This window comes from Leucoraja erinacea, chromosome 3 (genome assembly GCF_028641065.1).
Source record: "Leucoraja erinacea ecotype New England chromosome 3, Leri_hhj_1, whole genome shotgun sequence".
Classification (NCBI taxonomy): domain Eukaryota; kingdom Metazoa; phylum Chordata; class Chondrichthyes; order Rajiformes; family Rajidae; genus Leucoraja; species Leucoraja erinaceus.
The window spans coordinates 24,925,448-24,997,536 of NC_073379.1; positions in this window are offsets into that span (position 1 = coordinate 24,925,448).

A 72,089-nucleotide genomic window follows, 5' to 3' on the forward strand; every position below is an offset into this window, starting at 1 on the left:
AAAGCTTTGCAACAATATTTACAATGTGTATAAGAAGGAACTGCAGATGCTGGAAAATCGAAGGTACACAAAAAAGCTGGAGAAACCCAGCGGGTCACCATCTAGCAAAGTAAAATAGCTTTGGCCCGAAACAATTTCCTTCGCTCCATGTTGCACCCGCTACAATTTACAATGTGTATGTCTGATTTGCATTCACCCAATCTGTTTCATGCAATTTACACCTTATTGTAAGAATCTGCAGATGTCCCATTCTTTCCCTGCAACTCTTATCTGGGCTCTAGACAAGCTGGCACCATTCTGCAGCTTGTCCCATTTAAATTAACCAAATGGCCTAGCAGCACAGAAGCCTTTACTCAATTTTAGTGTCCTGGCTCCTCCAATTTGACCAGAATTAACAAAACGAGTTGTTTAAAAAACACAAAGTTCTTTTTAACAGCTAAACATGTATTTTTGTAACTGCAAGCTAAAAATACTAAAGGCTGTTTGTTGCATTGTTTAACAGCGGATCTTTGCACAAGTGTCGATCAAAGCAATTGCTTGTCAATTTCAGTGGCCTCTCGTGTGAATAATATACATCTTCTAGATGCGCTGGGACGCATCCTCAGTGATGTGATCTGGGGTCATCAGGTGTTTCGGGTCACACAACATCAGACACCCTCGTCCAGGTGACCCAGCCTGGGTTGATCAGGTCTCCGACTTGCGTCCCAGCAGCAACCGCCCACGGATCAGCCATCATAATAACTACTTTGCAGGGGTTGGGAGATTCTATCCCGTGGAGGGACTGGGCTCTGTGGGGTGAGTCCTGGCCGGGCTCCTCCTATGTCTCGCCAGGTTCAAGGCCTGTGCACTGCACCTCTTTATCCTTCTCGGAGCATTTCATGCTCGCCTGATGGATTTCTAGCAGCCTGTGTTGTTAAAGAGACAGTGTTGTCTAATTATTGTGGGGACATTCCATCCACTAATACCAAAAACCGTTATGATGAGGTCTGTAATAACCTGCCATTTTATATCTATTTTCCGAACATTCACATTTTTAACTCCCATCAGTTAAATATCCAGCTGGTAGAGCTGTTGCTTACAGTGATAGAGGCCCAAGTTTTATTCTGACCTCGGGTGCTGTGTTTGCATATTCTCTCAATGATCGCGTGTGTTTACTTCATGTGCTCTGTTTCCACCCACATCCCAAAGACGTGTGGGTTTGTGGGTCAATTAGCCTCCGTAAAATAGCTCCCTTGTGTGTAAGGGGTGGATTAGAAAGTGGGATAACTTAGAAGTAGTGTGACTGGGCAGTCCATGGGGGTCAGCATTCACGGTGTCGGTTTCTGTGTGGCATCTCTGGAGTTAACTAAACTAAACTAAAGATAGACACAAAAAGCTGGAGTGACTCAGCGGGACAGGCAGCATCTCTAGAGAGAAGGAATGGATGACGTTTCATGTCAAGACCCTTCTTCACTAAACTAAACTAAACTAAACTCTACTAAATTAAAGCAAACTAATCTAAACTAAAGTAAATAGAAAAAACCACAAAGATCATTTGGGAGCCGTGAGCACTCACAAGACCACCATGACTGCCAAGGGCTTTCACCTGAGGCCTTGTTAGTGCTGAGGAACCACTATGCTTTGAGGGATTGCCATGGCAACCAGGCCCAGAGGATATCTAGAAGCCACAAGGCTACAAAATGGTAAGCATGACCTTGGGAAAAGAAAGGGGATGTGTTCCAGAAGTGGACTGAATCGAGTTCGATCGAGAACCGTTAGCTTTTTGTTTCAGTTTTTATGTAATTACTCACACTTAATTCAAGTGTTTAAGAGTCCAGGCCACTGAACGCAAGTCCAGCAACCTAACCACAATGCCACACATTCAGTACCACAAAGCAGCTAACTAGATCTGAAGCGTTTTAAGGAGTTACTGAAGCCTGTTATGGCACAGCATGCAAATAAAAATCTTTCTTTCTTAGCAAGTGGCTTCAAGGTTGTGCAAAAACAAAAGCAGACACTGGATCACGCCCTTTGCTATTTTTGATTTGCGGGATATGAATAACAGGCCGTGTTTTGTCACTAACTCCGCTGCTGCGTGGGAGTGTAGCTAAATTGTTTCACCATCCATTAACTAAACAGAAATATATGATCACCACCGCACTACCTTCCATTCACTGGAGGGCAAGTTTAAAGTGTCTGGAAGAGAATGGTTCCATATTTCTCATTTCCCTTATCCCTAACCTGTCTGAAGAAGGGTCTTGACCCGAACATCACCCATTCCTTCTCTCCAGAGATGCTGCCTGTTCCGCTGAGTTAATCCAGATTTTTGTGTCTATCTTTGGTTCCTTGTTTTGTTCAGTGATTGGGAAACCATTTGTGGCAAGCCTTTATTTAAATGAAACTTAATTTTCTTAAAAAATAAAGCAGATTTGTTGACTCACTAAAATAATGTGTACCGATGAGGGTTGAGACCAACAACTTGAGGGAACTGAATGGATTGTGATTCAGAAAACGTGCACTTCAAAGCAGGTGTCGGTCAAACCAAACCTCCTTTCTTTTCATTCACTCAAAGAGATGTAAGCTTTGCAGCCTGAGCCAGCATTCAGTTACCCCTCTCCAATTGTCCTAGTGCTGAGTTCCTCCAGCATTTTGTGTTTATCTCCTGTCAGAGACCATCATGGTGTTCTTGAATGGTGCCCAGACCACGATATCGCTTGAGGTCTCCTTACAGCTGATTTAGACTTTACTTTAGACTTTAGAGATACAGCATGGAATCAGGCCCTTCAGCACCGAGTCCGTGCCAACCAGCGATTACCCCGTACATTAACACAATAGACAATAGATAATAGACAATAGGTGCAGGAGTAGGCCAATTGGCCCATTGAGCCAGCACCGCCATTCAATGTGATCATGGCTGATCATCCCCAATCAGTACCCCATTCCTGCCTTCTCCCCATATCCCCTGACTCCGCTATCTTTGAGAGCCCTATCTCGAGCAAGTCAGAACAGTTCCAGTGTCCTCATAATGTTATGTGAATTTTAGAACAGATTTAGATATCTGGATGATTTCTGTTGGGGCGAAGAAGTCGCTCTCAAATGTTGATCAATTATTTAACCAACATTTATTAGAGAAAGGAAGACAAAGAGAAGGCTTGGCTATGCTAACACAAGCATTCTCTATAAAGGAAAAAGAGTTTGTCAATAAATGAATCAGCTTAAAGCAGGGATGTCCTGGATACTTGATGCCACTTCGTTCTGATAAATTGCTGAACAGATTCCGCTATGTGACTTTATGTGACAACAAGGGACAATTTACAATTTACAGAAGCCAATTAACCTACAAACCTGTACGTTTTTGGAGCGTGGGAGGACACCCATGTGATCATAGGGAGAACGTACAAACTCCTTACAGACAGCCCCTGTGGTCAGGATCGAACCCGGGTCTCTGGCGCTTTAAGGCAGCAACTCTACCGCTGCGCCACTGTCGAATGACAGATTCCAGGGTGAAGATTGTCAATTGGCACACTCTTTCCTCTACATCCAGCCTTGATAAGGGCAAGAAGGTAGAGAGCTTGGGCTCTCTACCTATTCAAACCAGACTCAACTAGGCCAATTTCATATTACTTCCTATTGCTGAGTTTTTATTTTGTACCTTGATGCTGGCAACCGTATAATTTTTGCAAAAAGAAAAAAAGCAGACTGAAGTTAATGAGTCGATTAGTCATACAGTCATGGAGTCATACTGCACGGAAATAGACTCTTCGACTCAACTCATCTATGTTGACCTGGATGCCCCATCTACGTTGGTCCATGTACCTGTCCAAATGTTTTTTTTAATGCTGTTATAGTATCTGCCTCAAATAGCTCCTCTGGTAGCTCTTTCCATGCACCTACCACCCTCTGAGTGATAAAGTTACCCCTCGGGTTCGTATTAAATCTTATTCCTCTCATCTTATCTACTGCTTTTTTAATATTCTCGTGTTAACAATGCATTTAGACTCACACGTGAGCAGAGATCTGGAAACAAAGGCAGATTTGTCTCCTCAAAGTGCAGGTGACTGAAGATGTTTTCAACTATGAAAAGACACGAAGTGCTGGAGTAACATAGGGACTCAGTCAGCATCTCTGGGGATCATGGATAGGTGACGTTTTGGGTTGGGAGCCTTCTTCGAAAACATATGTAATCTTGTTTGCTTGTTTTAGTGTTGCAAGTCAAACCAAACTGTCACCAAATGAAGATGTGTGAGATTGTGATTCGGTGGCCGAGGTCAATGGAGAAAATCAGTGAAATGATGACTGGGTTGGACCTTCTCTTCTTTGCATTTAACGGGATGCTGTAGATTATAATAAGTAGGAAATGGCTGGGTTAACGGCAAATTATAACCAATTAATTGTGAACCTGCACGATATCAGGAGAATTGAAGGAAGTTCAAAACTAATAGAATAAAGTAAATGGGCAATCTGATTATGATGCTGACGCATGGTTGTGAAATTGTCTCCCGTGCAGCTGGTCCCAGTTCATCAAACAACAGCTGCATGCTACCATCTGCCCTGAACTGCATTCATCGATATATTGTATGATCCGTGGGTTATTTAGAAGCATAACAGTGAGGCTTCCCCCTCTCTGAGCAAGAAGGGGTATGTGTTGGTGAAGGGAAGTCTGTGTGATAAGAGCCATTCGTTTATCATCCTGTCTGTTACTCAATTCTCATCAGAGCAAAGATGGTGGTCGAGAACATACCTTGAATTGAAACCCATCAATACCATCCACCGGTTCCCGTTAACAATCTTTATAACTTTGGACAGCACGGTGGCGCAGCGGTAGAATTGCTGCCTTACAGCGCCGGAGACCAGGGTTCGATCCTGACAATGGGTGCTGTCTGTACGTTCTCCCCGTGACTGCGCTGGTTTTCTCCGGGTGCTCCGGTTTCCTCCCACTCTCCAAAGACGTGCAGGATTGCAGGTTAATTGGCTTTGTTAAAATTGTAAATTCTCCCCAATGCGTAGGATAGTGCTAGTGTACGGGGTGATTGCTGGTCAGCGTGGAAATAGAGTAGTACAAATGGTCCAGAGGATTAGAGAGTTACAGGAGGTTGCAGACATAGGCAAGGATGGACACCATGGGGTTTTGGAAATGAAGGTGAGAATGGTAAAATTGTTAGAAGACGGAAAGGTAACAGAACCTCCTTGCTTTTCTACCATTTCAGGGTCAATCATCTGTATGCTGAATCAGTAAACAATTCAGATATCACAGCTGTACGATAAGACCATAAGACAAAGGTGTAGAATGCAGTCCATCGTGTCTGCTCCGCCATTCGATAATGCCTGATATATTTTTCCTTCTCAACCCCATTCTCTTACCTTCTCCCCACAACCTTTGACGCCCTTACTTATCAAGAACCTAACAATATCCACTTTAAAATCCACTGCCATCTGTGGCAATGAATTCCACAGATACACCACTGTCTAAGGAAGGTCTTTGATCTTGGGTCAACTATGTCGTCAAAATTCTGGAAGGGTGCCGAGGAATGATATGGTTGTAGTTAAAGGCTACTGCATTTCCAGGCCCTCCAGTGCGATCTCAGGTCTCTATTTCTCTCAGTCTTTTTAGCATCTGAGGAAGTGCGGCACTGTCAGAAAAATTGAATGTTGGGAGCGACAATAAACTAAGTCCCTGCAAAGAACCCCACAGATCTAATCATGGATGAGTGGGTTATTGAGGGTGTGGTTACTTGATGGGCCAGCTAGATTTTATCCCTCAACAGTGTCACCACAGCAGATTAGCTGATCTGAGGAAGGCTTCCGACCCGAAATGTCACCCATCCTTTTTTTTTCCAAAGATGCTGTGTGACCTGCTGAGTTACTCCAGCACTTTGTAAGGAACAGCACCACATATTGGAGGAACAGCACCACATATTTCGCTTGGGCAGCTTACACCCCAGTGGTATAAATATTGACTTCTCAAACTTCAAATAACCCTTGCTTTTCCTCTCTCTCCCTCTGACCAGTCTGACTGTCCCTGATTATATTTTATCTCTGTTGGCTTTGTTGTTACCTTCTCCCAGCTAACAATGATCTATTCGACATTTTCCTTGATTACGCCTCCTTTGATGTCTCGTTCTCACACCTTACACTTCCTTATCTCTGCATCTCCCCCTCCTCTGACTCGCAGTCTGAAGAAGGATCTCAACCCAAAATGTCATCCATTCCTTCTCTCCAGAAATGCTGCCTGTCTCGCTGAGTTAGTCTAGCATTTTGTGACCATCGTCGGTTTAAACCAGCATCTACAGTTCCTACACAGATTACTGATCTGTTGTATATCATTATTAAATACTGTTTACTCAATGTGCTTTATACACACAAATAATTTCATTGCACACTGGCCCATATGACTAAACTAATCTGAATCTGGATCAGATTATTTCCCATCAGTTCTTGGTGGGGGTTTTTCCTTCTCCAAATTATCCACTATATTTATCAGCAAATGTTCCCTAAAATTGGCCACTTGAAATTGTGAATGCCGCAATGTTTTAAGCATCTTTTCAGCTAATCAAGAAAATCGTAAAGCACCTCACAAACTATAATTAACCTTATGCAAAGCACTTTAAAATGTTTCTCATAGGGATGAAAAATGTGTTTATATCTGGTCTGAAGAAGGGTCTCGACCTGAAACGTCATCCATTTCTTCTCTCCAGAGATGCTGCCTGCCCTGCGCAGTTACTCCAGCTATTTGTGTCTATCTTTTGTTTATATCTCTGTTTTTTTACACTGGTTTGTTATCCTGGACGGGCCTGTTATCCTGCTGCATTGTTCATTCAATATTCCTTAATCCTTTCTGCAATCATCTTTGCATCAGGGTTGGTACAATTAAATTGGTTCAAATACACTTTTGTTTTTGTTCTTTCTAATGTATGACGATAAATGGATTGTTTTCTCTAAAACATCGGAGATTGAGGGGAGACGCTTTAGAAGGATATAAAATGATGAGAGGCATAGATAGGGTAGACAGTCAGAATCTTTTCCCCAGGGTGGAAATATCCAACACTAGAAAGCGTAGTTATAAGGTGGAAAGTTTAATGGAGATATCTGTTTTATACACAGTGCTGGTAGTGGCCTGGAACGCATTGCCAAGGGGTGGTGGTGGAGGCAGATATGATAGTGGAGATTAAGAGGCTTTCAGATAGGCACAAAGAACACACACCGGGGGAGTGAAACTTTTCGGGGCTTCTGCAAAAGACGTGCGGACTTCTGCCTGCACAAAGAAGAATAGGGAATAGAGGGATATGAATCATGTGCAGGCAGATGAGATCAGTTTAATTTGGCATCATTTTTGGCACAAACATTGTGGGCCGAAGGGCCTGTTCCTGTTCTCTACTGTTCTATGTTCTAGGAAAAAAAAAAACAAATGTTCAACGAGGAGCAATCTTCTGTTAAAAAGTTATGTTCTTCAAGATAACAGAACTTAATTTTCCATTCTCCGCTCCTCTATCACGGCATTCCCTGGCAAAGAAAGCTTGGTCGCACTTGTCACTTCCCCATGGCTCTGCAGACAAACAGCTCACTTAATGGAGACAGGGTTAGACAGGGCAGATTGCCACAGTAATCTCCCAAGAATAGAGGGCTGTCTGAGCGGAGGAGTTCCAGATATATCCATCGGACGATGTTTCAAACGTCAATCAGGTTCACCCTGAACTGTCCATTGCAAGATTTAGTGTGCAAAGTCGTGGATAGCCGGCCCCTATCAAAGAGTCTGTCCGAGCAATAAAAGGTGTGAGCTGCTTACTTTAGATGTCTTTGCTCAGGGTTAAAAAGTCTAGATAGGTTAACAGTAGGGATGTTTGGTTTGCACTGATAGTGGATGTGGGAGAACATTAATGAAAGAGTGGCCAAATTCCACTGGGAGTGTGGAGATTAGAAACTCTCAGAACTAGATTCTCAACCCCCCCCCCCCCCAACCTCCCAGCCTCCTCCCTCCACTAACTCCCACCTCCCCTCCTCCAGTCCTATATATCCTTCCCTTCTGCTAGGTGGCCCCCTTCCACAAACATGCGTAGGACTGCTGGAAAATACAGACCATTGCTTATCAGCTTCCCTTTATCTTCAGCTGTGAACCCAGACAGCCTCGTATTTCCTGTGTTTTTGCCCGCTGATCAACTTTGATCTGTTTGTATGCCAAACATTATTTCTGTTGCTGGCACAGCTTGATCGGGAATGGTGTAGGAGGAGAGCTGGGGGGTGGGGGAGGGAGGAGGGGGTAGGGGAGTGGAGAGGGGAGTGGTTGGGTGGGAAGGAACTGTTAGTCTCAGGAGTCAATAAAATACAGAACCAGATTAGTGATAGGGTTTTAAATAGGGTATACTTTGTTTAATTTTCAACCAACTTTTTAACATTTTTTTAAACTTTTAGAGATAGTGTGGAAACAGGCCCTTCAGCCCATTGAGTCCTTGCCGACCAGCGATCCCTGCACACTAACATGCAAGGGACAATTTACAATTTTACCAGAGCCAATTAACCTACAAACCTGTACGTCTTTGGAATGTGGGACAAAACCAGAGCACTGGAGAAAAACAGGGAGGATGTGCAAACTCGTTACAGGCAGCACCCGTAGCCAGGATCGAACCCGGGTATCCAGCGCTGCAAGACAGCAACTATCGCTTGAAGAGTGTTTTCAATGTGCAATGAAAATATCAGTGGAAAACAAAAACCAGAACAACCTACTACAACAACATTTAAAAGACATTGGGACAGAATGGTACATGGATAGGAAAGGTTTGGAGGTGTATGAGCCAAATGCAGGCAGGTGGGACTAGTGTAGCTGGGGCAACTTAGTCGGCATGGGCAACTTGGGCAGGTGGGACTAGTGTAGATGGGGCAAATTGGTCAGCATGGACAACTTGGGCAGGTGGGACTAGTGTAGATGGGGCAACTTGGTCGGCATGGGCAACTTGGGCAGGTGGGACTAGTGTAGATGGGGCAACTTAGTCGGCATGGGGCAACTTGGGCAGGTGGGCCTGTTTTGTGTGTTGTATAACTATAAGAAACAGAAAGCTATGACGATGAACAAGTTAAAGGGAACAAATGTAATCTCCTTCAGAGAGAAGAACATACATTAAAACACTAATTTGAAAGCAAAGCATTGAAAATGTTGGGAATCTGAATAGTCATAGAGTTGCCAAGCACGTTAAACAGGCCCTTCGGACAACAAACAGAGACAGCAGCAGCGCCGCAGCTAGGCGCCAAACCGGAGCATGCGCCCTTTTAGGGCGGGCACCTACGGATATCGAACCGGATGGCATCACCCTGCTGCAGACTTCTGCTGCCTCAAACGCAATAAGAAGAAGACCTACAACATCAGTGGTTTCTGACTTTGCTCTCTTGCAGCTTGTGTGCATAAGGCAAATGGAACTGCATATGCTGGTTTAGAAAAAAAAAAGACACACGGTGTTGGAGTAACTCACCGGGTCTGGCACCATCTCGGAAGGACATGGTTAGGTGAAGTTACAGGTCAGAAACATTTTTCAGACTCAGCTGGGCTACAAATTAGAGATGAAAGGACAAAATAAGTGAGATGTGGATGGAAGAGGTATGGGTTGTGAAGCCAGAGGAAGGATTATTTGTTGAAGGCGACGGGATGGGATGGGGAGGAGGAGGAGGGATGTGGGGTGGAGAGGAGGAAAGGGGAAAAGGGTGCAAAAGCCGGTGGGGCACAAAAAAGAGAGATAGAAGGAAAAGGCATGTTGTTTGTAGGTTAGTTACCTAAAATTGGAGCATTCAATGTTCATACTGTACTTTTTGAGAAGGTTCCGCTCCTTCAACATCTGCAGTAAGATGTTGCAGATGTTCTACCAATCGGTGGTAGCCAGTGCCATCATCTTCGCTGTCATGTGCTAGAGGCAGCACGGCGAAGGTCGCAAATGTCAGTAGGATAAACAAACTGATCAGGAAGGCTGGCTCCATCCTGGGGGCGGAGTTGGATTCATTGGAGGTGGTCTTGGAGGGAAGGATGGTCCTCAAACTGTGGGGCATCTTGGACAATACAGCTCACCCCCGTCATGACGCATTGGTCAACCTGAGGAGTGCCTTCAGCAACAGACTGGTTCCACCAAGATACAGGACAGAATGCCACAGGAGATCCTTCTTCCCTGTGGCTATCAAACTGTACAACTCCTCCCCCTACTCAGCAGGTCAGATACATCCATAGACTGAGAAATAATGTCAATATTCTGATGAAAAATTATGAAGCTCTCCCGAGTGAGTGAATGTTTAAAGATCTTACTGATTTCAATGGTGCTTTACTGCCATGTGTGCACTGCACAGTAAGATTATTTTTGCATGGCTCACACATGCACGAGTCACCATATTTTGGTCCAAAGTCCAAACCACCCGCTCAATGGATTGGAGTGGCTCCCGATCCAGTTGAGCCCCAGGCTGCTGCCTGGGCAGGGCCTCCTCCGGCCTCCTCCCTTTCTTTGCCCCATGTCTCGGAGGTCATAGCCGACCTTGCAGGCCATGGAAATATTACCCCTGGTCCCTCTCCTAACGGCCCACTCCACGTGTCTGTCGTCGCCAGTGGCTCCTTCCTCAACTCTCTGGTCTTAGCGGCCAAGCTCCGTCTCACTTCCACATGGCTGTGAGCCAGGCCTGCCTACCCACGTGGCCCTGGGCTTTCGCCGTAGCAGGCAACTTCCAGCATCTTATAGATTTTGCAATGCTCTTCAAGTATAGGGAGAGGTTGGGCAGGCAAATACTTTATTCCTTGGAGCACAGGAGATGTTGGGATGGTTTTATAATCACGAGGGGAATAGGGTAAATGCACAGAGTCTGTTACCTTGAGTAGGGGAATCAAGAACCAAAGGTCATAGTTTGAAGGTGAGGGGGGAAAGATTTAATCGAAACCTGAGAAACACCTTTTTCCGCGCAGAGGGTGGTGGGTATATGGAACAAGCTGCTAGAGGTGCCAGTTGAAGCAGGGCAGGTATCATAACAACATTTAAAATACATTTGGAAAGTTACATGGATAGGAACGGTTTATAGGAATATGGGCCAAATGCAGGCAGGTGGGATGAGTGAAGACAAGGGTTCTTGGTTGGAATGGGCAGTTTGGACAAAGGGCCTGTTTGCTTGTTGCATGACTATCACTCTCTGACTATAAAAAAATTGTAGAAGACATTTTGCACACGCCAAGCCAAAACCAGTGGCGCCCCCAACACCCGCCATCTAGTCAACTATATCCTGACCTCCAGTTGACATTTTGCTGTGCTCTCAATTGCTGTTCAACAGTTCTGAGCCCAGAGCGTCTGATTAAATGAGGTCCTTGTGTCGGCGAAGAGTTGGCTGCGGCAAAACAATTCAATGCACTCAAGTTTAACAACACGTAATTAGATGTGGTAATATCTAATTTGTTGGGGACTGTGATGTTCCTGGTTTATGCCAGCCTAAAGTGAGATGAAGAGTGCTGATTAGAGTAAGCAGCCTCAGTTGATGCTCCTCCGCTCATGAATCCTGCTCCCATAATCTGATTTCTCAGATAGTGGGACACAGTAATAATCCACTGCCTGCTAGCTGACTCCAGCCATCGCCTGAGGGGCTCTCGACAAAAAATAGCAGCTGCTAAAAGTCAGGATTGTTTGCTTCCTCCTCTCTTTCCTCTGTCCACACGACAGCTGACCCACCAAGTCCCTTGTAATAATTGCACACAAGCAAGAGAATAAATTGCAGGGGAGGTGGGGCGGCGAGTGGGGGGTGGTAGATGAAAGGTTCATTCAGAAACCGAAGACAACTCGGATTGAGAACCAGTTCAGAAGCACAACGTGTTATAACAGTCTGCTTTCCAGAGAGTCCTACACATTGTCCACTGACTTCCTTCCTCTTACCAAGTTGGCTTTCGACTTGTCATCTGTTTGAATGGCATTGTTGAGCCAGAAATGCTACAACTAAATCGCTGGGATGATTGAATTAGGTTGGTCAAGTTAGGACCATTTCAAACACATGCAGGCCATTGGCTCGGATAGCTGATCAAAAATGGGAAGAGATGGCCTCAGCTACAGGGAGAGGTTGGGCAGGCTAGGACTTTATTACTTGAAGCGCAGGAGGATGAGGGGTGAATTTATAGAGGTGTGTAAAATCATGAGGGGTGAATGCAGAGTCTTTTTATCCGGAGCAAGGGAATCAAGAACTAGACAACACTAGAGTGAGAAGATTGCATCGGAATCTGAGGGGCGTCTTTTCACACAGTGGGTGGTGGGTATGTGGAACAAGTTTGCCAGAGGAGGAAATTGAGGCAGCTGCTATAACAGTGATTAAAGACATAATCTTAAACTACCTCATGGACTACCTTAGATGAGGCATCTTGGTCAGCATGGATGAATTGGGCTGAAGGGCCTGTTTCCATTGTTCCATGACAGTAAAACACTCTCGACTGCTGATTTGACAAACTGAAGATTCAAAGACATATCTATACCATATCTCGGAGCCTGGAGGAATCATAGAATTATTTCACGTGAATGTTTGAGCTATACCAAGGGGAATATTTCTTTGTGTTCTAGGCAACATATGGAAAAAATATGCTGTAACTTATAACAATTTGGTGCATCAATTTTAAAGGAGCAGTCACTAAAGTGTATCACTTTGTTAGTTGACTGGGGTGGCACAGTGGCACAGCAGTGGGGTTGCTGCCTCACAGTGGCAGAGACCCGGGTTCAATCCTGACTATGGATGCTGTCTGTATGGCGTTTGAGCATCCTCCCTGTGACCCCGATGGGGTTTTCCAAGGTTCTCCGGTTTCATCCCCCACTCATTAGAGTAAATTGTCCCTCGTGTGTAGGATAGTGCTGGTGTACGGGGATCGCTGGTTGGCTTGGACTTGGTGGGCCAAAGAGCCTGTTTCCGTGCAGTATCTCTAAAGTCTAAAGTCTAAATAGACCCACAGAGTCAAACAGCACAAAGCCAAGCCCTTAAGCTCAACTCAACCATGCCAACCATGATGCCTCATCTATGACATGCCCATTGCCTGCCTGCCTTGGACACAAATCCTTCTGAACCTTTCTTATCTTTATACTTGTCCAACTGTATTTTATATGTTGCTATTGTACCTGCCTCAACTACTTCCTCTGATGGCTTGTTCCATATACCATATACTTGAGCGCCCAGGAACAGAATAGGCTGCAAAAAGTTGTCAACACTGCCCAATCCATCCAAAAGGCTGCCAGCATCATCAAGGATCCACACCATCCTGGCCACTCACTCATCTCCCCGCTGCCTTCAGGCAGAAGGTACAGGAGCCTGAAATCTGCAACATCCAGGTTCAGGAATAGCTACTTTTCCATAGCCATCAGGCTATTAAACTCAACTCAAACAAAACTCTGATCATTAATAGCTCATTCCATTTTATCTGTTTATTTACGTGTGTGTATATATATATTCATTGGTATATGGTCACACTGATCTGTTCTGTTCTGTTCTGTTCTGTTCTGTATTTATTTATGCCTACTATATTCTGTTGTGTTGAAGCAAAGCAAGAATTTCATTGTCCTATCTGGGACACATGACAATAAACTCTCTTGAATATTGAATCTTGAACCACCCACTGTGTGAAAAAATTGTCCTTCGGGTTCCTATTCAATCTTTCCCCTCTCGCCTTAAACCCTATCTATTCCCTCATGATTTTAAACACCTCTATAAGATCTCATCTCTGTCTCCTGCACTTGCAAGGATTAAAGTCCTAGACTGCCCAATCTCTCTCCACAACTCATGCCCTGACCCATGGCAACACCCTCGTAAGTCTTCTCTGCATCCTTTCCAGCTTAGAGGTATCATGCCTACAGCAGGGTGACCAAAACTGAACACAATATTCCTAGTGCGGCCTCACCAACATCTTGTTGGTCCATTGCCATTGTGTGAAGAGTGTTTTTGTTTGTTAAGGGTTTCTTTGAGAACAATCAAATGCTTTGTCCTGAAATTACTGATGTTGAAATCTTAACTGATAAAGTCTGCTCAGAGTTGGCACTAAACCAGTTGGAAGGGGAGGAAAACATTTAAAGGGACATCAAACAGTTGCATGCAATGTGTGAGATCTGGGTGACTTGAAGGTTCAACACTGAATGGTGAAGACTAGTGTAAACTGCTCTTGCGGATTTATACACCTTAGGTTACAGTTACCGCAAACAAGTAACTGGAGTATTTGTCTATTGATGTCCAGTTTTCCAGCTGTCATGGAATCAAAGAGGTCATAAGGTCATAAGTGATAGGAGCAGAATTAGGCTGTTCGGCCCATCAAGTCTACTGCCATTCAATCATGGCTGATCTATCTCTCCCTCCTAACCCCATTCTCCTGCGTTCTCCACATAACCCCTGACATCCTTACTAATCAAAACTCTAACCATCTCTGCCTCTACATTTTAAGAGCACGGAATCAGACCCTTCAGCCCACCATGTCCATGCTATCCAGATCAAAACCATTTACATTAATATTAGCAATTGGTTCGTAGCCTTCTATGCCTTGGCAATTTGGGTACTGTGTTACAACATACCTCTGCACAGGAAATTAAAACTCAAACAGTGCCATTAAATCATATATCAATAACCATTGTTAATTTTGGCCAAATTGGTGATGCCAGGACACTAAAATTGAGTAAAGGCTTCTGGGCTGCTAAGCCATTTGGTCAATGCCTTCTGCAGAAATGGGTCACGCTGCAGAATGGTGCCAGTTTGTCTAGAGCCTAAATAAGGGTTGCAGGGAAAGAATGGGACATCTGCAGATTCTGACAATTAAGTGTAAATTGCATGAAACTGATTGGGTGAATGCAAACCAGAGTTACACATTGTAAATATTGTTGCAAAGCTTTACTTTGCTAGATGTTGATTGGGTTAAGCTAAGTTGAGCCTTGTCTGGGTTTCTTGAATATCCAGGCACATGTTGCATAATTCATCTCTGTTAACTTGCATCTAGAAACTTCGTCAGATACATTGTATTTGTCACTGTATTATTGGGTTATGGAAATGTCTGTCATGTACTGTGTTAATCGATATCTGTTATTGGACTGTATAGAGACCACCCCCATGTGGTTCGGCCCCTCAAGGTTCGGGGATCTATAAAAGGCTGCTCCCACGAGGTCCTGTGTCGATCTTCTCAGATCAGATTCAGATTCAATTTTAATTTAATTGTCATTGTCAGTGTACAGTACAGAGACAACAAAATGCATTTAGCATCTCCCTTGAAGAGCGACATAGCAAACGATTTGAATAAATAATAATAAGTGTCCGGGGGGGGGTGGTGATTGGCAGTCACCGAGGTACGTTGTTGAGTAGAGTGACAGCCGCCGGAAAGAAGCTGTTCCTCGACCTGCTGGTTCGGCAATGGAGAGACCTGTAGCGCCTCCCGGATGGTAGGAGGGTAAACAGTCCATGGTTGGGGTGAGAGCAGTCCTTGGCGATGCTGAGCGCCCTCCGCAGACAGCGCTTGCTTTGGACAGACTCAATGGAGGGGAGCGAGGAACCGGTGATGCGTTGGGCATCTTCTGGGAGAACGCTTAGGATTGCGTGACCTTCTGAAGTGTCTGCTTGCACGAGGCTAGGAGGGCTTGGCCAAGCAGATACAAGGATCAAACCCGCGGTGGTTATTTTACTGACTGAAACTAGACTGGGGGTGGAAGCTTAGAACGAGTTATTTACACTATCAGGGTGGCACAGTGGTGTAGCTGTAGAGTTGCTGTGTTACGGCACCAGAGACCCCTGGATTCAATCCTGATTACGGGTGCTGTCTGTATGGAGTTTGTACATTCTCCCACACTCTAAAGACGTCCAGGCATTAGAACATGGCGACTGTCTGTGTGCTGTTCCAGAAAAGCATCTATTATACTTGTGTATGATGTGATTTGACTGGAAATGTGCACTACAGGCATTTCACTGTTTCTCTGTACACATGACAATAAATAAACTATTGACCACTGTATGTCATAAAGTTCCTCAAAGAACGTTCTAAAATTATAAATGATGGAACATTTGGGATTCATGACACAGAAAGAGCAATTGAGTCCATCATGTCCATGCTGGTCAAAAATGGACTAGCTTGACCACATTTCCAAGCCATTGGTTCATAGTTTTTAAGGTTAGGGCTCACTACGTACTTACAAAGGCTTTTTCATATCTAATTAGGAAATTGTTAAGTGGCAGGAGACACACAGAGTAGGGAGAATGGACATCTAATCAAGAGACTAGTAGGGTTTTGCAAGGAACTGCATTAGGAGCACAACTATTAACAACTATATTGCTAAGGATCTGAGATGACAGGATAGAAAGTTATATTCGTTGATGGAATAAAGAAAGGGAGCATTGTACGTGGAGTGGAGGAAGGATTACATTACAATGGGATATTATTAGTCTGAATAGAAGAGTATATTGTGTCATGGAGATGCTGGCTCAATGTGAGGTCAGCGCGTTTTGTACTTACAAGGACTGAGTAGAGCATTTTCAAAGTGCTGAAAGTCTGAGATGTCCAAAGAAACCCGGTGGTCCATGACCATAGATCATTAGAGTGTCACGTGCAGATACAGAGGATGATTCAAACGGTTGACAGAAAGGCATTTGCTTGTTAGTTTTTCATGACTTCACATAACTTCTTTATGTAAGAAACCATTCAGCCTGTGCCAGCTCTTTGAAGGACCAGAGTCCAAGGGTTTACAAGTTCAAGTGTGTCAAGGGTGTTTATTTGTCATATGCACTGGATAGGAGATGAGGAGGAATTTCTTTAGTCAGAGGCTGGTTAATCTGTGGAATTCATTGCCACAGATAGGTGTGGAGGCCATCAATGGATATTTTTAAGGTGGGGATTGATAGATTCTTGATTAGTAAGGGTGCCAGGAGTTATGGGGAGAAGGCAGGAGAATGGGGTTGAGAGGGAAAGGCAGATCAGCCAGGATTGAGTAGATCTGATGGGCCAAATGGCCTAATTCTGCTCCTATAGTTTATGAACATGAATTCTTACTTGGTGCACAATATAGGCAACAACAAACATAATAATAAATATGCAATGAATATACAATAATTAATTTGTTTTATCAGTTAACTAGACCATTTTAGACTTTATTTGATACAGCGCAGAAACAGGCCCTTCAGCCCACCGAGTCCATGCCGACAGGCGATTACTCTGTGCACTATCCATATCATACACACTAGGGATAATTCACAATTTTACCGAAGCCAATTAACCTACAAACCTGTACGTCTTAGACGTGTAGGAAGAAACCGGAGTACCCAGAGCAAACCCATGCAGTTACAGGGAGAATGTACAAACTCCATACAGACAGCACCCGTGGTCAGGATTGAACCCGAGTCTCTGGCGCTGTAAGGCAGCAACTCTACTGCTGCGGCACTGTGCCACCCTGACACCATGATAACATCTCAAAAAACGAAAGTACCCAGAGCAACCATAGTGGTGCAAATGTAGAAACAAAGAACTGCAGATGCAGGTTTATACCAAAGATAGACGCAAGGTGCTGGAGTAACCCAGTGGGTCAGGCAGCATCTCTGAAGGACATGGATAGGTGACGTTTCAAGTCGGGACCCTTCTTCAGACACTGATCTAATGCCTTTCATAAGTGGCACGTGCAGAACCAAAGTGAGATTCCCCTTTAAATGAGCAGCAGGTGAATGCCTGTTTCTAATTCTCTAATTAACAACCGACTAACAATACTGCACACTTAGAATTCACACCTTTCAAAGTCACAAACACTGCAACCTTGTTGGCAGGTCACCAAGCCATCTTATTAATTTCCGCCAGAGGTTTTTAGATAGGCACATAGGTAAGCGTGGAAATGAGGGAAATGGATTATATGCAGGCAGATGAGATTAGTTTATCTTGACATCATTTTTGGAACAGATATTGTAACTCAGTGGGTCACACAGCATCTCTGTAGAAAAGGTATAGGTGACGTTTCAGGTCTCGACCCAAAACGTCACCTATTCCTTCTTTCCAGAGATGCTGTCTGACCCACTTAGTTACTCCAGATTTTTGTGTCTATCTTCGGTTTAAACCAGCATCTGCAGTTCCTTCCTGCACGTGTTGTCTGAAGGTCCCTTTCACGTGCTATTCGATGTTCTATGACCACCAGACAAAAATAGATTCACCACCCTCTGACTAAAGAAAATTCTCCTCATCTCCATTCTAAAGGCACATCCTTTTATTCTGAGGCTGTGCCCTCTGGTCCTATACTCTCCCACTAGTGGAAACATCTTCTCCGCATTCAATTTATCCAGACCTTTTCACTATTCGGTAAGGATGAGATTCAATGAGGAATCCCCTCATCCTTCTAAATTCCAGTGAGTACAGACCCAGAGCAATCAAATGCTCCTCATATGACAAGCCAATCATCCTCGCCCACTAGGGAAACCGCATGATGGCAGCCTCTGCTACAGTCTGTCTGTTCTTCTATATATTTTTCTATTTTTAGTTTGTTTAAAAGTATGTTTTGGTGGATTTTTTTAGTATTTCTATGTGTGGGAGGGGGTTAGGGTAAGGGGGAAACTGTTTCCCAGTCACTTCCTGGCGATGATGCGACTATTCTCCGAGTCAGGTCCTCGCCCACCTCGTGCCCTACCAACTGGAGGAGGCCGGACCTGCCGGAGACCGGACCAGAGCTTCAGCAGCGGCGTAGCGCTGGATACATCGCGGTGCGGGCGATGCCTTACCTGGGATCGCCGTTTGAAGCTCCGGAGTGTGGGGCCTGGTACTTCAACATCGTGGAGCTGTGGTTTGCGGAGTTCCAAGCCGCGGGCGGCACTGACTAACATCACGGATTCCTGGGATCCCTTTGCTGAGAGCCGCCAGCGAGAATCTCCGCCCAGCTCGACCTGTGGACTTCGGGAGCTGCGGCTCCGGTAAGAAGTGGCCAATTCTGAGTTCCAAGTCGCTGAGAATGTTCTCCCGTTCCGACGTCGGAGTTTCATCATCCCGGCGAGAGGGCCGGAACATCAGGCTGCCCGTAGTGGCAACAGCGGGGGGCGCGGGAGGCCCTGGCCATGGATTAACAACAGAGGAGGATGACTGTACTTTGGTGCCTTCCCTCACTGTGGGAAACTTTGATTCCGCTGTGTGGGGATGTTTATGATACAAATACATCGATAGATGCTCCTGAACACATCATCAGTGATGTAACCTGGGGTCATTGGGTGTTTCGGGTCTTTCAACATCAGACACCCTCACCCAGGCGACCCAGTCGTGGTTGATCAGACCACGACTTGTGTTCAGGTGACATTCGCTCCTCCCCATGGACCTCCTCTCCTGATCCAGAGCCATCTCGAGGCCTTCTCCGCTGCCTCTGTGGTGTTCTTGATGGCCTTTCTCCTCACCGTTTATGCCCAGTGCACTCAAGGCTTTGTAGAGCGATTGCCCTGCAAAACCTCTGCAGCCAACCTCGATGGGCATACACCTTGCATTCCAGCCCTGCTTACGGCAGTCTATGACCAACTCATCATACTTGGCTATCGTGGGCCTCCTCCAGACGGTCCTCCCACGGCACAGTCAGTTCCAACAAGACAATGTTTTTGGTCGCCTCTGAGACCAGGAGGATATCTGGCCTCAGGGTGGTCATGGCAATGTGCTGTGGGAACTTCAGCTGTTTCACCAGGTCTACGGAAAGCTGCCCGTACGGGCCACTTGCTTTTCCTGCACAAAAACACTTACAGATTCAATTCCCTTTGAAACTAATTATGAAATGTGTCGGCGGCAGGCGCGGGCACACCGCGACGCCCTGTGTCTCCCTTTCAAGGGAGATGCTAAAAATGCATTTCGTTGTCTCTGTACTGTACACTGACAATGACAATAAATTGAATCATTTCATTTCATTTCATTTCAGTCCTGCGCAGTTGCCAGGATTCCTGACAGATTCCTGGCTGCTGTGGTTTTTGCAGTTGCACTCCGGCCTTCACGAAGGTGATCATCTGGGTGGTTCTCATGTTCACTGTCGTGTTCTGTGTTCTTTTTTTTTTTAATTTATTCGTATGGCTGTATGGTGACCACAAATTTCACTGTGCCAATTGGTGCATGTGGCAGTAAATGTCTCTTGTCTTGTCATGTTGTGTCTCGGTGCTAGAAAATTGAATTAGTATAGGTGGGTTTTAGTGGGCCAGCATGAACACGATGGGCTAAAGGACCTGTTTCCGTGCTGTTGGAACTTATGAACTAACAACTCTAAATACAGGCTACTACAACAGCACAGTAGTACTGTCAGCACGGACTCTGTCAAAAGAGTGCTTTAACCCATGCCATTATTGCCCTTTCTGGCGCAATTTTGTCCCAAGTTCAGAAGGTTTCCTCAGTTCATGTTTGCTGGTGTTCTGTAGTTTAGTTTAGTTTAGTTTAGTTTAGTTTAGAGATACTGTGTGGAAACAGGCCCTTTGGCCGACCAAGTCCATGCTGACCAGCGATCACTCCTGTCAACTAACACTATCCAACACACACAAGGAACAATTTACAATTTTACCAAAGCCAATTAACCTACAAACCTGTACGTCTTTGGAGTGTGGGGGAAACGGAGCACTCAGGGAAAATCCAAGCAGGTCACCAGGGAGAACGTACTAACTCCGAACAGACAGTACCCGTGGTCAGGATCAAACCCGGGTCTCTGGCACTGTAAAGGGCCTGTCCCACGAGCATGCAACTGCATGCGGAAAGCGCGACCAAACCGGAAGCGGGGGCCACGCGGGGGTCACGCAGAGGTCGAGTGATCCCCGTACAGGACCGGTCCCACCAGCATGCGACGAGCGCGACCAAACCAGAAGCGGGGGCCATGCGGAGGTTGAGCGAGTGACGTGAAGTTCGAGCGAAGTCCGCGGGAAGTTTGCGCGTGACGTACAGCATCAAGACGGAGCGTATGGCGTTGAGGCGGTGCGTACGGCTTCAATGCGGCTGCGAGCCGGCAGGCCGTTGGCGCGTGGAATTTTTGTACAGTGTCATTTTCAGGAGTCCCGTGCGATGTCGGGACCAGCTCCGCACAACTCCATACGGCTCCGCCGATCGAAGTGGGACCGGCCCCACGAGACCGTACGGCTCAAGCGACCACGTTAGGTCCTTAAGGCAGCAACTCCACTGCTTCACCATCGTGCCACCCAATGTGTTCTGTCCTGGGCTTGCTGATATAATTATTATTATTCCAGATCGACAGGAAGGAATGTTCCAAATCTCATTGGTTTCAGAACCAGGATCTGCAAATGCGGCCCACATTATGGCACTGTAACATGCACTACCAATAAAAGTATTATTCTTGGGTAACATTCAGATGGCACTCACTATGAGCAAGAGGCCTGTCAACAATTTCTCTGCTGGCACTGCTTCAAAGGATAAAGATAAAGTTGTGAACTGATTCAATCTTCACAAAAGAGAAGAAGAAAGACATGGTGCCTTTCATGACTTAACCTCATAAGTTCATAAGCGATAGAAGCAGAATTAGGCCATTTGGCCCATCAAGTCAACTCTGTCATTCAATCATGGCTGATCTATCTTTTCCCTCTTAATCCTGTTCTTAATCCTACAAGAAGTCCAGATACGACCTTAGTAAGGCCATCAAAAATGCCAAAAGGGACTTCTGCTCCAAGCTGGAGGATGAGACAGATGTTCGGCAGCTGTTGCGGGGCCTGAATGCAATCACCTCCCACAAGGCAAAATCAGGAGGCAGCACGAATGTTGGCGTAACATCCCTCCCTGACGAGCTCAAGCCGTTTTACGCACGCTTTAATAGGGAGAACAATGATGTGCCTTCTCAAGCCCCCATTCGCTGTGATGGTATTTCAGTCTCAGTCACAGAGGCCGACGTCAGAAAATCCTTCAGAGGGGGTGAACCCTCGAAAAGCGCCTGGACCTGATGGTATACCAGGTCGTGTTCTAAAAACCTGTGCGGACCAATTGGCTGGAGTTTTTGTGGGCATTTTCAACCTCTCACTTCTGATGTCTGAGGTTCCCACCTGCTTTAAAAGGGCATCAATTATACCGGTGCCCAAGAAGAGCAAGGTGACGTGCCTCAACGACTATCGACCAGTGGCACTAATGTCGGTGGTGATGAAGTGCTTTGAGAGGCTGATCATGGCGCAAATCAACTCCTACCTCGACAAAAACCTGGACACACTGCAGTTTGCCTACCGCCACAACAGATCAACGGTGGATGTGATCTCGCTGGCTCTCCACTCTGGACCACTTGGACATAAAAATTCATATGTCAGGCTGTTATTCATTGATTACAGCTCGGCATTAAATACAATCATCCCCTCCATGGTTAGCAAGTTCTCAGATCTGGGTCTCTGCGCATCCCTCTGCAATTGGATCCTCGACTTCCTCATTCAAAGACCACAGACTGTCCGTATTGGTGGAAATGTGTCAGCCTCGATAACAATCAGCACGGGAGCACCTCAAGGCTGCATGCTCAGCCCCCTGCTGTACTCACTCTATATTTATGACTGCGTAGCCGGTCAAGTTCGCTGATGATACCACTCATGTGGAACGTATCGCTGATGGGGACGAGTCAGAGAATAGATGTGAGATCGACCGACTGCCCAAATGGTACCAGCACAATAACCTGGCCCTCAACACCAACAAAACCAAGGAACTGATTGTGGACTTTGGAAGGTGTAGGATGAGCACCCACAGTCCCATTTATATCAACGGGTCGATGGTGGAGAGGGTCAAGAGCTTCAAATTCCTGGGCGTGCATATTTCTGAAGATCTCTCCTGGTCCGAGAACACTGATACAATTATAAAGAAAGCACATCAGCGACTTTACTTCCTGAGAAGATTATAGAGTCGGTAAGTGAAGGAGGACTCTCTCGAATTTCTACAGGTGCACAGTAGAGAGCATGCTGACCGGTTGCATCATGGTTTGGTTCGGCAACTTGAGCGCCCAGGAGCGGAAAAGTCTACAAAAAGTAGTAAACACTGTCCAGTCCAACATCGGCTCTGACCTCCCTACGTAGCATTGAGGGGATCTATCGTAGTCGCTGCCTCAAAAAGGCTGGCAGCATCATCAAGGACCCACACCATCCTGGCCACACACTCATCTCCCCGCTACCTTCAGGTAGACGGTACAGGAGCCTGAAGACTTCAACGTCCAGGTTCAGAAATAGCTACTTTCCCACAGCCATCAGGCTATTAAACTCAACTGAAACAAATCTCTGAACATTAATAGACCATTATCTGTTTATTTGCACTTTATCTGCTTATTTATTGATGTGTGTATATATGTATATAATGGTGTATGGACACACTGATATGATATGTTCGGTATTCGTGCCTACTATATTCCGTTGTGCTGATGCAAAACAAGAATTTCATTGTCCTGTCTGGGACATATGACAATAAACTCTCTTGACTTGACTTGACTTGACTCCTGCTTTCTCCCCATAATCCCTAACATCCGTACTCATCAAGAATTTATCTCTGCCTTAAAAATATCCATTGACTTGGCCTCCATAGCCTTCTGTGGCGATGAATTCCACAGGTTCATCACCCTCTGACCAAAGACTTAAGGGCAACCCCAAGAGCTCTGATGTTCTTTTGAAGCTTTGGGGCGTCAAGTTTAGGGGCGTCATGATGGCACAGTGGTAGAGTTGCTGCCTTACCGTGCTTGCAGCGCCAGAGACTCAGGTTCGATCTCGACTACGGAAGTAGTCCATATGGTATCTGCACGTTCTCCCCGTGATCGCATGGGTTTTATCCGAGATCTTCATTTTCCTCCCATCTGCCTATTAAAAAACACCACCTGTGCCAGGCTATTACTTGCCAGGCTTGTTTCTTGCCCCTCCTTTCTTCTGGCTTTCTTTCCCAAGAAGGGTCCCGACCCAAAACTAAATGTTGTACCTGATAACCATTACCTGATATCCTTGAACTGATTGTAATCATGTATAATATTTTTCTTTGACTGTATAGCACACTACAAAAGCTTTCACTGCATCTCGGTACACATGACAATACTAATACTACTACGACTATGACTAATAATAATAATATTATTAATACAATTATTAATAATAACAATAATAATAATAATAATAATAATAATAATAATAATAATAATAATAATAATATTATAATAATTATTATTATTATTATTATTATTATTATTGTAAAAAATAATAATAAATCATAGTAATAATAAACTAAATTAATAAACGTCACCTATCTCTAAACGTCATTACAGCACTAAATATTACTCCCGCACTTTGTGTCTTTTTAAGGTTATAGAGGTTGGTTCTAGAACTTAATGGTTTAAGAGGTAACTAATTATTCCTGGACCAGGTGTGATTTCAGGCTTCTGTACCTCCTCACCTTCACGTTGTATATCAGTGATTTGGACGAGGGGATTGAAGGCTCTGTGACTAAGTTTGCGGATGATATGAAAATAGGTGGAAGGGCAGGTAGTGTAGAAAAAGCAGGGACTCTGCAGAAGGACTTGGACAAGTTGGGAGAGTGGGCAGAGAAGTGGCAGATGGAATATAGTATTGCAAAATGTGGAGTCATGCATTTTGGTAGTAGGAATAAAGCTGTAGACTATTTTCTAAATGGGGAGAGAATCCAGAAATCGGAAGTGTGAAGGGACTTGGGAGTGCTGGTGCAGGATTCCCAAAAAAGTTAATCTGCAAGTTGAATCGATTGTAAAGAAAGCAAACTCAATACTAGCATTTATTTCAAGAGGGCTTGTATACAAAAACAGGGATGTGACGATGAGGGTCTATAAGGTGCTGGTAAGGCCGTATTCGGAATATTGTGAGCTCTTTTGGGCACCATATCTGAGGAAGGATGTGCTGGCTCTGGAGAGGGCCCAGAGGAGGTTTACAAGAATGATCCCAGGAATTAGTAGGATAACCGATGATGAGCGTTTGTTGGTACTGGGACTGTACTAACAGGAGTTTAGAAGAATGAGGGGGGACCTCATTGAAACATGCAGTATAGTGAAAGGCTTGGATGGAGTTGGTATGGTAAGGATGTTTCTACTTGTGGGAGAATCTAGGATCAGAGATCATAGCCTCAGAATTAAAGGATGTTCTTTTAGGAAGTAGATGCAGAGTTTTTTTTTAGTCAGAGGGTGGTGAATCTGTAGAATTCATTACAAGTCAGTGGATATTTTTAAGGCAGAGATAGATAGATTCTTGATTAGTACAGGTGTCAGAGGTTATGGGGAGAAGGCAGGTGAATGGGGTTAGGAGGGTGAGATAGAATAGCCATGATTGAATGGCAGAGTGGACTTGATGAATGGCCTGATTCTACTCCTATCACTTATGACGACCTTTTGACCGATGGTAGGAGGTTGTCATCAAGGATATGTCGAAGGTTGATTCCATTCTAACTTTTATCTTCCCTACACTTCTCCCACATCTGTCCCACCTGTCCCACACCTAGACCATATCTAACCATCATCTGCTTCACGTTTGTGCCACACCTGTTACCCACCTGTTCACATGTTAGATTAGATTAGATTAGATTTTTAGATTAGATTCGTTTATTGTCATTCAGACCTTTCGGTCTGAACGAAATTTCGTTTCCCTGCAATCATACATATAATAAAAAAAAGACAAAAACACACAATCAACACCATCCACCACAGTGAGTTCATCAATCACCTCCTCACTGTGGTGGAAGGCAAAATCTTAAAGTCTCTGTCTCTTCCCTCTTTGTTCTCCCTCTGCGCCGAGGCGACGGCTCAAACTCCACGGGTGGTCGCTGCCACCGCCACATCTCCGAGGCCGAATCGGGTCTCCGCTGCCGCTGCCTCTGCCACAGCTTCGGCGCCGAGTCGGGTCTCCGCTGCCGCTGCTGCCGCCACCGCTGCTGCCACCGCTACAGCTCCGAGGCCGAGTCGGGTCTCCGCTGCCGCTGCCGCTGCCACAGCACCGAGGCCGCCAGCTCCGCCATTAGGCCCAGGCACAGACGGAGACGGGGACGGGGTATATGACAGAAAAAAAAAGTCGCATCCCCCGAAGGAAGAGATCAAAACATGTTTCTCCCACCCCACCCACACACATACACAAATTAATAAAACAAAATCAACTAAAACATGACAAGGAACAAAAAGAAAGACAAAGACAGACGGACTGCAGGTGGGCCACAGCTGTTAAGGCAGCGCCGCCATCTTGGAATGTATCCCACATCTGCCCCACACCTGCCCATACCTGTCCCACACCTATCCCACATCTATCCCACATCTGTCCCACATCTGTCCCACACGTGTTCCACACCCATGCACACTTGTCTCACATCTGTCCATATTTATGCCACACCTGTCCATACCTGTGCCACATCTGGCCCACATTTGTCCCACACCTGACCACACCTGTCCACACCTGTCCACACCTGTTCACATCTGTCCACACATGTCCACATCTATCCACACCTGTCCACACCTGTCCACACCTGTCCACATCTATCCACACCTGTCCACACCTGTCCACACCTGTCCACATCTGTCCCAATTGAATAATTAAAACTATTTTTGAACTTGAACCTGGTATTTAAATTATGTTCCGCGGCTCTGAAGTACCTGCATTCGGAAGTCGTAACAAGCACGATCCCACAAACAACAACATCTGCATTTACTGATGTCAGAATGGGTGGGATAAGGTTTAACCAGGTGTCAAGGCAGAACTCTCTGTTCTCCTTAGTATCAGTGCCACAACATGTGGCAGCAGATGAAGGTTCAGCTTCATCTACCAGGTGGCAGCTTCGAGCGTGCAGTGCCTCCACAGTGCAGCACTAGAAATTAAAGTCAACCAAAAGTGTGTAAGGAGGAAACGCAGATGCTGATTTAAACCGAAGATAGACACAAAAAGCTGGAGTAACTCAGCAGGACAGGCAACAGCTCTGGAGAGAAGGAATGGGTGACGTTTCGGGTCGAGACCCTTCTTCAGACCTTGAAACGTCACCCATTCCTTCTCTCCAGAGATGCTGCCCGTCCGGCTGAGTTACTCCAGCTTTTTGTGTCTATCTAAAGTCTACCAAAATACAATCAATCAACATTTAATTCCTTTCTTCACCTTTAAGCCTCTGCCCATTCAGAGGTGCAGCAGGCGACAGGCCTGGGAAAACAGCAGACCATTCGAGCATCACTTCCATTGATTGAAACCCTTATCTATTATTGCAGCTTTATTTTTCTTTTGATAGTGGCGCATGTTCTAGTCCTGAAAGAGGTTGTTTGTCATTTCAAGGACGTCACCGGTCATTCTTATCTTAGCCCTTTCCTCCTTGATAACTTTTCAATCTGACCTAATTTTTTCAAAGATTTCCTCAGATGAAGAGTAACTGGGAAAATTGAAAGGAAAGCTCCTTTAGATTTTAGAGATGCAGCATGGAAACAGGCCATTCGGCACACCAAGTCCACGCCAACCAGCGATCACCCCATACATATGGTATCATGTCGGAGGAGTTGATGGGAATGTGCTATCGCCCTGCTATAGAAAGGATGCTTTTAAGCTGGACAGAGATTTACGAGGATGTCGCCAGGACCTGAGGGCTTCAGCTATAGGGAGAGGTTGGGCAGGCTAAGATTTTATTCCTTGGAGTGCAGGAGGCTGAGGGATGATGTATAAGAACATGAATGGAATAGCTAGATAGATACACAGAGTCTTTTACCCAGGTTAGGGGAATTATGAACCAGATGACACAGGTTTAAGATGAGAGGGGAAAGATTTAATAGGAACCTGAGAGACAATGATTTCACGCAAGGTGGTGGGTATATGGAATGAGATGAAGTAGGTACAATAACAGCATTTAAAAGACAGTTGGACAGATGGGAAAGGTTTAGTGGAATATGGGTCAAACGCAGGCAGGTGGGACTAGCGTAGATGGGACATATTGGCCGGCATGGGCAAGTTGGGCCGAAGGGGCTGTTTCCATGCTGTATGACTATGTTTCTGTGAGAAGGATAGAAAAATGGTATTAATGCAAGATTAATGTAAATGTCTGGTTAATGCTCAGTTCAGATTGAGGCCTGTTTCCATGCTGAATATGTCTATGACTGTGAGTTTTTATGTCAAAAATTATTTTTATGTCAAACTTAAAATGTATCTCAACCAAAACTCTTAACTGCTTGAAGCACCAAAAACGCTGCTGAAGTCTGGAACGAAAATCAAGGAGATTCCTGATGAGAAAGTTTGCAAGTTATGTCGAGTGACATATTTTTAAAGTGTAACACATAAATCTGAAGACCTGGTTACTTTTCTAACAAACTACAAAGGCAACATTTCTCCAACTGAACTAAAGGGATTGTAATAATCTACCTTGATTAAGCTGTACCTTTCTCTGAATAGCACCAGGGCTTCACCAGTTTCAAAAGAATGCATTTGGTTCAGCATTGCCTGCGGTCAATGTCAGTAAAATTTATAACTGCCCCTCCCCAGAGTTGTATGCTGCCGCTGAAATGCCTGACATGTATATTAGGTGGAGGAATACAGCAGAAATGACATTATAAGTAGACCTTGGAGAGTGTGCCTCACTGAAAACAGCAGCAAAAACAAATCGCATTAAAGAAACACTATCAAATACACATTTTTAATTTCTGCGGCAAGATTAGAATTGAAGATCAGTTTAGTTTAGTTTATTGCAACGTGTACCGAGGTACAGTGAAAAGCTTTTGTTGCATGCTAACCGGTCAGCGGAAAGACGATACATGATTATAATCGAGCCATCCACTTTGTACAGACACAGGATAAAGGGAATAATGTGAATAACATTTAGTGCAAGATAAAGTCCAGTAAAGCCTGATCAAAGATAGTCCAAGAGTCTCCAATGGGGTAGATCGTAGCTTACGTCTGCTCTCCAGTTGTTGGCAGAATGGTTTAGTTGCCTGACAACAGCTGGGAAGAAACTGCCCGTGAATCTGGAGGTGTGTGTTTTCACACTTACTATATCCCATTTTGCCTGTTGGAAAAGGGGATATATATAATTTCAATCCCAAACACAAAAGAGTTAATAACATCTTCCCTTAGAATTTGTGTTTAATATTTCTACCAGCAGGCGGTAACAGCAGCAATGGGTGGAAATCAAGATCAGTTTAGTTTAGAGATACAGCGTGGAAACAGGGCCTTCGGCCCACTAAGTTCATGCCGACCGTTGATCACCTCATACACAAGTTCCATGTATTCGCACTTTCTCACCCTACACACTAGGGGCATTTACAGAAGCCAATTAACATACAAACATGCACGTCTTTGGAATGTGGGAGGAAACCAGAGCACCCGGAAAAAACACGTGGTCACAGGGAGAATGTACAAACTCTCAAAAGCAACACCCGTAGTCGGGATTGAACCCGGGTCTCTGGCGCTGTAACGCAGCAGCTCTACAATTACAATTTTAACAAAGCCAATTAACCTACAAACCTGTACGTCCTTCGAGCGTGGGAGTAAACCGGAGCACCCGGAGAAAATCCACACTGTCACAAGGCCTGCGTACAAGCTCAGTATATTTATAACAGCCCCTGCCCAGAGTCAGGTTTGAAAATGCCTGGGTCTCCGGTGCTAGGTGGAAGGCAGCAGCTCTAAATGACATTATAAGCGCCACTGTGGAGAGTGTGCCCCACCCCCCCCCCCTCGCAGCAAGACAAGTAATATAATTAAAAATCTTGCATTGCAATTCAATCTCCGTCATTTTGATGAACATTATCTTTGGGTTTGATTGAGAATAGAATTACCCGATCATGCCCATCCAGTCTCTGAGTAACATTGTCACCAAATGCAACCTAAAGTAAAAGTCCTTTAAAGTCATTCAATGGGATTATGATGGATCCAAGATACTTAAACCCACCCTTAACCCACATCCCTTAATTCATTAGCAACCTTCTCCATGAACACAGGAAACTTTGAATCAGTTCGCAGCTCAAACCTTCTCTAAGGAAAAATATACACGATGTTGGGGGAGTCCAGAACCAGGGGTCACAGTTTAAGAATAAGGGGTAGGCAATTAAGGACTGAGATGAGGAAAAAACATTTTCAGCTAGAGAGTTGTGAATCTGTGGAATTCTCTGCCACAGATGACAGTGGAGGCCAATTCACTGGATGTTTTCAAGAGAGAGTTAGATATAGCTCTTAGGGCTAACGGAATCAAAGGATATGGGGGAGAAAGCAGGAACGGGGTACTGATTTTGGATGATCAGTCATGATCATATTGAATGGTGGTGCTGGCTCGAAGGGCCAAATGGCCTACACCTGCACTTACTTACTATGTTTCTGATTCTAAAGGCATATTAGAAAACCCAGAAGAAAGAACCTTCTATCACATTGGGACGACATTCTGTAAGGAATGACGTTTGAAAACAGTTTCTCAAACTCATATACGTACCCCAGTGGTTGAAGGATGAACAGATGACAGAATATCTGAAGTGTTTAAGCCAGGAAATGCCCAATGCTCAGATAACCGCAATACTATAAACAATTAGTTTTACAATTACACAAATACATTTCAGTGGAAACATAAAGCCTATCTTAATTTTTTCCAATTTTAAATGATTTCTGGGTATAATTTCCAGAATATAGCCAACGGCATACAATACTTGCAGATGATCAGAAGGCTAACAATTAAATAACAATTAGCATATATGCAGGGTCGTAGGGATGGAGGTATCTCTTTGGGTGCAACCAAAGCTCCAAGAGCAAGTTGGGTTCCAGGCACGGAGAAGTTGAAATGTCCATCGCCAATTGTTGCCAAGCACGTTGATGTGCCTGGAGTCATATATAGGCCAGGCCAAGATTTCCTTCCATGAAGGACATCAGTCTACCAGATGGTACAACAATTCAAAGAAAGACACAAAGTGCCAGAGTAACTCAGTGGGTCAGACAGCATCTCTGGAGAAAAAGGGCGGCACAGTGGTTCAGAGGAGGGTGCTGTCTGTACGGAGTTTGTACATTCTCCCCATGCCCAGCATGGGTTTACACCGGGGGCTCTGGATTCCTCCCACACTTCAAAGACGTACAGGTTTGTAGGCTAATTGGCTTCTGAAAATTGTCCATTGGTGTGTAGGATAGTGCAAGTGTATCGGGTGATCACTGGTTGGCATGGACTCAGTGGACTCTGGGTCGGAACAACTCTTCAGATCCATACCGAAACGTCACCTGTTCCTTTTTCTCCAGAGATGCTGCTGGACCCACTGAGTTATCACAGCACTTGGTGTCTATCTTTGGTATAAACCAGCATCTACAGTTCGTTGGTGCTACATCAATCCAGTTGTAACCTCGTTGATGTTAATTAGGTTCAATTTCTATTTAATCAAATGGGTTTACTATCCCCTGCTGCCTGGTGAGAATCAAGGTCAAGTCCCAAGGTTCAACCATGACTGCTGCTCCAATCATCTCATGCACCACTATTGGTTCGGGTCACTTACACATTGCAAGATGCAAGATTAAACACATACAAGGGCAATGTGGTTCAATCTCAAAGAAGTTAGGGTAACTCAGCGGGTCAGGCAGCATCTCCGGAGATGCTTCAGCTCCAGACCCTGGTTCAGACTAAGAGTCAGGGGCGAGGGAAACGAGCGATATGAAACGGGACATAGAACAAACAAATAAAAGCTATGAAAAAGGACAAAAAAAGCCAGCAACAATGATCAAGGAAAGGTGGAGCCCACAATGATTCATTGTTGGCTGTGGAGAAGGTAATAATGAGTGAAACAAACAGTGAAACTCAGCAGGACGACAATGAAACTAGATCGACGACAGGTGTGATTCTATTTCAGTCCCTAATCAAATATTCCTCAATATGTTCAAAAGTGAAAACCTGATTCACACAGCAGAAAATGTTTTTTCACAAAAAGAACACATTTTACCAATGGTCCAGCCATTATGAAAAGTGGCCTCAATTAAAAGAATTGTACGCAATAAAATCTCTGGAGAAAAAGGGCGGCATTACTAGTTCATATTGGGGTGCTGTCTGTACGGAGTTTGTGCACTACCCGTGCCCAGCATAATACATTCAGGGGCTTTGGATTCAGTTTTCAATTTAGGTTAGGCTAATACAGCTTCTGAAAACAGGTCCTTCAGCTCACCTTGTCCATGCCAACCATTGGTCACCATTCACACTGGTGCAATGTTATCCGAATTACCCACTCTCTGCACACAAGGGGCAATTTTACACAGGTCAATTAGCCTACAAACCTGCATGTAGGCTAATTGTAAACCTGCATATCCGGTGGGGATGCCATCGAGTATGGCTGCCCTGCCAGCAGCTGTTAGTGCTTTCACCCTTTGTTTTTAGTGAGTTAAAAGTGTTTGTTTTGGAGGTCTAGTCTTTTTATGTGGGGGGGTGAAGGGGGAAATTGTTTTTCTCAGTCCCTACCTAGTCGGAGATGCGGCTTTTCTCCGAGCCGTATTTTCGCCCCTTCCTCGCAGCCTACCAACGGGACTGGAGCGGCGTTTCCTGCCGGGACCGGCCAGAACTTCAGCTTCAGCGGCGACGCAGCGCTGAGGCACCATCACGGAGCGGGCAATGCCTTACCCGGGTCGCCGTGCGGTGGGCTCCGGAGTGCTGTGACCGCCGACTCCAATATCGAGGAGCTGCGGTCTGTGGAGTTTCCAGCCGCTGAACTTTGAACGCCATGGAGCCTGGGATCTCTCGCCGAGATCACCAGTTGGAGCCCCGACCAGCGCGGCCCGTGGACTTCAGGAGCTGCGGTCTCCGGGGAGGAAGCGGCTGCTTGTATCCAAAAGGTTAATTTTGGAGACCACATCTAAGGCTGGGAAACATGCATTTGGAGGAACCTTGCTGCCTGGGCTGGGCACATGGACATGAACTTGAGATTTGAGACTTTAGAAATACAGAGCGGAAACAGGCCCTTCCATCCATTGAGTCTGCGCTGACCAGCGATCACCCCCTCACACTAGCACTGTCTAAAACACTAGGGACAATTTAACATTTTTACCAAAGCCAATTAACCTACAAACTTGCATGTCTTTTGGATGTGGGAGAAAATCCATGCAGGTTATGGGGAGAAGATACAAACTCCGTATAGACAGCACCCGTAGTCGGTGTTGATCCCGGGTCTCTAGCAATGTAAAGCAGCAACTCTACCGCTGCCGCACATGAAATAAACTTTATAATTTAAAAGTCTAATTTGCACTTGATATTCTGGAATCTTTTGCACAGTTTTTTGTTGTGATCTTGATCAGATGACAGCACTAAACATTGAACAGGAATGGAACGCCTCGGCTATAGATTTAAAATAAGCAGAGGTGCTAAAACATTCAAGAGATTGAAAAGTATAACATGACAGAGATCTGAAAACAATAATGATAAATAACCGAGGCAAAACCTGCCTGTTGTCAAGAAGGTAAATTGATGGATTGATTGTATAGAATGAAAAATCGAGTGTGGTTTGAAGGAAATTATTCTGCCACTGAATTATTCTCCAAGTTACACCTGGAGCAATGTATTCATTTCTTGCATTCACATCACAGGAAGGAAGTAGTTTAATGGAAAAGAGTGGGAACACATGAACCTATGAATTAGGAGCAGGTGTAAGTCACCCGGCCTCTTGAACCTGCTTTGCCATCACCACTATGGTTAGGATGAGCAGGAATGAACTGCAGATGCCGGTTTACACCAAAGATAGGCACAAAATCTTGGAGTAACTCAGTGAGTCAAAAAGCATCGCCAGAGAAAAGGAATAGGAGATGTTTCAGGTCGAGACCTTTCTTCAGACAGTCAGGGATGAGGGAAACTAGAGGTTTATCTATGATTATCTAGCTTTGCTTTATAACCATTCAAAAACTTTGCTTCCACCGTCCTTTAAGGAAATCAGTCCCGAACATTCTCAGTCTTCTTGGAGAAAAACGTTTGTCTTATTTCTATTCAAAATGGCAGAACCCCCGTTAAATAGTGAGCCTGGTTCTAGAGTTTGAAGTAAACATCCTTTCCACATCAAGACTCTTCTCATCCCTCCAAACTCCAGTGGTTCCAAGCCTGCCCTGTCCAATCTTTCCTCATGAGATAACCCACCCATGTGGGGGGTGATAGAAATGGGGAGAGTTGAAGGGAATGTGTGGAGAAAAAACACATTCTGATAGATACTCAGGTGGGCATTTAGTTTTCTTTAATGAGTTTAGTATAGTTTAGTTCAGTATAGTTTAAAGATACAGCGTGGAAACAGGCTCTTCGGCCCACCAAGTCCACACCGATCAGCGTTCCCTGCACATTAGCACAATCCTACACATTAGGGACACGTTACAATTTTATCGAAACCAAAGACCCTGCACGTCTTTGCAGAATGGGAAGGAGCTGCAGCATCCAGAGAAAACCCACGGGGTCACAGGGAGAATGTACAAACTCCATACAGACTGCACCCATAGTCACAATCGAACCCACATCTCTGGCGCTGTAAGACAGCAACACTACCGCTGTGCCACTGTTCCTCCACATTTCCTCCCACATCCTAAAGATGTGTGGGATTGTAGCTAAATTAGCCTCTGTGGAAATTGCCCCAAGTGTGTAGAGAGTGGTTGCAAAAATGGGACAACCTAGAACTAATGTGAATGGGTATACCACCTTGATTATCTCTACCCCTCAATCCTCCTTAAGACGTCCCCTAAAACCTCCTTCTTCAACCCAGCTTCTGATCAACTGTCCTAATTATACCCTTAAGTAACAGTCAGATTTGGTCTGATAAAACTCCTGATAAGAGGTGCCTCAGGTCACTTAACCATGTTAGTGATACCGTAAAAAAGTAGAAGCTAGTTCAACTTGTCCCCAGCCTATAAGACCACCCTGACTGCAATAAAACTTCATACGCAGCATCAAATATTTGTATGTATCAAAACCCCAAGTGCTGGAGGAGCTCAGCGGGTCAGGCATCATCTGTGGACGGAATAGATAGGCCCAGAGAACTGATTACTTGTGTGTTGTTAGCAGAATGGGAGTTATACATGGAACACATAAACTAACCAACAAAATGTGCTGCACAGTGGCGCAACGGTAGAGTTGCTGCCTTACAGCACCAGAGACCCGAGTTCAATCCTGGTCACGGGTGCTTCGGTACGGAGTTTGTACGTTCTCCCTGTGACCACGTGGGTTTTCTCCATGTGCTCCAGTTTCCTCCCACACTCCAAAGATGTACAGGTTTGTAGGTTAATTGGCTTGGCAAAATTGTAAAATATCCCTAGTGTGTAGGCTAGTGTTAGTGTACGGGGATCGCTGAACGGCACGGACTAGGTGGGCCGAGAGACTTGTTTCTGAGCTGTATCTCTGGTATAAAGTCTTGAAAATGAATTTTGGATGCAGCACAGTCGCTGATTACACAACCAGTCATCAGGATGGATACATTTGTCATAAAATAATGGTAGAGGCCATTCAGCCCATGGACTTGGTACTGGACGGAAACACTTTTGATTTCACGTGCTGAGAGTTGGATATTGGTTTTGCTGGGCATTTAACTTCTGTTGACTCAACCTCTGAAATAGGTTTGTTTTCTGAAGAGGGTGCTGTAACAAGCATCAGACAATTTGCTATGTTACATTGAACCCTGCACTAGTTTCCAAGAACCAGCGTGCACACTTAAGGGGCTGTCCCACTTGGGCGACCTAATTGGCGTGTTTAGAAGAGTATGAAAAAATTACATGTTGAAGACCTCCTTTGATTATGTTGAAGACCTCCTTCGACCTCCTTCGACTATGTTGAAGACCAGCTTCGACTAGCTATGACTAGCAACGTCTAACTTCGGGAAAATTGGACACCGAATAGTGGAGAGTGAAGACAATCTCCTTTGATCTTCTTCGACCTTCCTTCAACTATGATGAAGACTATCTACAACTACCTTCAACTACCCTCGATTACCTACGACTAACTTGCTGACCTACTATGACCTACTACGACCTACTACAACTAAACCTACGAGTAAAAAAAGTATACATTTTTTCCATGGCAACCTTTTTTTACTCGCGGGCATTTTTTAAAATATTGAAAAAAACGCCGCGACCTAGCTGAGGCCTCGAGTACGCGGAGACCACTCTCGAGCATGAAGGAGAATTACGAAGACCTCCTACGACCTTGTGTCGCCCATGCTGTGAGAATGAGTCGAGGGCAAACTCGCCAGAACTCGCGGATTAGGTCGCCCAAGTGGGACAGGCCCTTTACAGAGCAGTTCCATCCCACATGTGGAGACAGCACTTCCAGTTCAGTGTAGGTTAGCACAAGCCCTTTGTCATGATTGGTCTATGAGTGCCTCGTTGAGGAAGGGAAATGACTGCAGTGCAATTGGATTTCAAAGCCAAAAGGTACAATTACATCAGCCATAACAGGGCCTCCGGCTCAACTTCCCATGGTGTGCAATCTGCCTCATCCACATTAGTCCCATCTGCTTGCACTTGGCCCATATCCCTCTAAACCTGTACCTGTCTAAATGTTTCTTAAATGTTGTGATAGTAACTGCTTCAATTACCTCCTCTGGCAGCTCGTTCCATACACCAACCACCCATTGAGTAAATAAGTTGCCCCTCAGGATCATATTAAATAGTATGATTAAACGAGAACTTACCAGTTTGAGGTTTGATCTGTATTTTATGATGAGTTACGATGAGGGATTACGTGAAGAAGCCCACCACGACGCATGCGTGTCATTCTTCAAAGCAGTGGTGTGAAATCACAGATAACTGTAATGACTAAACATAGTAAGATTAGAGAAGAGATACCAGTTAAGTATATGATCAAGGGTGGGAGCGGAGGGCACGTAATCCCTCATCGTAACTCCTCATAAAATACAGATCAAAATTCAAACTGATAAGTTCTCGTTTAATCTTACTATTTTACTTCGGAGTCACGTGAGTGACCACGTGAAGATTTTAAAGCTCTGTGATTTCATGCCGTGGAAACGAGTCCATGCATCACGTCTGCCTTGATGGCTGTAGGAGGAATTGTGTTAACATAATTTGGACATGAATTCGACATTGAAATCATAAAATTTATGAACACAAAATTATAACCCCTTTTTATGGGTTTAAATTAATTTACAGAACTTAAAATTGTTTCTGCAAACGTCCCAGGTTTCATTACTGGTTTGTTGTAAATAATTAGAATGTTTTTTCCCCAGACCATCCTGCTGCCTTGAGGGTTTGGTCCATTGGTACATCCAACTGTATCGCTGCCGATGTAGCTGCAACCCTGGTGAAATGAGATTTTAAAATATTAGTATCCACCCCAGCCTGTGTTAGCACCTGTTTCAGCCATCTTGAGATGGTCTGGACTGTCACTCTTTTGTGTGGTTGCTTGTGGCTGACCAAAAGTGCCTTCTCATTGCCTCTTAGGATTTTTGTTTTCTCCATGTATAACGACAGATGTCTTACTATACACAGACGGTCATCTGTTGGGTATGACCTAAATTGTATATTGAGGCCTGCTGATCCCTGTCTGTTCTGCTTTACTAACTCATAGATATGAAACGTAATATTTTCTGTTGAGGAAGTCATGTTGTCCAGTCTTAGTTTATGCAGTGACTGTACCCTCTGTGCCGTGACCAATGCCATTAGCATGACTGTTTTTAATGTCAGTCTGTGTAGGGACAGAGCTGTTGCTGGAGACCAATTCCTGAGCATCTTCAGGACAATACTTGCATCCCATATTTGGGAGTACCTGGTTCTTGGGGGATTAGTATTAAAAATTCCCCTCATAAGTTTTGTTACCAGTGGGTGAGTCCCAACAGTGTAACGCTCTGTCCCCTGCCATAGGTAAGTCGATAGGGCACTTGTGGCGCAGTTGATGGCATTGTAACTGAGCCCCTCATCATAGTGGCCTGCCAGATATTCCAGAACAGACGGGATGTTCATGTCTCTGTAGGTGATGTTGTTTTTATGGCAGTACATCTCCCACTTCCTGATATAGACCAGATACTGTTTTTTTTTTTTTGGTTGGCTGTCTTTGGGCCGCCGAGATCATGTTCACTGTTCGGTCTGTCAGTCCCAGTTGTAGTAGAGGTGTTTTTAAACTCTACAAATTAATAAGTTCAAATGTTTATGGCATGGGTGGCTATCCCTTGTTACGGGATGTAGCAATAAATCTGGTCTATGTGGGATGGTGATACATGGTTCTAATACCATGTTTAATACCACTGGGAACCATGGTTGAGTAGGCCAATCGGGTACTACCAAAATACCAGACGCAGAGTCTTGTTGTATTTTCCTTAATACCCGACTGATGAGGCAGAAAGGAGGGAATGCGTAAATAAAAAATTTCCCCCAATGCAGCGAAATGCATCTGTCGCCGCTGCCCCAGGGTCTGGTTCCCATGAAACATAATTTGATAACTGGTGGTTAAGTCTGGATGCGAATAGATCGATATCTGGTGTTCCATATTTTGCTGTAATATCAGCAAATACTTTTTATTCAACATCCATTCGGTGTTTTCATTAAATTTGCGTGACCTGGTGTCTGCCACTAAATTTAGTCTTTCTGGTAGGTAAGTGGCTGATATCCAAATATCTCTCTCTGTATACACCATTGCCAAATTGTATTAGCCAGATTGTCACATGGTGTCGATTTGTTTCCACCCATGTGCACTGGCATCAGTTTGTAGTACCATGGAAGGGTTACTGACAATGATTGGATTGGAACAAAGCCAGATGTTATCTATCCACCATTTTAGTTCCATTTTAGCTTTGATTGGTAGTTTCATAGGTCTGTCAAAGTGACCTGCATTAATTTAGAGTGCTTGTATTTTTGATCTCTGTGAGTTTTGGTAATGTAGAGGTCCAAATTGTGTGGCTGGAAAGGCAGCCACCATTTTGCCAATTACTTTTGCTACCAATTTGATGGATGGTTTGCTGATGTCAATGAGGTTATTGCAAGCCTCTATTAAATCTCTAGCCTTTCCCTTAGAGCGATGTGAACTGAGTCAATGGTGAACCCCAAATAGTCCATTGTAGTGGAAGGCATTAGTTTAGATTTAATTGGATGGATAATAAATCCCAGTTTTTCAAATAACTGTTTTGTGGCTGTTACAGTTTGTTTGGCCAATTCCAAAGTTTTGCCCGCAATGAGTATGTCATCTAAATATGCCATGACCATATGTTTACGTTTCCGTAGAAACATTAGGGCTGGTTTCAAAATTTTTGTGAGCAGCCTGGGGCTGATGATAATCCATTTGGCAGTGCTTTATACTGCCAGAGTTGTCCCATCCAGTTGAATTTTAAGAAACATCTGTGGTCACCTCGTATAGGCACTCAATAGTAAGCATCTTTTAAATCGATGCTGGCCATGAAGTAACCTTTGGAAATTCATTGTTTAGCAGTAACAAAGGTTTCCATTTTGAAGTGAATATATTGTACAAATGTATTCAATTTTGTCAGATCTATGATGATGCGACAACCACCATCTTTTTTGTTTTTGGTAAATATATTGGACACGAATTCTAATGGTTCGTGTTGAGTTTTCTCAATTACACCTTTTACGTAAAGCCGCTCCAGTTCAGCTTGCGCTTTTGATTTTTCTTTATCAGAAAGTACGAACATTCGGTTCGGTATATGTTGAACTGGAGGGCTGTACTTGTGTATAAACTCTATTGTATATCCCTGGATACTGCTTAAGATGTAAGTATCGGTTGTTAACATGCTCCATGCATTCAGAAAAGAGTGTAATCTCCCCCCAACCTCCATGCTCCCTGTATTTTGTAGGTAACCAGACCCACCTACCTCCATAGTTACCAGTGGCAGGTTTACTTCTTTTTGTAGGTTCTTCGCTGCTGTTGTTGCGCTGGTGTCTGGATTTTCAGTTTGGTTGGCGTTGCAGGTCCCCGCATCTTCCAAGAAGGCCGGCCTGGGCCATGGCCTAAAAAAGGCTCATGTTTTGAGTACCGGGCCTTCGAGCTTTCACCAGTTCTGCTGGTGGGTGCGTAGGGGTGCTGTCTTTGGCTGTAGTGGGTTTTTGTTGGAGTCCCTTTTATTAGTCCAGTAGGTTCTCTCGTTCCTGCACCCCTTGCACACTTGTCTTTCCTTCTGCGGACCTCTCTTCCAGGTCAGCCCAGAACTGACCTGCAGTGCTCCCCTCTGATGAGGTAGAAGCACTGTGCAGCCCTTCAAGAGGTACTGCTGTGGGTTTATCAAAGGGCCCAGAGTGACCCGACTCCATCTCCCGGAGTCTGTCACATTAGAGCAAATGCTCCACACACCGCTCCATCCAGCTCCAGCGCTCTCGGTCGCTGGCCGCCCGCGGTTGTTCAAAGTCGGACTCCTCTGAGCCGACCTTGTTTGTTTTTGTGTCTAGCCTGACTGCCCAGCCGCGTGGATCTGGCCAGTGCGGAGGCGACATCGGGCACAGCTGATCCCACTATCGGTGATCCGAGTGCCGCTGGCCGCTGCTGGCTGCCCGCTGCTCCGCGGTCCTCCCTCACCAGCTTTGTCGCAGACCTTGTCTTCTTTGTTTCCCGTTGGTTTCTCCACCTGTAATCAGCATGGGAAAACACAAAAAAAACGCAGTTCTTACCTGCAGGTCCTGGTTTAAATTGTCGCTACGGGGGAACGTCGTTCCACCCCGCCTCCTGCCGTTTTCGACTTGTCAAAGTCGACGGCCCCATTCTGAATAGTCTCCCGCCCGGCTGTGGTGTTCTGGCCAGCGAGGGATCAGAATTTGGCACAGCTGATCCCTTACGGGGCTTGTGCCTTCAGCTGCTGCTGGCTCCCGCAACATCGCGGTCCTCCCCAGCCAGCTTTACTCGCAGCACTTGTGGACACTATTTTGTCCAGCTTCCCCCCCCCCCACTGTGTAAAACAGCGCGGGGACAAAAACTACCGCACTTACCTGCAGGTCGCGGTTTCAAACTTACCACTGCGGGGGAACGCTCCACCCCGCCTGTCGTTTCGCAAGCGTGAAAGCAATATGACACACATGCGTCGTGGCGGGCTTCTTCACGTAGTCATTCACGTGACTCCGAAGTAAAATCTATACCCCCTCACCTAAAAACCGCTTCACGATTCCCCTACACTGGGCAAAAGACTCTGGGGACTGTCGTTCCTTTGTTAGATGATTACTTGAGCACAAGATTTAGGCCGATATTTCAGTATTCTACAGATCTTTCGGACATGATTTTAAATTTTGCAGTGGATGCTAAAAAATTATTGTCAGTAACACAAAGTATGCTTCTGCTGGCCATTATGGTAGAAAATAGCTGAACAGCGAAGGCATGATATAAGATTTCTTAAATTAGGTTAAGAATGTTTTATATTCGGTAAGGTTCTACAAAGTTGCTTAATCTAAGTGTTCAGTCATTAGGATGAGATATTAACTGAGGCAAATCTGCCTTGTTGAACTACAGGTTGGAGATACAGCATGGAGATAGGACCTTCAGCCCATGCCGACCAGCGATCACCCCGTACACCAGCACTATCCTACACACTATGGACAATTTACAATTTTTACCGAAGCCAATTAACCTACAAACCTGCATGTCTTTGGAATGTGGGAGGAAACTGGGGCACGTCGAGAAAACCCACGCGGTCACAGGGAGATTTAATAATTATTTTTCCTTCAATCCACATCACAAAGAATGATGACTTAGCTATTACAGTGTTTCTAGGACCTTGCTGTTTGCAAATTGACTGCTCCAAACCTATTTGCTATCTTGTTTAGTTTAGTTTTAGCTTTAGAGGTACAGTGTGGAAACAGGCCCTTCAGCTCACCAAGTCCGCGCTGACCAACAATCACCAATAAACTATTTCTATCCTACACCCTAGGGACAGTTTACAGAAGCCAATTAACCTACAAATCTGTTTGTATTTGGAATGAGGAAGGAAATCAGGCACCTGGAGAAAACCCACACGGTCATGAGGAGAATGTACGAACTCCGTAGCCAGGATCGAACCCGGGTCTCTGGCGCTGTAAGGCAGCAACTCTATCGCTGCGCCACTGTATCAAAAAAGGCAAAATGGTCTGATATCCCCCTGACATTTGTCCTATCAGTCATTATTCTGTGCTGGTTAATGGTCTTGGTTGAAACATGGAAGTATTTTACAAGTGCTTAAACTATTTGTCCATTGATATTGCAGAACACAATGTGACTGCAGATTTTTCATCTTCCAGCGATGTGTACAGGAAATGCATGTTCTTTGTTGGTAAGTGTGAGCTGTAATAAATAATTACTAAATCATTGAGGAGATTTACCGTAAGTTTCTTTTAAAATTTATTTTAATAACTAGAAAAGGCAGATGCTCCTCAGTTAATATCTCATCCAAAAGGCTGAACTCCTGGACTGCAACTCAGTAGAATCATTCCTACTATAGGAACTATTTTATCCCATAATAGATGTTAGAGGCGAATGCTGTGCTAGTGACAAGGAATATTTTGCATCCACTTTATCTAAAATAAACTCAAAAAAATTTAAATCTTATCCAAAAACCAATTGAGGACAGAAATATCAGTCTAAATTTTTATTTTAGGGGCGGCACAGTGGCGCAGCAGTAGAGTTACTGTCTTATGCGCCAGAGGCATTGGTTCGATCCTGACTACGGGTGTTGTCTGTATGGAGTTTGTACGTTCACCACGTGACAGTGTGGGTTTTCTCCAGGTGCTCCGGTTTCCTCTCACACTCCAAAGACATGCAGGTTTGTTGATTAATTTGTGTTTGGTAAAAATTGTAACTTATCCCTGGTGTGTAGGATAGTGCTAGTGTGCAGGGATCGCTGGTCGGCATGGATTCGGTGAGCCAAAGGGCCTGTTTCTGCGCTTGTATCTCTGAACTGAATTAAATTAGACTAAACAAAAGTAAACTAAACTAAACTAAATTAAACTTAGTTTAAAGATACAACATGAAAACAGGCCATTTGGCCCAACGAGTCCACAACGACCATCGATCACCCATTCACACTAGTTTGTTGCTATCCACTTTTTTCGTCCACTCCTTGCACACCAGGGGTACTTTGCAGAGCCCAATTAATCAAACAAGCATGTCTTTGAGATGTGGGAGGAATCTAGAGCACCTGGAAGAAACCCACATGATCATAGGAAGAACGGCCAAATGCCACACACAATTTCTTTACTCAGAGGATGGTGAGTCTGTGGAATTTATTGCTGTGGAGGCATTTGTAAGGTGGAGATTGATTAGTACGGGTGTCAAGGGTTATGGGGAGAAAGCAGGAGATTGGGGTTGAGAGGGAACGATAGATCAGCCTTGATTGAGTGGTGGAGTAGACTCGATGGGCTGAATGGCCTACTTCTGCTCCTATGACTTATAAACTTATGACAGCACCTGAGGTCAAGATTGAACCCGTGTCTCTGCCGCTGTGAGACAGCAGCTGTGGCACCCAATTTTTAAAAATTGCCAGCTAAATGGTAACGATGCCAGTATTGGGGGTGGGAAGACCTGTGGCCTCACTGTTCAGGCAACAGTATCGGTCTCAAGTTTCAGGTACCCGTATGCGCAGGAAAAAAATAAAGTACAGACTTATGACACTGACAAAATGAGCCCCGGCAGAAACATTGTTAAATATCATGGAAGGAACTGGTTCGACACAACGTATAATTAAATGGCTGTGGGACCGCACTCAACGGTGAGATTTACAACTCACATCTGTCACACAGCAAAACAAAATCACTTCTCATGTTTGGCTGAGTCGCCCTTATGTTCCCAAATGGGTCTCAGTCAGCTAATCCCACTGCCTTTCAATCCTGTATTAGACGAGGGGAGGTCACATGTCACAGGTAATAAGGGTCCACCAGAACTATAATGAACAAACCAGGCCACAACCTCAACGTTACAGTCGGCAGGTCAACATTTGGGTTGCTCCTGTGATGTTATTATGTCCAATACTGCAGCAGCAAAGCGAGCCCATTTGAAGTAAATGTTTTAATGCCTCCGTGAGAAAGCCACAGAATGCAACTTTCTTTCAGGCTTATTGGCAATAAAATATGGCAGCCAACCTATTCACAGCAAAGTACAAAAGCGGAAATGTGATAATGATCAGATAATCTGTGTTATAGTGCTGATGTTTGAAGAAATAATATTGAGAGAAACACTTTGAATTTCATGACATATTTTACAATGCCCAAAGCAGACAAATAGAGGGAATCATACAGCATTGAAAAAAAAATGATACGATAGTCACGTTTAAGAGGCTTTTGGATAGGCACATGGAAGTGCAGGGCATAGAGGGATATGGATCATGTGCAGACAGATGAGATCAGATCAGCTAGGCATCATTTTGGCACAAGTGTAGTGGACCGTAGGGTCCGTTCCTGTGCTGGCCTGTTTTAGGTTCTATGTTCTATGTAAAAATGCCCATCAGCCCATTTCGTCTATGCTGGACAAGGATGCTGATCTAAGGTCGTCCCATTTGCCTGCTTTGACCATTATCCTTACAAACTTTTCTTAATCCTAATTCCATAAGGGATTAGCATAGATAGGCTTCAAGGTTTGCATAGGAGGAGGTTAGGCTTAGAGACATTGAGAATCATAGAGGTAACAGTGTGGAAATTGGCCCTTCAGCTCAACTCATCCATGTCAACCACAATGCCTCATCTAGGGTGTTCCACATCGAGCACAAAGAGCGAAGACCCATTTCAGTGCAGTGTGATTCTATGCTTCAGTTTCAACATCCACCCACACCCTCTTCACTCCTCACCACCCCAAAGTATTATAAACTCAACTAGATACTTTTAGAGATGTCACACTGTTATGGAAAAAAGTGGGAACTATAGCAACATTGATTGAGCGATATTTTGCCCGTGACATGGGGAGATTTCATTTGCTCTTGAAGATATTGGTGTGGGAATTTTTATGTCTACGCTGAGAGAGTACTCAGGAACTTGCTTAAGGATCTCATTTTAACACCACTGCCCACAACAGTGCAGCATTCCCACCCCTCAGCATTGTGAATGCAAGTGTCGATTATCTGCTCAATCCTCTGGACTTATTCTATCCTGACAGAATACCATCGATGCAAAATGGCTCCTAGCCCAATTTGGACAAACATGCAGCTAATGGCACAGCATGGGAGGAGGGCCGTCGGAGAAGGAGAGCCACTGACAACTACCCGATGGGGGGGGGGGGGGGGGGGGAGTTTTACCAAGAACAAGGGGAGGACCCGGAGGGGAGGGGTGCTGTCAAGAATGAAGGGGGGCCCAGCTGTGGGTGGAGGGGACGTGGGGGGAGAGGGGCGTGGGGGGAGAGGGGCAGGAAGGGGAGGGCACTGAGAATGAAGGGGACCCGGCAGTGGGGGGGAAACCTGCTGGTAGATACGACTGTTCGGTGAACTTTTGTATCTTTGCGACACCTGTGTACTGCCTGGGTGAGGCCTGCTGTATGATTTTACCGGGTTGTATGCAAAACACAGCATTTTACTGCACCTAGGTACATGTGACAATAAAGTATCATTGAATCATTCAATCATTTAAAGCTCAATAAGAGGCCAATCAGTCTGTTATCCCTGTATAGTGATGAGCCTTTAAGCAGCTCTGCAACTATAACCTTGCAAACCTGAACTAATCCAAGTGACTGCACAAAGATTCATCTGAAATCAAACACTCCACGGGATGGCACAGTGGCACGGCTGCTGCCTCATAGCGCCAGAGACCCAGTTTCAATCCTGACCTTCTGTGCTGTCTGTGAGGACTTTGCACGTTCTCCACGTGACAGCGTGGGTTTCCTCCGGGTGCTCCTGTTTCCTTCCACATCCCAAAAACGTGTGGGTTTGTAGGTTAATTGGGTCTCTGTAAATCGCCCCTCAGTTTGCAGGGAGTGGATGACAAAGTGGAATAACAGAGAACGAGGCTGAAGGGGGTGATCAGTGATCAGTGTGGATGTTTAATGTACATCACTTTAATGTACCATGCTACATTAAACAAAAAAACGAATACCCTGTTTAAAAGAAGGAAGTGCACAAATAAGATGTCAGATCATTATTTTATACAAGCAAAGTACCAAGCAAATAAATCAATTCAAATTCCTGTATTTATTATTCAATCAGATAATTGCTAACCAAATATCTACTCAGCAATAACAAGAGACTTTATTTTGATTAGAGGTTACAATCCCCCAAGAAAGTTACAATTGAAGTTCCAGTCTCAGAAACAGGGGCTTACTTAACAAACTATAAAAAAAATTGAACATCACTATAAAGCATATTTATGCCCCAGTGCTCCATGTACTTTGTTTGCCTGAGTACGTACACGGAAATAATTAGCACATTGTAAGGAACTCAGTGGCAGAATTTGTTCAGTTGGAAGCCACATGCTTCCTGTCATTAAATCTATATCATGTCCTTCCTTTCCTATTAAAACCCACCTCAGGTTCAGAAGTCAATCTTTAGCTAGGCCAGCGAGAAGCCATTAAAAAGGAAACGTCTGTCTTATGAAAGGGTTTCAGCTCTGCACTGTCAGTTCTGATTTAATACTGTATTAGGGGTGTTGAAAGATACAGAAGTGGAAGTCTGCTTTTTTTTTTGTTGTATGATATAAGATAAGCATTATTAGCCAGCGCGCATTGCAGGTCTCATTTACCTGGTTTGTACCTGTGTGGATAAGCTACATAATCAGCAGTTCCTCAGGCCATCTTCTGTTTCTCATTTAATAATCAGTGGCCCTTTTTAACTGGACATTCTTAGAAAGAGGTAGTCATGATATTTCTTTTTTAAACAGGATTATCCAAGTATGGGCTATTATTGCCTGTGCAAAGTACAGGGTCTTGAGGCAAGGAACGTCTTGAGTCAATATCCTCCAGCATCATAGTGAAATCTAAAAGAAAAGATGAGATAGCGGGCTGAGAATGAATCACCAGTTTGCTGTGATCGTGACCAGCGTGAGGTTTAAATGCTTTAAATGCGAGTAAAGGAAGGGCTCTCGTGAAATGCAAGTTGCCTCCTTTAAGTATGGTGTGCATGACCCCCGTTTCCACACCCTCCCCAACCCCCCACCCCCCAACCCCCCCGCTGCCTCCCGCAATTACATTTCCGCAGGAGGAAGAGGGCGAATGAGAAACAGGATAATCAGACTCTAAATCATAGCTCCTAGCCGCCTCGGAGTGAGAGTGTTGGGTTTCCTTATAACTACGGTCTCATGTTATCTGACGAGTCACCACAGAAGCACAGCAACTCGCTTGACCTTTCCTCAATAAAAAATCATTTTGTTCCGACATGCTATAAAACTGGTGCATTAGCCCACTAACTCCGCATGTCTACTTCAATCGGTCCGGTTAAATTAATGTAAACATGCACTCAGAATCCTTTGGAAAGACCTTACAGCAATAGCTGCTAATCTAACCAATAACTCCTTGCTTATAGGAGAGTCTCAGTGAATAATTATTTACCTTGCTACCACGTGGTGCCTGTGCAACATTGATTGTCGTCCAAAGACTATTTGCAATTGTGATGGAACTGTTTCCCTGGCCACCTGAAAGCTGGGATAATCCTTCTTGTGTCTCTTTGTTCCATCTAGACCATACGGTTGAATGGTGTTCATCTTTGCTATGACCTGAGCCACCAGTTCTCCATTGATCATCACTGAATCTTCATCATAAATTCATGTGATAGGAACAGAATTAGGCCATTCGGCCCATCGTCTACTCCGCCATTCAATCATGACTGATCTATCTCTCCCTCCTAACCCCATTCTCCTGCCTTCTCCCCATAACCCCTGACACCCGTACAAATCAAGTATCTATCTATCTCTGCATTTAAAATATCCATTGACTTGGCCTTCATACTCAAAACTCAAGAGATGCTCTCACATTAGGATCTGAATGACTCTTATTCCTCCCAATCATCCCTACTGACTGTTCCTCCCTCTGTAACATTTATGTTCAGTTTAGTTTAGAGATACAGCACAAAAAAAGGCCCTTTGACCCACCGAGTCCGCAACGACCAACGATCCCCGCACATTAACACTATCCTACACACACTAGGGACAATGCACACGTATACCAAACCAGTTACCCTACAAACCTGTATGTCTTTGGAGTGTGGGAGGAAACCAAAGATCTCGGAGAAAACCCACGCAGGTCATGGGGAGAAAGTGCAAACTCCGTAGACAGCACCCGTAGTCAGGATCGAACCTGGGTCTCTGGTGCTGCAGGCCCTGTAAGGCAGCAACTCTGCTGCTGAGCCACCGTGCTGACTTCAATGTTGGACTATAAATGTAATTGGTCAAAGTGATAGCTTTATGCATGCAGAGGTCAGTCTTGGGATGAGTTCATAGTCTTTAGCACACCAACCTGCACTGTGGGGAGGAAAGAATCCCATTAGATTTTTAACTTGGTGGGAGCTATTGAACAGTGTCATACTCTGGAGGTCCAGATCCTTATGACTAATGGCAGCTGTAGATAGCATATTATCCGGATGCATCACAGCTTGGTGTGGTTCAGTGGTTCAATGGGCCAATGGTGCTTTGACTGTCACCTGTGCAAAGTGCAAATGCTACAGCGAAATTATTTTCTTACTTACAATCCAGTACTATTTTAATACCCAAGTACATCCCCGATTAGCAAGTGCACAGAAATAGTCTACTGATCCCGCGTGCAAGAGACACCATGTTTTGGCGGCATTGGTTTGGCAACTCCCTGCCCAAGACTGCAAGAAATTGCAGTGAGTTGTACACACTGTCACATCACGCAACCCAGCCTCCCCCCAACCCCTTCAATTCCATCTACACTTTGCACTGCCCGATGAAAGCAGCCAATGTAATAAATTACGCCAATCATTCTCTCTTCTCGACTCTTCTTTTGGATAGAAAATACAAAAGCTGAAGGCACGTAACATCAGATTCAAGAACAACTTCTTTTCCGTTGTAATCACACTCTTGAACAGACCTCTCAAAAGCTAAGATAGACACTTAAAGCTGGAGTAACTCAGCGGCACTGGCAGCATCTCTGGAGAGAAGGAACGGGTAATGTTTTGGGTCGAGACCCTTCTTCTCCTCCTCTCCAAAAAACTAAGGATGAATTTCTGATCTTCCAATCTACCTCATTGCAGCCCTTGCTCTTTTTTTTAATCTGCACTTTCTCCTTAGCTGTCACACTATATTCTGCACACTATTTATTTTTTCTTTTGCACAACCTGGTCCAGGATATTGCCTCCAATGCCTTCAGAATCAGCTACAGGAGGCTTCGCTGAGACACAGAGGTGATCGGGTGAGAAGAGGGTCATGGGCCTGCAGCAACCTGGGGCTTACCTGGGCTTACCTAGATCAGGGGCGCTCCAGCATTTCCAGCATGTGGACTGGACTTTGGGACTTTGGACTTTTTGTAAATGGGGACAAAATATGGCGACTGTGCATTTGTGGGTTGTGCAAAAGAATTTCACTGTGTTGTGTATCCGTGACAATGAAGAACCATTGAACAATTGATGTGCCCATATATGGTACGATCTCCTAGGATCTGCCCGCAAAACAAAGTTATTCATTGTATCGTGGTACAAGTGACAATAATAAACCAATACCAATACCAACTTGATTTAACACTGTTAAATATTGTAAGCGTCCTTCAGCAGAGCAATCAAAAAGTACATGCTGAGCCAGGCAAAGAGCTATTAGTACAGGAGGCTGAATAACTTGGGCATAGATATTGGATTTGCAGTTAAAATTCAGAGAGGTTTCAGGATGAAACATCAGATGTCACGGTTTTCACAGTGGAATACATAATTTCCAATGGTGAAACTGTCCAAACCTGGATGCACATGGACACATGAATTGTAAAGACCACAGTTCAAAGAGTATAGTCAAAAATTGTAAAAATACTGTGATTCATAAAAAGAATAGAGTTGCAATTTGATATTTCCACTAGGTAATAATTCAATTCAACTCAATTAGAAAAAAATGCTTTATTTTGTAGACATCATAGACCTTGCATCACAGTGACTAGAGTGGGGTCAAGGAAAGAGCGTTCACGTCGCGGCCCTGTTTCCACCAATCTTTCCACCACCACGCACAAGAAGCACAAGAAGCGCAAGTCAGACACCATTGTATGCAGCTCTGGCTGAACAACTTCTAGTCTTGTGTGCCGACTCGAGAAGAAGCAGAAGTGACTAGAGTTTTGTGATGAAGGCATTGGAGTGTGGCGACTCTTTGCATGCTGACCCCAGAAGAGGATCTATGATCATCAGATACAATTGTCCAATTCTTTTAAATCTCTTTTCCACTTGTAAATCTAGTACTCTGCATCTCTCTCTTCAAACTACCTATTGGACTTGAATTTGACTCGATTGTCTTCATGCACAGCATTATCTGATTTGTTTGGCATGCAAAGCAAAGCGTTTCCCTGTACCTCAGAACACATGACAATAACAAATATAAACCCAAAGAGGAATTGGTTTGCCATTTGATTCTTTTGGTGCTAAATCTAAACATAGTCCACATGAACTAGATTCGAGAGTAGGGATTAATTGGGTTAGGGAAAGCTAGTATTTAGCACTCAGCATAGACGTAGTGGGCCAAAGGGCCTGTTTCTGTGGTGTATCATCCCATGACAGTGTGACTATTCATCAATAACTATTTTAAAGCCATCCATTTTAGATCATAAGGCCATAAGACAGGAGCACTGGCCAGGCAGTGTACAACTTGAACGACAACCATGGGAGTTCTGGAGAATCCAGGACCACCATTTCATTGGAATGTCAGCCCATCGAACTTTCACTTTTTCCATTGCCACTGTCATTGCTGTATTTACATTTACAAAATAAACTGCAGATACTCAACAAAACGCCTTTGGCTGCACCTTCCAAAACTGTGACTATTCCAACCCACAAGGCAAAGGCAACAAAATGGATGGGAGTCAGAGTCATCAAGTCATGGAGTCACACGGCACGGAACTGGTCCTTTGGACCATCTTGCCATTCAGACCAAGGTGCCCCATCCAAGTTAGCCTGCATTTGGTTTGTCTCCACATCCCTCCAAACCTTTCCTGTCCATACATCTGAGAAGCAATATTCCTAAATTAACACAGCAGAAATCCCAAAGTTCTCGGGCCATTCTGACTGGGAAATCCATCTTTGTTCCTGCATTATCATTATTAGGTCAAAATCCTGGATCTATTCACTCAGCTGCACTGCAGGAGTGGCACAAAATGGTGGCACACCACCATCTCCTCATGTGAAGTTAGGAATGGGCAACATGTGCCGACCTTTCCAATGATGCCCCAAGTGCCATGAACGATGAAATAATTAGCATTAGTATTGGGGTTTTTTTTTTGCGTGTGCCAAGATGCAGAGAAAAACATTTTTTTTGCATGCTAGCCAGTCAAATCATAGTTTCCATGTAAACAATCAATCAAATGTGGATAGGTGTCGATTCATGTCTGAAAAAGGGTCCCACCCCAAAACGTCATCTATCCATGTCCTCCAGAGATGCTTTGTGACCTGTTGAGTTACTCCAACACTTTGTGTCTTTTCTCATGAGCCAGCATCCGCACTTCCTTGCATCCGTCAATGGCAGTTGTATCTTCAATTAGGAGATCCTAAAGTCTGAAATGTCCTTAAATAAAACCCCACCCCTTTCTATCTAATCTATAAACAGGTAAAATAATCCCATTTTATCATGAGTTATTTAAATTCAGTTCATTGCATTAGTTTAGTTTAGTTTAGGGATACAGCACGAAAACAGGTCTTTCGGCCCACCGAGACCATGCCAACCATAATACACCCATTCACACTAGTTCTATGATATCCCACTTTCTCATCCACTCCTTACACATGAGGGACAATTTACAGAGGCCAATCAACCTACAAACCCGTAAGTCTTTGGGAAACCGGAGCATTTGGATGAAGCCCAGGCAGTCACAGGGTGACCATGCAAACTCCACACAGACAGTACCCAGGTCAGGATGGAACCTGGATCTCTGCCGCTATGAGTCAGCAGCTCTACCAGCTCCACCATTGCACCACCCTTGTAATCAATGTATAAATCTTTGACCAGTTAATTTAGTTTGGAATGTATTTTTGTAAAACAGGACAAATTGTTTTTTGAAATAATCATATCACTTTGTGATTTATTTATTGTTTGCTTTCATGATACATTAAAGTCAGAACAATCGAGAAAAAATATATTCTTTACGAAAATCTCACTGGCCTGCATATATATATTCAGTCACTGAAGGTGCATGATTCAGCTTCATTTAATCTGATTAAGGTTTAAAGGATTATCAATGTTTTTTTATGAACCTCAGTATCATCACCTGAAGAATGTTTGCTCATACGTAACAAACATTAATTGCATTTTCAGCCGCGTAAAATACATTGTCGTGGTTTGCATTTCTTATCAGAGGAGAAAAAACAAGGCTACAGATTTTTGAAACAAATTTTACTAAATTGTACCTGTCAAATAAAATTGCCATGAGGTACCGAGGTCCCCCAGCATGATTGAAAGGCAGTTGTTAAAATACTAGGTAGAGTCTGGTGTGTGGCCTCATTAATGGAAAGCTGCATAATTTTCTCGGACTGGGGACATTATGTGTGTCTGGGCATTAAGTAATTCCTAACCACACCGCCTAAAGCCACAGTATCAACAGCTTAAAGCTATTAGTAGAATCTTCTGAGACCTTTTTAGGATAGGCCGTGACCCAGCCGAGACTATGGCGTCTGCAAGGTAGATCATCACAGCTCCTAGGCCATCAATTTAACTCTCTGAAGCCAAGGACTAGGCACTGCGTTCCAACCTCACTTAGCCGCTCATGTCAAGTGTCAGTCAAAACGTTGGGACTGACCTTTGACATTACCTGGCTCTGGATAGTTTGCAGAGTCGCTGGTTCTTTGCAAAGAATAATTTCTTTATAATTGCTCGAGCTTCAGACTTTAGACTTTAGAGATACAGCGCAGAAACAGGCCCTTCGGCCCATCAAGTCCACACCGACCAGCTAGCACCTCGTACACTTAATACTATCCTACACACTAGGGACAACCAGCAATTTTTTTTACTGAAGCCAATTAACCTACAAACCTGCACGTCTTTGGAGCGTGGGAGGAAACCGGAGCACCCCCGGAGAAAACCCACGTGGCCACGGGGAGAACGTACAAACTCTGTACAGACAGCACCTGTAGTCAGGGTCGAACCCAGGTCTCTGGCGCTGTAAGGCAGCGGTTCAACTGTTGTGCCACCGTGCCAAGCTTTTATTTTTTTAAGTGCACAGTTTGAATAAAAAAAGTGAACACAGAAAATTTGGAAGTTCCTGGAATGTTTGCCATTATTTTTCCATGTTAACTATTTTATACATTGTCTTTGCACTAAACGCCATATCTTTTAACTTGTATCTGTACTCTATGGACAGTGTGATTGTGATCATGTATAGTCATGTATGTGAATTTTAATTGCCGATTAATGGCCGGTTACAGTGAGAAACCTTCCCTTGCCCTAATGCAATTGCCTTTGTAACCTTCCCTCGAAGAAATAATCCTTCCATTTCCTAATAATGATTTAACTGCACTACGGAATAAAAAGACCTTGATGTTCAGATCTCAGGATCTGCCTGGAATAATAAGCATTCTGATTGGGACAAGGAAATAATAAATACATAAAGAATATGATGGTCACGCATTTTAAAACTCTTGCCTTTGACAAGCGGTCTACTCTGTTTAAATTACACCATCTACACTTCCATCTACACCAAGCAGCCTCAGCAAGGCCACCAGCATGTTCAAGGACCAGTCTCACCCAGTCACTCCCTCTTCTCCACTCTCCCTACAGGCAAGAAGTACAGATATTTGAAAATACACACCATCAGATTCAGGGACAGTTTCTTCCCAACTGTTATTAGGCAACTGCACCATTTTATCACCAACTGGAGAGTGGTTCTGACCTACCATCTACCTCATCTTTAGACTTTCGAACTATCTTTAATCAGATTTTCGTGGACTTTATCTTGCACCGAATGTTATGCCCTTTATTCTGTATCTGTACAGTGGACTGTGGACGGCTTTGCTGAATTTTCTCTGGTTACCTCCCACACCCCAAAGATGTACAGGTTTGTAGGTTAATTAGCTTAGATAAAATTGTAAATTGGCCCTAGTATGTAGGATAGTGCTGGTGTACAGGGTGGTTGCTGGTCGAATCGGTATTGATGGGCCGAAGGGCCTGTTTCCCTTCGGCCCACTGAGTTTATACTAACTGTTACTTACATATCAGTCACCCAATTGCACTAATCCTGTACTGATTTTTAATATTCCCCACAATCTGATCAATTTCCCCCTAGATTCTGCTACATACCTACACATTGGGGGCAATTTACTGTCATCGACCTTCTTAACTGTTGCACAGTACAAAACAGGCCGTTTATCTCACCACTACCATGCCAGTGACAAGGCACTCATTCACATTAATCTAATTTTATTGTCCCCAGATTTCTATCCCACCAGCCCCCTCCTCCCTCCTCCCTCCTCCCCTCCCCATCCCCCTCTATTCTATCACTCATCTACACACCACGAAGAATTTAAAGTGTTCAATTAAACTATCAACATGCAAGTCTTTGGGATGTGGGAGGAAACCAGAGCAACCAGCAGAACGTGCAGACTACACACAGACTGCACTGGCAAATTGAGCCACTGGGGGCAGCACAGTAGTGCCGAGGCAGAGTTGCTGCCTTACAGCACCAGAGACCTGGGTTTGATCCTGACAACGGGTACTGTCTGTACAGACATTGTATGTTGTCCAGGTGACTGCGTGGGCTTTCGGATGCTTCGGTTTCCTCCCACACTCCAAAGACATACAGGTTTGCAGGTTAATGGGCTTCGGTAAAAATTCTAAATTGTGTCTAATGTGTACGATAGTGCTGGTGTACGGGGTGATCGCTGGTCAGTGCAGACTCAGTGGGACGAAGGGCCTTTTCCCACGCTGTATCTCTAAAGCCCAAAGTGGACTTTATGGTGTGCTGGCGGACATCTCCTCATAGCTCGGACATGACACACCTCCGATGTGGAGGAACAAAATTAGTTCTGTACCTTCCTATACTTTCCCCCTCCCTGACTATCAGTCTGATGAAGGGTCTCAACCCGAAACATCACTCATTCTTATTCTACGGAGATGCTGCCTGGCCCGCTGAGATACTCCAACACTTTGTGTCAGTCCATCTTTGATTCATGGTTGCCGTTCTTGAACCTGGAGGTCACAGATCTCAGGGTCCTCTACCTTCTTTGCGATGATAGCAGCGAGATGAGAAGGTGGCCAGGGTGTTTGATGTTGTGGGTCCTTGATGATATTCGCTGCCTTCTTGAGGCAGTATTATCTGTCGATCTTTTCGATGGTGGGAGGTCAGTACCTTTGATGGATTGGACAATGTCCACCATTATCTACACCTTCCTTCATGCCTGGATGTTTGAGTTACCAAACCTGGCCGTTTAGTTTAGTTTAGTTTAGAGATACAGCACGGAAACAGGCCCTTTGGCTCACTGGGTCCACGCCGACCCACATTAACACTATCCTACGCCCACTAGGGACAATTTTTACATTTATCAAGTTTTTTCTGAGATCTTCAGTTTCCTCTCACACTCCAAAGATGCACAGGCATGTAGGTAAATTGCCTTGGTGAATGTAAATGTTGTCATTAGTGTGTGGTCAGCACAGACTCGGTGGGCCGAAGGGCCTGTTTCCCGCGCTGTATCTCTAAATTAAACTAAACTAAATAGATAGATAAACAAAATTAAATAGACAGATAGGCCAATAGGCAGACAGATATACATACATACGTTTGTACATATGCAACTTTCAAACCACTCAGACTGTACCAGAGGTTAGGATTGAAGCTGGGACTCTGGCGCTGTGAGGCAGCAGCTCTATCAGCTGCACCACCGTGCCACCCCATAAATTTGGTGAAAGGCAATGAAGGGGAATCTGGACAATGTTGTTCATTAACCCGATGATTTTATATCATGAACAAGGACTAACGATTCGCCTCAGTACACTGGGCATATGCACCACTTCATCAAGATATTGTTGTGCATTGAGGAGAGAATATAGAGAGCTCCATACATAAACTGGGGATCATTTACAGAGACCAATTAAACTAAACTGAAGAAGGGTCTCGACCCAAAATGTCACCCATTCCTTCTATCCAGCGATGGTGCCTGTCCCACTGAGTTACTCTAGCTTTTTGTGTCTCTTTTGGTGTAAACCAGCATAACGTCATAAGATCATAAATGATAAAGCAGAATTAGGCCATTCAGCCCATTAAGTCTACTCTGCCATTCAATCATGGCTGATCTATCTCTCCCTCCTAACCCCATTCTCCAGACACGCATCTGCAGTTCCTTCCTACCAATTAAACTACAGGCCTGCATAGTTCCTGTACTTTTATCTTTTGCAGTGAAATCTGCACCACCTCTTTTCTCTGCACCTCAGTACACATCACAATAATAAACGTAAACCTAAAACTAAATGATAAAGCATCATTTTAAATAAACCTATTTTAAATGTTATCAGAACAAAGCTGGGTTTTGAAGTAAAAAATAATCCTGGGTGTTCATCAACATTAAGATAATAATGCCCATGAGTTAAATCTACAATGAACTCTATGGTTTAGGCTGAGTAATGATCCTTTATAGTGTTTACATGCTAAACCTGTCTGCAATTAAGGCTGGAGCTAATTGCACCATCTGCAAGAGACAAGCTAAGTCACAAGTGTTTATCTGTTGGATGTGAAACTTCTGTGATGCACAGAATTATCCTCATTCATTTACAATTATAGTCTGGGCAAGTGGTTTAAGGATGTGAAGTTAATGAAGTGTGTGTGGAGGAGCCTTTTGGGACCAGTGACTACAGTTCAATTAGGTTTAAGATAGTTATGGATAGGGATGGAGAGGGTCCACGTGTTAAAATGCTCAACTGGGGTAAGGCCCACTTTGCGGGTATGAGGGAAGGTCTCGTTCAAGTTGACTGGAGCAGGTTATTAGAGGGGAAAGGAACATCGGCCAAGTGGGATGTTTTTAAAAGTGTACTGAAGAGAGCTCAGGATGTGTACGTCCCCGTTGGAGTGAAGGCAAAGCAGGCAAACTTAAGGAAGTTTGGCTGACAAGGGAAATTGAGATGTTAGTCAAAAACAAGAAGGATACATGGGACAGATATAGACAGCTGGGATCAAGTGCATCCCTGGAGGAGTTTCGGGAACTAAGGAGTAAACTAATAAAGGAAATCAAAAGGGCAAAAAGGGGCCAGGAGATAGATTACGGATAATCCCCAAATATTTTATAAATACATAAGGGGGAAAAGGGTAACTAGAGAGAGAGTGGGACCTCTCAGGAATCAAAGCCGTCACCTCTGTGTGGAGCCACAGGAGATGGGTAAGGTCCTAAATGAGTATTTCTCCTCTGTATTTACCCGGCAAGTGTCTTGAGAGCAGTCAGAGTTAGTGTCGAAGAAGTACTGAAATTTCTGTCATGTTTGAAGGTAGACAAATCTCCAGGGCCTGATCCGATATATCCGAGGACATTGTGGGAAACTAGAGAGGAAATTGCAGGATCCCTGGATTAAATTTATGTCGTCCTTAAATGCAGCAGAGGTGCCGGAAGACTAAAGGGTAGCAAATGTTGTACCTCTTTTCAAGAAGGGATGCTGGGAAAATGCTGGGAACTATAGGCCGGTGAACTTAACATCTGCAGTTGGTAAGTTACTGGAGTGTATACGGGCAAGGGCTGATTTGGGATAGTCAGCATGGTTTTGTATGTGGGAGGTCATGTCTCACAAATCTGATTGATTTTTTTGAAGACATGACCAAAAAGGTTGATATGGGCAGAGCTGTAATTGTTGTGTACATGGACTTCAGTAAGGCATTCAACAAGGTTCCGCATGGTAGGCTGTTCTAGACGGTTAGATTGCATGGGATCCAAGAAGAGATAGCTGAATGAATAGCAAATTGGTTCCATGGAAGGAAGCAGAGGGTAATGGTGGAAGGTTGCTTCTCGGACTGGAGGCCTGTGACTAGTGGTGTGCCTCAGGATTCGGTGCTGGGCCCGTTACTGTTTGTCATCTACATCAATGATTTGGATGAGAACACACAGGGCAAGATTAGCAAGTTTGCTGATGATACAAAAGTTAGCGGTTTTGCAGATAGTGAAGATGGTTGTGAACGCTTGCAGCAGGATCTGGATCGATTGGCCAGGTGGGCAGAGGAATGGTTGATGGAATTTAATTCAAAGAAGTGTGAGGTGTTACATTTTGGGACGTCGAACGAGGGTAGGACATACACAGTAAATGGTATGCCTCTGGGTAGTGTTGTAGAGCAGAGGGATCCAGGAGTACAGGTGCATGGTTCCTTGAAGGTTGAGTCGCAGGTAGATAAGGTGGTTCAAAAGGCTTTTGGCACTTTCGTCTTCATCAGTCAGAATATTGAGTATAGAAGTTGTGAGTTCATGTTGCAGTTGTATACGACGTTGGTGAGACCGCATTTAGAATATTGTGTTCAGCTCTGGGCACCATGTTATACAAAAGATATTGTCAAGTTTGAAAGGGTTCAGAAAAGGTTTCCGAGGATGTTGCCAGGACTAGAGGGTGTGAACTATAGGGAGAGTTTAAGTAGGCAGGGTCTCTATTCCATGGAGTGCAGGAGGATGAGGGGAGATCTTATAGAGGTATACAAAATCATGAGAGGAATAGATCGGATAGATGTACAGAGTCTTTTGCCGAGAAGAGGGGAATCGAGGACCACAGGACATAGGTTCAATGTGAAGGGGAAAAGATTTAATAGTAATCTGAGGGGTGACTTTTTCACACAAAGGGTGGTAGGTGTATGGAACAAGCTGCCAGAGGAGGTAGTTGAGGCTGGGACTATCTCATCATTTAAGAAATAGTTAAACATGTACATGGATAGGACAGGTTTGGAGGGATATGGACCATGCGCAGGCAAGTGGGACTAGTGTAGCTGGGACATTGTTGGCCAGTGCGGGCAAGTTGAGCTGAAGGGCCTGTTTCCCCATGTATCACTTAATGACTCTATGACTATGATAGCCCGTAAGCCTCCACAGTTAATGATACTGAGGTCAGGAGCATGCAGCATGGAGTGGCAGAGATGCGGTGGAGAACACCGACAACATCGCCTGGACAGGCCGACCCATCAACACCGACCAGTGCTGCTTTAGACTTTAGACTTTGGAGACACAGCGTCCAAACAGGCCTTTCAGCTCACTGAGTCCACGACGACCAGCAATCACACCACACCCCAGCACTGTCCTACGCACACTAGGGACAATTTACAACTTTGCATAAGCCATTAACCTACAAACCTGTACGTCTTTGGAGTGTGGGAGGAAACCGGAGCACCCGGAGAAAACCCACGCGGTCACAGGGAGAACATACAAACTCCGTACCAACAGCACCGGTGGTCAGGATCGAACCTGGGTCTCTGGCGCTGTGAGGCAGCAATTCTACCGCTGCTGCCAGGAAAATCATCCTTTACGGCCAAGTTAAGACTCTACATTCTTTAACAACTTTGGACATAAATAACACAAAATAGCGCCAGAAACATGGTGACTTCCTCAGCATAATCGACCACTCCTACATTCTTGTACTTACGAATGATCGTGCCTAGGTATGGTGAGATTTTGTTGAAATGTATGCAAAAAATAACTTCACAGTACCATGGTGATGATGATGATACTTTATTGCCATATGTACCTATGTACCGAGGCACAATGAAACTCTTTGTTTTGTATACAATCCAGTGAAATCATACTATAGATAAACACAATTGTAGATAAGTACAAAAGTGCAACAATTGTTGTGTAATAGTAGACTTCACCGAGACAGTTAGCAAAGAGTCGCCACGTTTCTGGTGCCCACAAAGTTTCAAAGTTGTTATGAGTACAGTCTAATCTTGGCCTTAAAGGCCTGTTGTCCTGGTGGCACCGATCTTGTCCTCCGTCCGCCGCCATCTTGAAAACAACCCTTTGTCCAGCGTCCACTGCCGTCATGGACTTCCTACTCCCTCCTCTCCGGTTCCTGGTCTTCGCGGTCGAGCAGGAGACGAGCCTCGGATGTCTTCAGGTGGGATCCCGTTTCCGCGGTGGGAGAGTCAGGCCTGCTGGCAGGGTATAGCTGCGGCTCACTGGGAACTTCTTACGAACCACATACCTACATGTGACGATAAATACCAGTGAACTCTTTGCCCAATCCAATTCTGCATAAAATTCCCCAGAGATAGTGAAAATCTTTCCAGAGCATTAGCAGAGAGCTAGCAGCAACAAATTGCTCAGCTATGTTCAAATATAGTGCAGTTTTGCAGATAGCAGTGCAGTTACAAATTATAAGAGAATACTTCAAGGGCAGGCAACAAACTTCTGCATAACATATTACTGGATTCCATCCAAGTAGTAAATCTTCTCAAGGCGCATCACAACAACACGATCAGAAAGGAAATGTTGGCAACGAGCTGCCAAAGGAAATTTTTAAACAAAAGGAAAGATTGCAGTGCCTTTCAACTTCCCTTTAGGGCATCTTTAAAGCCAAGGTATTATTTATGCAAGATGTAGAAACACCCCCTACTTGCAGTCTGAAGCAGGGTCCCAACCTGAAACCTCACCTATCCTTTATCTGCAGAGATGCTTCCTGACCCGCTCAGTTACTCTGGCACTTTGTGTCTATCTTTAACATTTACTCAATGTGGAAGTGTAGCACATGAATTGTGCACAATAATGCACACACACAGTTCTAGAGTCATAGATTCATACAGCACGGAAACAGGCCCTTTGGCCCAACTCATCTGTGCCAACCACAATGCCCTTTCTACCCTGTCTTTGTTTGGCCCCTAGCCCTCTAAACCTTTCCTATCCATGTACCTCTCCAAATGTTTTTAAATGTTGCAATAGTACATGCCTCATCTACCTCTCCTGGCAGCTCGTTCCATGTGCCACATCCCTATATGTGAATATGTTGTCCCCCAGGTTCCTATGGGGGCTAGATGGAACAAACTGCCAGAGGAGGTAGTTGAGGCAGGTGCTAGAACATAACAGGCGCAGCACAGTGGCACAGCGGTAGACTTGCTGCCTTGCAGCGCCAGAGACCCAGGTTCGATATTGACCACGGGTGGTGTCTGCATGGAGTTTGTACATTCTCCCTGTGACTACATGGGTCTTCTCTGGGTGCTCCGGTTTCCTCCCACATTCCAATGATGTGGAGGTTTTGAAGTTAATTGTAGGATAGAACTAGTGTACAGGTGATCACTAGTTGGTGTGGAATTGGTGAGCTGAAGGGCCTGGATTCTGCGCTGTATCGAAACTAAATTAAACTAAACATCATATAAAAGACATTTGGACATGTACATGGATAGGAATGGTTTAGAGGGAAGTGGGTGAAACACGGTCTGATGTGACTAGTGTAGATAGGGCATCTTGGTCAGTAAAGGCAAGTTGGGCTACAAAGCTATTTTCCATGCTGTATGACTATGATTCTAAATCTTTCACCTCTGACTTTAAACCTATGTCTTCTGGTTTTTGATTCCCCTATTCTGGGAAGAAGACTCTGCATTCCCCCTATCTATACCCCTCATGCCTACATGGGCAGATCATAAATTGGTTGAAGATCCCTGCACGGTGGTGTAGCGGTGGAGCTACTGCCTTACAGCACTGAGGACTTGGGTTCGATCCTGACCACGACCACGGGTGCTTGTCATTACGGAGTTTGTTCTCCCCGTGACCTGCGTGGGTTTTGTCCCGAGTGTGTGTAGGATAGTGTTAGTGTGCGGGGATCGCTGATCGGTGCGGACTCTTTGGGCCTTTTTCACTTTGTATCTCTAAAATAAACTAACTAAACAACTAATGGATAGGACTCGGGAGGTAACAGTGGTGTTCTTTAAAATATTGCCACTGAATTCTTCACATCCGCTTCAAAATGGATTGGTTTCTAATGCTATCTAGTTGGCAGTCGGTTATCAAAAGAATGCCAGAAGGCTGAGTCTGGCAGCTATTGCTGTTTATCAGAGTTATAAACTATTTAACTTGTTCTTCAAATATATCAAGATTAAACAAATGTTGGGAAGGAGCATTAGTTCTCCAGGCAGCAGAACAGCCAAGGGATTGATATTAATTTTCAGTCATCATTGAATTTCTTTTATAGGAAAACTCAAAATGAAATATGTTTAAATTATAGCAAGGTTAGTGGGAAATGTTTGAAACACAAGATTATGAAACACAAGGGTGAGAAAGACAAGAAATTGACTATGAAAAACTCAAGCGGAGGAACTCAGCGTATCAGGCAGCATGTGTAGAGGGAATGGAAGATGATATTTCAAGTCCGAATTCTTCTTCAGACTGATGAACTTCTGACTCTATTGGTCCTCTATCGTCTTCTCCCTGTCCTCTTCCACTCATATTCCTCCCTCCCACTTTACATTTCATTCCCCCCCTCCTCCTCATTCCTTATCTGGCACACTTTTTTTTAACCTTTTCACCTTTGGCACTATCTGCACACATCTGCCAGTTATCCCAACCCCCCTCTCCCCCTCACTTGTACCTACCTATCACTTACCAGGCTTTGCCCCAACCTTACATCTATTTTCCACCTTTCTCACCCCCATTCTCCATCAGTCCGAAAAAGGGTCGCGACCCAAAGGGTCATGCGCCCACTGATAAGATAAAAACCTGTTCTAGGCGGCACATTTTTGGGGGGACCTCTGGGGGTAGAGGGGTTGGGGGAAATCGGTAGTGGGCCTGTAATATTATAGCCTGTAAATTAATGCAATTAACGAACCCAATGCATACTGACTAAATCGTAATGTGATTTCCTTTCCAAAATTGTCCCCATTTGAAACCTACAGCTTTAATAGTGGCACAACCATTGGTCTTTGGACCAGAGACCATAGTCTCAGAATAAAAGGACATACCTTTAGGAAAGAGATGAGGAGGAATCTTCAAAGGGCGGTGAATCTGTGGAATTCATTGCCACAGACGGCTGTGGAAACCAAGTCAATGGATACTTTTAAGGTGGAGATTGATAGATTCTTAATTGGTGTCAGGGATTATGGGGAGCAGGCAGGAGAATGGGGTTGAGAGGGAAAGATAGATCAGCCATGAATGAATGGCAGAGTAGACTGGATGGGCCAAATGGCCTAATTCTGCTCCTAGAATGAATTAAATTAAGAAACGTTTCAACAAACGACATCCTGTAGCTGCCCATTTGACAAATGACATGTTCTAATTGGCCACTTCAAAAAGATCAACAGAATGCCAATTTTTTAATTCGAGTTACTCATACAATAAACAATGTAATTTATTTTGAAAATGAATGAATTCCAGAATTCAATCCCTTTTTATGAAATAGTTGATCTAATTTTGCATTGGGAAAGAAATATAAGGGATGTTGCACCTTGTTCACTACATGCATCGTTTAAAGTGTTTAAAGTGACAATTGCAACATATTTTATTTCCCCTGCTGAAAGTAAGTTTACTGAATGTTGAATTTAAGGAGTTGTGCATTTTGTCAAACTTCCCCATTCAAATTAGTGCTGTGTATTGTAAGACTCTAAAGTAAGTAGGTATTCATGAAAATAAGAGTTGCTGCCTATCTTCATATCAGTCTGGTATATTTAGTTGAGAGCCAATAGACTTAGGTGCTTTATCACAAAAAGGCTATTTACAATGATCATGATTCATTACACTCTGGACATTTAGTCAGGGACCGAGCTAAAGAAACAGGGAATTAGCCGTCGGGACAATAATTGTCTATTTTGCTGGAAGGGTCATGAAATTGCACCTATCTTTAGAAACATGATTGCTCTATTTAGTCTGATTCTAAAATAGACCTTGCTTCTTTTGCACAGTTTATTCCCACCATCATTTGCCCATCCTCCAAAATAACTCCCCCACCCCTTCACTCCATCCTCACCCCCCCCTCTCCACCACCATCCGCCACCAACCGCCCCTCCCCTCCGCCCCCCCCCACCCAATATGCCTCCATCCACTTCCACCACCTATGTACATTTATTTACTTAATTTTAAACATCATGACAGTGAAATCTCAAAGAACATAGAACATGGAACAGTAGCAGAGAGCAGTAGAGAACAGTAATGAGACTATCTACCTCATTGGAGACCCTCGGACTATCTATGATCGGAGTTTACTGGCTTTATCTTGCACTAAACGTCATTCCCTTACCTGTACACTGAGGATGGCTCGAATGTAATCATGTATTGTCTTTCAACTGACTGGTTAACATGCAACAAAAGCTTTTCACTATGCCAATAAACTAAACTGAAACAGAACTGAGTACAGAACAGGACCAGGCCCTTCGACACACAATGTCTGTGTCAAATATGATGCTAATACCAATTTCTACCTGCCTGCACATGATCCATATCCCTCCATTCCCTACATATTCATGTTCCTTTCCAGAAGCCTATTCAATGCCACTATCGTATCTGCCTCCACCACCACCACAAGCAGCGCATTCCAGGCACTCACCACCCTGTGTCTAAGAAAGCATGCCGCGTACATCCCCTTTAAACTTTGCTCCTCTCACCTTAAAGCTAAGCCCTCCAGTATTTGGGAAAAAGGATGTAAAAATGATCGAAGGAGTTATCCAACGTTTACATTGGGAATCTCACTGTTTTACCCAAAGGATTGAAAGAATATTTTGCATTCCCAGCTCCAAATTGAAGTCTTCGTTTGGTTGTGATTTTGCATCGGGAAGTCAGACATGTCTATTTCAATCAAGTACTGCTTCCAGTGGCTTTACACCCACAGAATAAAGGCGTTGTGTTGAGCAGCATCCTCTGCACAGAGCATAGTCCTCTCATTTTTAGTTTGTGGAATTAAAACCGCTTAGCTTTGAGAGCAAAGAATGCCGAATGTCACCACAACAATTCAGCCATGACTCACAGAGGGGGCAGAGGATCAACCAATGCCAACAATTAATGCTTCCCTCACAATAAACCTCTCAGATTCAGACTGACCGGCCGCCAGCAGCGCTGGCAAAAAAAATTAAATCAACTAATAAGCAAAGGTCCCATTTAAGTCGCTTTCACTGAAAGAAAGCATCCTGCCCACTGATAAAAGATGATGAATGTCTGCTCACAAAGAATGCCCACTGTTAGCCCTTCAACCCCCCCCCCCCCCTCCAACTTCCAACTTCCAATGCTGGGACCGTCTCCAGTTTTAATCAGGGTGAGGCACGCGAGCTCAACATTAGACTGCTAATAGCTGGTTTGGATGGTGGTGGAGGGGGATAAGGAAACAGCAATGCCCTGATGTGAGTCATGGCTTCCAAACAAGGATCCATGTCAGAGCTGTGTAGGATGAAAGATAATTAAAGATAATGAGTCTCTGCCTTGCAGAGGAAAGACTCCTCAGCTCCTTGTAATAAAAAGGAACTGCAGATGCTGGTTTACACCGAAGATGCTGGAGTAACTCAGCGGGACAGGCAGCATCTCCAGAGAGGGATGGGTGATGTTTTGGGTCAAGACCCTTCTTCAGACCGAGAGTCAGGGGAGAGGGAGACACAGAGATAAGGAAGGGTTAGGTGTGAACACGAGATATCAATGGGGACAAGGATCAAGGAAAATGTAGAATAGATTATTGTTGGCTTGGAGAAGGTGACAACGAAGCACACATGGATCAAATACAATCAGGGGGACAATCAGACTGGATGGAGAACTAGGAAGGATGAGGGATGGAGAGAGAGGGAAAGCAAGGGTTACTTGAAGTTAGAGAAGTCAATATTTATACCGCTGGGGTGTAAGCTGCCCAAGCAAACTATGTCAGAGCTTTTCAGTGGTGTGTTACAGTTTTCATAGCTCATGATATGCCTGTCTCTACCTAATCCAAGCCTGCCCCTTACAATTTAACCCGACAGCCATGGAAATGTGTAGAAACAAATGATAGTTTGATAAAAAAAAAGATGGACACAAAGTGCTGGAATAACTCAGCGGGTCAGGCAGCATCTCTGGAGAAAAAGAATGGGTGATGTTTCGAGTCTGGACCCTTCTTCAGATTTAAAGTAAGGGCAGAGGTGAAGAGCTGAAGGCAAGCAAAGACCAGGATCGATCTGGGCCAGCCACAATTGACCTCAGGCAAGGCGTTGCCTGGTACGACCATTGTTGTGCGTTGTGATCTCAAGAGAAGCAAATGTGGAGAACTGTGGAACTGGTAAAATGACTAGGGTGAAGGAGGGCAAGGAGGGAGGGTAGAGGGGAGGGGAGTGTAAGATGAAGTTACTTAATATTAGAGAATTGAATGTTCATACCGCTGGGTTGTAAGCTACATGAGTGAAATGTGAGGTGCTGTTCCTCTAAATTGCGTTTGGCCTCAGTCTGGCATTGGAGGAGGCCCAGGACAGAAATGTTAGTGTGAGTTGGGAAGGGGAGTTAAATGGTTAGCAACCAGGAGATCCAGTAGGCCTAGACTGACCAAGTCTAAGTTTTCAGCGCAATCACTTTGCAAAGACAACATTTTTATTGTTGAAGCAACTAAATATGAATCTTTCCAGAATATTTCTCTAGAATATTTGATGACTAGGATAAGTGGACTTGGGTTTAAAATTATTAAATGTAGCAAAAACTTGTTTTTGTATAACAATTTTTAGATGGTAAAAGTCTATGAAGAATTTTTCAGTCAGTGAGAAAAATGGTCGGTTTCGGCTATGGGGTGACTTTGTTACACAAAGGGTGGTGGCTACATGGAAGGAGCTGCCAAAGGAGGTACAGTAGTTGAGGCAGGTACTATCATAACATTTAAGAGACATTTGGACGGCTAGAGTACTTGGATAGGACAGGTTTAAAGGGATATGGGCCAAGCGTGGGAGCTGGGTTCTTGTGTCGATGGGTCGTGTTGGTTGGTGTGGGCAAGTTGGGCCATACGGCCTGTTTCCATGCTCTATGATTCAATGACCCAGAGTCTTAACAAGGATGTGAAAGGATGTCTTTGGGTGGGAAGAAACCGGAGTACATGGAGAAAACCCCCGAGGTCACGGGGAGAACGTACCCAAAGGCAAAGGAGAGGAACAGTCTAGAGAGGAGATCCCAGAGCTCAGGGCTTAAGTGGATACAGTGAACCATAGTGAAGCATTGATATCAGAATGGTCTATTTTTTACAAAGAGCCTCCAGCCCATTCAGTGGATTACAAGATAGAGTTACAGAGTTAAAATCCTAAAATTATTTTGGAACCAATTGGATGCTGTGGAATTTTTCTGATGGATGAATTTTAGTTGGCCTTTCCCTTCGATAATTATCTGATAGATTTCCGGTCTTTGTGCTTGTGGAGAAACCATACTCTAAATGGAGACTGCAGATGGAAACACTCTGCTGATTTCTATTTAGTGTGACAGCAGTGGGGAAACAAGCTGTGTAAATGTGAATTTAATGGCAAATGCACCATTAATATCATCACAAGCCTCATGGGCCCAAATCCCTTATCCAGCCGAACCTTAATGGCTGGCGTCTTTTCAATAGTGAAGAAGGAACTTCCTCAGTAAAGAAGCAAACATAATCAAAGACAGCACAGTGACGCAGGAGTAGAGTTGCTGCCTCACAGCGCCAGAAAACCCTGGTTCGATCCTGACCACGGGTGCTGTCTGTACAAAGTTTGTAAGTCCTCCCAATGACCACATGGGTTTTCTCCAGATGCTCCAGTTTCTTCCCCCACAAAGACGTACAGGTTTGTAGACTAATTGGTTTGGTAAAATTGTAAATTGTCCCTAGTGTGTGGAGGATAATGTTACTGTTTGGGGATCGCTGGTCAGCTGGACTCAGTGGGCCGAAGATCCTGGTTCCGCGTTGTATCTCTTAACTAAAACTAAACTAAACTTGTCCCACCCCGGTCATTCCTCCTTCTCGCAGCTCAAATCCAGCAGAAGGTACAAAAACTTGAAAGCACTCATCACAAAGCTCAGAAACAGTTTCTTCCCCTCCTTTGTCGGGTTTCTGCATGGTTCTTCCATAAGCTAGGGTACTGTCCGTTGCACCTCTACCACATTGCGGACATTGGACATTGTCACTGGAACTGTTGCGCTACAATGCTGAGAACTGAATTCTGCACTCTGTGTCTTCCCATTTGCTCTATTTATTGTACTGGTGTTTGTCTTTAGACTTTGTTTTAGACTTTAGCGATACAGCGCGGAAACAGGCCCTTCATCCCACCGGGTCCGCTCCGACCAGTGATCACCCTGTATACGCACACATATCCTACACATTAGGAACAATTTACAATCTTTTACCAAAGTCAATTAACCTAGAAACCTGTTTGTCTTTGGACTGTGGAAGGAAACAGGAGCATCCGGAGAAAATCCACGCGGTCACAGGGAAATGTACAAACTCTGTACAGACAGCACCCGTAGTCAGGATCAAACCTGGGTCTCTGACGCTGTAAAGCCCCTGTCCCACTTAGGTGACTTTTTCGGCGACTACAGGTGACTAGGCGGGGTGACGCCTGTACGGTTGTGAGTAGTCTCCTCAAGTCGCCTAAAAAGTCGTAACGTTTTCTGGTCGCCGCTGGATTTTGAAATGTTCAAAACTTTTCGGCGGCTGTGGGCTTGTCGTAGCTTGTCTTCTCCTGTCATAGGTGCTGTTGTAGGTTGTCGCCAGGATGACACAGGTTGTCCCCAGGTGACGTTGGTTGTCGCCGGGTGCTGATTTCGGTGAATTCCATTGGCGACTACCTACGTCAACCTACGTCAACCGGCGACAGGTACCGGCGACTGAATTGTGTTCAGTTGTCGCCGACAGGGTGGTTGCTTGTCGTAGCTTGTCGCGAGTGGCGTAGGTTGACTTTGGTTGTCACCTGTGTGGTCGTAGGGTAACGTCCCAATAAGTTGCCGGTTGTAGGTAGCTTGCCTTAGCTTGATGTCGACTAGGTGGTAGGTTGTCATGTTGGGGGGGGGGGGGCCGGGCGCCATTTTTTTTTCGGCGACTTACAACGACAGTGACAGTCGCCGAACAAATCGCCTATATGAGACAGGCCCTTGAGGCTGTAACTCTGCCGCTGTGCCACTGCCCCTTGAGTGTCTATGTATGGTATATCTGATCTGTGATTGTATTTATGTAGAGTGAATCTGATCTGTTTGGATAATTTGCAAAACAATAGCTTTTTGTTGCACCTCAATAAACATGACAATAACAAACCTAAACATAAACATCCTGACGTGCCACAGTCAATGCTGTACTTTCATTGTTGGCACTTAAAAAACATAAAGTTTCCAAAAGGCATTCAGCACCTAAAGGGTTTAATCTACACTGTTTTGTATCCAATATATATATTGGCCGTAAAACTGGTGTTTTGGGTGATTACTGGAAAAATTCCAGTTAACCGCTGTTGCAAGTAGTGTGGACATTCTCTGCTGTACTACATCAGATCCAAACAAACTTACATGGCAATTCCCCCGCTCCCATTACCCTCTCCACCCCACAACCACAAACATTTCAATGACAATATCTTTTACTCAAATTGCTGGAATATGACATTACATTATGCAACATGTTTGAGACTGTGGCTTCCGAGGGGGACAGACAAAAACTGCAGACAGACACAAAATGCTGGAGTAGCTCAGCGGGACAGGCAGCATCTCCGGATAGAAGGAACGGGTGATGTTTTGGGTCGAGACCCTTCTTCAGAAACTGCTTATGCCGGTTTACAAAACAGAAACACACTGTGCTGAGGATGCCATCTGACATCCTGAGTTATTCCAACCCACTGAGTTTCTCCAGCAATTTGTGGGGTTTTTTTGTAAACAAGTATTTGCAGTTCCTTGTGTCTACATGCTGAAAATCTGTCCTGCTTCTAGTAAAATACATATAATTTTGTTTGGCTTTGTATTTCCAGCAAGGCAATTTACGCATGCATTTATTTAGTAGGAAATTCTAAGGTATCTTCAGAGTTTAGTTTTGTTTAGCTTTGATTATTATTATTATTGTCATGCCTACTGATGTTCAGTGAAAAACTTCTGTTGCAACTTATCCAGTCAAAGAAAAGACTATACATGATTACATTCAATCTGTCCACAGTGTACAGATTAAGTGTAAAGGGTACCACATTTAGTGCAAGATAAAGCCCGATTAAAAATAGTTCAAAGGTCTCCAATGAGGTATGTAGGTAATTAAGAAGGGCCCCGACCCAAAACATCACCTATCCATTTTCTCCAGACATGCTGACTGACGTACAGTTACTCCAGCGTTTTGTGTCTATCTTTTGTATAAACCAGCATCTGCAGTTCATTTTTATCATGTCTCCAATGAGGTAGATGGTAGGTCAGGATCACACTCTAGCTAGCTGATGAGAGGACCATTCAGTTGCCTGATAACAGCTGGGAAAAAACTGTCCCTGAATCTGGAGGTATGAGAGGAGTTGTCATTGTAACCTAGCATTAGGTTAACATACTGTATGATGAGCGTTTGATATCACTGTGCTTGTAATCGCTGGAGTTTAGAAGGATGGAGGGAGACCTCTTTGAGACTTACCAAATAGTGAAAAACCTGGATAGGGGGGATTTGGAGAGGAGGTTTCCACTAGTGGGAGAGTCTAGGACCAGAAGCCAAGCCCCACAATAAAAGAACGTGCCTTTAGAAAGGAGATGAGGAGGAATTTCCTTAGTCAGAGTGTGGTGAATCTGTGGAATTCATTGCCACAGACGGCGGTGGAAGGCTGAGGCAGAGATTGACAGATTCTTGATTAGTAAGGGTGTCAGGGGTTATGGGGAGAAGGCAGGAGAATGAGGTTGAGAGAGAAAGATAGATCAGCCATGATTGAATGGCGGAATAGACCTGATGAGCCGAAAAGCCTAATTCTGCTCCAAGAACTTATGGATTAGACATTTTCATTTCATTACTAACACAATACCAATCTATTTATCATTTTAATGTTTCTTTTTTGTGATTGCCACTGCTATTTTCTGAGAGTGCCATTCTGAATGGTTGAGGGTACAATGATGGCCCGGCCATTTTTGTTGCCCTAAACCTCCCCCATGGGAAGAAGGCAGCACCCGGGTCTGCCTTCGGTATTACTCATTCTCAAGTCTTGTGAGAGGGCGAAACGGCCTCCAGTCTGCAGCGTCCACGCCGTCCGCAGATCAACCCACAGCTTGGCTTCTGAACTGTCAGGCAGGCCTGATAAGGCTTGATAGATTGGGGAAAACCTGGCTCCACGGAGACTCCAGCAGTCTGTTCTCCAGTGCAGGGGAGGGGCAGAACTGCTGACAAAAAATAATTTGAAGGCAGTGATTTCTCATGGGTTTTTATCTGCACTTTCTTCGCTGGAAATTTCCATGTCACCGGGGCCGATCATTGACTGCGTGCATTCTCTCCCTTCACTCTCCCCCCCCCCCCCCCCCCCCCCCCCCCCCCCAACCTTTGTCACTGCGCTTATACAAGAGCTGATAATACGCAAAGAAACAGCAGCTATGGGGACACAAAGCACAACAAGCCAGTTCATGTACACTTTGTTGCACACAATGCAACAGCGGGAGAGTACAAGACTAAAGGCAGTCTGATTTTTCAAAGGAAATGACTCATTTCAGCTCACAATAGGTTACTTGACTTCTTATCGACGGCACTGATCGGATAATGAGCCTTTGAAGGGTCAGGGAGAGTGGGGCGGTGGGGTCGAGGGAGGGTCGGTGGGATGGGTGCCCGACTATGCGGCGAAAGGGTGATGTGGTCTGAATGTGACCCTGCTGTGTTTGCGTGGCCATCCGATATGATCGAGCCCCTCGCGTCCGATGGTGTCGAGATATCAACCTTGCCAAACCATGTTCCTTTTCTGAGTCCCCAGGAGGAATCACAGATTACGGGAAAGCGCACTGGGTTTTGCTGCCTGCCGGCTGAAGTTTCGCCCCAGAGATTTTCCATGGGGAGGGTTGAGCAGCAAAATTACATCCGAAGTAAAGCTGGCTGGATCTGTTCAGGGCCTGGAGACAATGTCTTTAGTGTCAGAGAATCAAAAAATACTCTATGCCAAACGGAAATTTCTTACGAGCTGAGAATTCCTGCCGGCGTACAGATTGCAAATGGCTCTGGTTTTCCTGTAAGTGGGTCATGGGTCATGTCATTGTGAGGAGCATAGCCTGGCGCTGAGATGCCCTCCACTGTAAACTCATCCACCAGACATTCCCACTCACAACCGATCTTGTGGTTGTATAAACCTCAAACCTGAAGCCATTGAAACGGTTTGAGTCTTCTTTGTGTCTATCCCTGGAGTAACTCCATGGGTCAGGCCGCATCTCTAGAGGACATGGATGGGTGACATTTTCGGGACCCAATGCTGCTAGTTTGTATCGGCATTGTGGTCAGTGTAAATATGGTTGGCC